Here is a 72,089-nt window from a genome sequence, read left to right as displayed (position 1 = left end):
TTCCTAATTTTCAGATATCAGAAAATTACAACTCAGGTTTTAAAAATTGTTTATATGTATTTTGAAAGAACTTGACAATGCGATCATAGATATGGTATCAATATACTGAGAGATGTCCAAATTACGAAACTCACTGTCACTTAATTATTTCATATAGTTACATAATTTACAAAAAGCCTTTTAATTTATGGTCATATGTGACATATAAATATGAAATAATGACATTTAGAAATACAACAGAACTACCCATTCAAATAAGTAAAAGGATTCTTACTCTGTGCCATCTATTTTGGCAATGAAATATACAACAAAGGAATGTGGGTTGTGTTGTGACTGAAACGGTCTCCAAAGGCATACATCAGCCTTTGTCTAGTTTTCTGTTAACTACTAATTGCCCAAGATTAAGTAAGGTCAGTGCCATTTTCCCTAAACAAGTGTCTCCTTACTCTCCTCTTTCAGGTTTCATGAGAGTTGTCACTGCTGACAGAGAGAGGCAATGGACAAAGCCAACGACTCTGTGGTGTCTGAGTTTGTGTTCCTGGGACTCTCCAGTTCATGGGAGATCCAGCTTTTCCTCTTCCTCTTTTCCATTATGTTCTATGTGGCAAGCCTGATGGGAAACCTCCTCATTGTGCTAACTGTGATCTCTGACCCTCGTTTACAGTCCCCCATGTACTTCCTGCTGGCCAACCTTTCCATCATTGACTTGATGTTTTGCTCGTCCACAGCTCCTAAAATGATTTATGATCTTTTAAGAAAGCACAAAACCATCTCTTTTGTGGGCTGTGTAGCTCAGATCTTCTTTATCCATGCAGTTGGGGGTACAGAGATGGTGCTGCTCATTGCCATGGCCTTTGATAGATACGTTGCCATATGTAAGCCCCTCCACTACCTGACCATCATGAGCCCACACAGGTGCATTTTGTTTCTAGTCACTTCCTGGATTATTGGCCTTATTCATTCAGTGACTCAGTTGGCTTTTGTTGTAAACCTGCCTTTCTGTGGCCCTAATGAATTAGACAGCTTTTTTTGTGACCTTCCTCGATTTATCAAACTTGCTTGCATAGAGACTTACACATTGGAATTCATGGTTACTGCCAACAGTGGCTTTATTTCAGTGGTTTCCTTTTTAATTTTGATCATCTCTTACATCTTTATTTTGGTGACTGTTCAGAAAAAATCTTCAGGTAGCAGTATGTCCAAGGCCCTCTCCACTCTGTCAGCTCATGTCACTGTGGTTGTTTTGTTCTTTGGGCCATTAATCTTCTTCTACATGTGGCCATTTCCCACATCACACCTGGATAAATTCCTGGCCATCTTTGATGCGGTTATCACTCCTTTTCTAAATCCAGTCATCTATACTTTTAGGAATAAAGAGATGAAGGTGGCAATGAGGAGACTATGCACTCAGTTATGAATTAAAGTTTCTTAAATATACTGAGGATGCATAAAAAAGCAAAGTATACTAGAATTTAAGATGGATATGAACTAAATAAGGTATGTTTCATTTAAACAGAATGTCACTATCTACTAGTATGGGTTGTGTCCTGTATTTTTTTTCTTCTCCAAATTGAATTGTGGTGTTAATCTCTGGGCTCTGCGTATGTAAGAGACCTAAGACTACAGGTTGTGGCTCTCTTACCAGTGGTCTGACCTCTCTTTAGTGGCAATAGAATAAATATAAATGTTAAACAATCCTTTTTGAAAGTCAACATATGGCTTATTGTCCATGTTCTATTTTTCCCATTTAAGTGGTCTATCTTACTTTCAAAATAAATGTTAATTTTTTATGTCATTGGATTTATCTTACTATACAGATGATTTATGTTCTATATTTCCAGTTCATTATTCTTTGGTGTTCCTCGGTTTTATTGCTAAGCTGGCTTTTTCAGGGTCCAGTGAGGAGACAGAAACCATCGTAGGTTTTTTTTTTTATAATATATTTTATTGATTTTTTTACAGAGAGAAAGGGAGAGGGATAGAGAGTTAGAAACATCGATGAGAGAGAAACATTGATCAGCTGCCCCCTGCACACCCCCTACTGGTGATGTGCCTGCAACCAAGGTACATGCCCTTGACCGGAATCGAACCCGGGACCCTTCAGTCCACAGGCCGATGCTCCATCCACTGAGCCAAACCGGTCAGGGCGCATGGTAGTTTTTTGAACATGGAAAGTTTGATACAAAGAATTGTTAATTAAGTATAAAGTTGTTAACTTTAAAGGTATTTAAAAAGAATGAAATCTAAAATACCACAGACATAGCATTTGTAGGAAGCAGCTTTTACTCTAGAGCAGAGTTTAGAATTATTAAAACTTACAAACAAAAAACTATCAAAAGCTTGGGGGAAGGACCCGAGGAGCTGAAGCTCAAATACCTGAGGAGTGGATGCTGCTTGGCTGGAGCTAGTGCATCTGAGCTTAGAGGAGGGCTTATGGGGCAGGGGCACAACCCTTGAGGAAGGGGTGCCACTGGCTAACACAGGTGTTCCTGAGGCGGGTGTGATAAGCCAAGTTTCTCTAATGTTGGAAAATAGCTGGTGCCTTGGAAAGAAACCAAGTTTGCTGAGGCGACAAGTGTGGATGATGGATGATGCCCACAGGCACAGTGAGCAGAGGAGGAGGCCAGAGGCAGCGAATAGAAAGGAGCAATACGTGCTTCTTCCTCTTCTAACCTTGCAGTTTTCCTCTTGTGTCCTTTAATGGCAGAGTGGCAAAAAAGGAATTACTTTGCAGAGCCTCAGCTCCTGCATCAAAGCTGAAAGATAATAGCTTCTATAGTGCATGCAGTTACTTAGAAAACTATTAAAATTCTATTGGAATCATACAATTTTTGAACTTTAAAATAAATTATAAATAATCTTATAGAGTTTCCTTATTTTATGAAATCTTAGGTACCAGAAAAATTAACCAGTTAGCTGAAGGTAATAAAAGGAATATATAGAAGATCCATATCTAGAATCTAGGTTGACAGACTCCTGTTTTTTTGCTGTTTTCTGTCATTTTATTTTATTTATTGATTTATTATTTATTGGTTAAAGTATTACATGAGTCTCCTTTTTCCCCCATTGACCTCTCCCCAGCCACCCCTGCCCTTCAGCACATGCCTTCATCCTCCTACTGTCTGTGTCCATTGGTTATGCTCATATGCATGCATACAAGTCCTTTGGTTGTTATAGGTTGGGCTGTCTGTTCGATGCTTCTATGACTCTGGTTCTATTTTTGTTTATCAGTTTATGTTGTTCATTATATTCCACAAATGAGTAAGATCATGTGATATTTATCATTCTCTGACTGGCTTATTTCGCTTAGCATAAAGCTCTCCAGTTCCATCCATGCTGTTGCAAATGGTAAGAATTCCTTCTTTTTTACAGCATCATAGTATTCCATTGTGTAGATATTGTATGGCCTCTTTAGAAAAGTGTTTATTTAGGTTCTTTGCCGATTTTTTGATTGGATTGTTTATCTTTTGTTGAGTTCCCTATAGATTTTGGAAATGAAACCCTTATCGTAGATAACATTGGCAAATATGTTCTTCCATGCAGTGGACTTTCTTGTTATTTTGTTGATGGTTTCTTTTGCTGTGCAGAAGCTTTCTGTTTTGATGTAGTCCCATTTGTTTATCTTCTCTTTAGTTTCCATTGCCGTAGGAGCTGTATTAATAAAGATATTGCTATGACATATGTCTGCTATTTTGCTGCCTATGGGTTCTTTGAAGATTTTCATGGTTTCCTGTCTTATGTTTAAGTCCTTTATCCATTTTGAGTTTATTTTTGTGTATGGTGGTCTAGTTTCATTTTTTTGCATGTATCTGTCCAATTTTTCCAATACCATGTATTGAAGAGACTGTCTTGACTCCATTGTATGCTATTGCTTCCTTTGTCAAATATTAATTAAGCATAATGGCTTGAGTTGACCTCTGGGTTCTCTATTCTGTTCCATTGGTCAATATGTCTGTTCTTGTGCCAGTACCAGGCAGTTTTGAGAACAGTGGCTTAGTAATATAGCTTGATATCTGGTATTGTGATCCCTCCAACTTTGTTCTTCTTTCTCAAGATTGCTGCAGCTATTCAGGCTCTTTTTTTTTTTATTACGGATGAATTTTTGGAGAGTTTGTTCTAGGTCTTTGAAATATGCCATTGGTATTTTAATGGGGATTGCATTGAATCTATAGATTGCTTTGGGTAGTATGGACATTTTGATGATGTTGATTCTACCAATCTATGAACACAGTATATTCTTCTATTTCTTTATGTCTTTCTCTGTCTCTTTTTTCAGTGTCCTGTAATTTTCTGAGTACAAGTTCTTTACCTCCTTGGTTAAGTTTATTCCTAGGTATCTTAATTTTTTTGTTGCAATGGGATTTTTGTAAATGGGATTTTTTTTTTTTAGTTTCTTTTTCTGTGAGTTCATTATTGGGGTATAAAAAAAGCCATAGATTTCTCTGTGTTAATTTTGTATCCTGCTTAATTGCTGAATTTATTTATTAAGTCTAGTAGTTTTTTGATGAAGTCTTTCGGGTTTTCTATGTACAAAATCATGTCATCTGTGAATAATGACTATTTTACTTCTTCTTTTCCAATTTGGATGCCTTTTATTTCTTCTTCTTGTCTGATAGCAATGGGTAGTACTTCCAGTACTATGTTGAACAGGAGTGGTGAAAGTGGGCATCCCTGTCTCAATCCTGTTCTTAGGTGAAATGGTTTTAGTTTTTGCCCATTGAGAATGATTTTGGCTGTGGGTTTGTCATATTAGGCTTTTATTATGTTGAGGTATGATCCCTCTATTCCCACTTTGCTGAGAGTTTTTATCAGGAAGCAGTGTTGGATTCTGTAAAATGCATTTTCTGCATCAATTGATATGATTATGTGATTTTTGTCTCTCAGTTTGTTTATGTGATATATCATGTTTATTGATTTGCAGATATTGTACTAGCCTTGCATCCCTGGAATAAATCCCAGTTGGTCATGGTGTATGATTTTTCTAATGTAATGCTGGATCTGATTTGCTAGAATTTTGTTGAGGATTTTAGCATCTATGTTCATGAGGGATATTGGCCTGTAATTCTCTTTCTTTGTCTTGTCTTTATCTGGTTTTGGGATTAGGGTAATGCTGGCTTTGTAGAAAAAGCTTTGAAGTGTTCCTTCCTTTTGAATTTTTTGGTATAGTTTGAGGAAGATAGGTTTTATTTCTTCTTTGAATGTTTGATAAAACTCCCTGGTGAAGCAGTCAGGTCCAGGGATTTTGTTTGTTGAAAGTTTTTTCATTACTCCTTCAATTTCCTCCATAGTTATTGGCCTATTCAGATTTTTTGATTCCTCCTGGTTGAGTCTTGGAAGGTCGTATTTTTCTAGGAATATGTCCATTTCGTCAAGGTTGTCCAGTTTGTTGGAGTAGAGTAGTTCATAGTATGTTTTTTACGATTCTTTGTATTTCTGTGGGGTCGGTTGTTACTTCACCTCTTTCATTTCTGATTTTATTTGGGTCCTTTCTCTTTGTTTCTTAGTGAGCCTGGCTAGAGGTTCATCAATCTGAAAATTATTAGACTTAATAAATGAATTAGGCAATGTAGCAGGATATAAAATTAACGCAAAGAAATCTATGGCATTTTTATACACCAATAGTGAACTTACCGAAAGAGAGATTAAAAAAAAAACAATCCTATTTACCATTGCACAAAAAAAATTAAGATGCATAGGAATAAACTTAACTAAGGAGGTAAAAGACTTGTACTCAGAAAACTACAGAATACTGAAAAAAGAGCTAGAGGAAGACATAAACAGATGGAAGAACATACTGTGTTCATGGATTGGTAGAATCAACATTATTATAATGTCCATACTACCTGAAGCAATCTATAGATTCAATGCACTCCCCATTAAAATACCAATGACATATTTCACAGACCTAGAACAAACTCTCCAAGAATTCATCTGGAATAAAAAAAGACTCTGAATAGCTGCAGCAATCTAGAGAAAGAAGAGCAACATAAGAGTGATCTCAATACCAGATATCAAGCTGTATTACAAAGCCACTGTTCTCAAAACACCCTGGTACTGGCACAAGAACAGACATATAGACCAATGGAATAGAATAGAGAACCCAGAGACTGACTCAAGTCATATGCTCAATTAATATTTGACAAAGGAAACAATAGCATACAATGGAGTCAAGACAGTCTCTTCAATAAATGGTATTGGGAAAATTGGACAGATACATGCAAAAAAATGGAACTAGACCACCAACTTACACCATACACAAAATAAACTCAAAATGGATAAAGGGCTTAAACATAAGACGGGAAACCATAAAAATATTAGAAGATTCCATAGGCAGCAAAATCTCAGACATATGCTGAAGCAATTTCTTCACCGATACCGCTCCTAGGGCAATTGAAACAAAAGAGAAAATAAACAAATGGGACTACATCAAAATAAAAGCTCTGTACAGCAAAATAAACCATCCACAAAACAACAAGAAAGCTCACTGCATGGGAGAACATATGTGCCAATGTTATCACTGATAAGGGTTTAATCTCCAACATTTACAGGGAACTCATACAACTTAACAAAAGAAAGATAAACAACCCAATAAAAAAATGGGCAATGGGCCTAAATAGATACTTTTCGAAAGAAGACAGAAGGAAGGCCAAGAGACACATGAAAAGATGCTCAAAGTCACTAATCATCTGAGAGATGCAAATCAAAACGACAACGAGGTACCATCTCACACCTGTCAGAATGGCTATCATTAACAAATTAATAAATGACATGGGCTGGTGAGGATGCAGAGAAAAAGTAACCCTCTTGCACTGCTGGTGAGAATGCAGACTGGTGCAGCCACTGTGGAAAACAGTATGGCGTTTCCTAAAAAAAAATTAAAAATGGAACTTCCATTTTATCCTGTAATCCCACTTCTAGGAATATATTCCAAGAAAACAGAAACACCAATCAGAAAGGATGTATAGGAATATATTCCAAGAAAACAGAAACATCAGAAAGGATGTATGTACCCAAATGCTCATAGCAGCACAATTTACAATAGATAAGATTTGGAAACCGCCTAAGTGCCCATCAGCAGATGAGTGGATTAGAAAACTGTGGTACATCTATACAATGGAATACCACGCTGTGGTAAAAAAGAAGAAATTATTACATTTGCAACAGCATGGATGGAACTGGAGAACATTATGCTAAGCTATATAAGCCAGTCAGAGAAAGATAAATATCACATGATCTCACTCATTTGTGGAATATAATGAACAACATAAACTGATGAACAAAAACAGATCCAGAGACAGAGCAGCATCGATCAGACCGTCAAACCTCAGAGGAAGGTAGGGAGGGTGAGGGTAAGGAGGAGAGATCGACTAAAGGACTTGTATGCATGCACATAAGCCTAACCAATGGGCCCAGACACCAGGGGGTGAGGGCATGAGTGTGGGGGGTTTAGGGGCAAAGGAGGGGATGGGGGGATAAGGACACATATGTAATACCTTAATCAATAATAATAATAAAAGAACCAGCTCTTGGTTTCATTGATCTTTTGTATTTTTTTTGTCTCTATGTCGTTTATTTCTCTCTGATCTTTATTATTTCCTTACTTGTGCTTACTCTGTTTTTTTTTTGTTGATCTCTTTCTAATTCTTTAAGTTGCAGGGTTAGATAATTTATTATCATATATATATATATTTTTGAGGTAGGCCTGTAGAACTATGAACTTCCTTCTCAGGACTGCTTTCTCTGTGTCCCATAGATTTTGGATTGTTGTGTTTTCATTGTCATTGGCTTCCATAATGCTTTTTTATTTCTTCTTTGATCTCTTTGGTAACCCAATCATTGTTTAATAGCATGCTATTTAGCCTCCAAGTATTTGATTTTTTTCATTGTTTTTATTGTAGTTGATTTCTCACTTTATGCCATTGTGACTGAGAAGATGCTTGATATGATTTCTATGTTCTTGAATTTGAAGAGACTTTGCCTGTGTCCTAATATGTGGTCTATCTTTGAAAATGTCCCGTGTGCACTTGAGAAGAATGTATACTCTGTAGCTTTGGGGTGAAATGTTCTGAAGATATCAATTAAGTCCATCTGATCTAGTGAGTCATTTAGAATTGATGTTTCTTTGCTGATTTTTGTTTAGAGGATTTATCCAGTGGTGCCAATGGGGTATTAAAGTCCCCTACTATGATTGCATTGCTGTCTATCTCTCCCTTGATATCTTCCAGAAGTTTTTTTTTTTTAATGTATCTGGATGCTCTTGTATTGGGTGCATATATGTTTACCAGAGTTATATCCTCTTGTTGAATTGCTTCCTTTAGTATTATGAAGTGGCCTTCCTTAACTCTTGTTATGGCCTTCACTTTGAGGTCTATTTTGTCAGATATAAGTATTGCTACCCCAGTTTGTTTTCTTATTTCCATTTGCCTGAAAAAATTTTTTCCATCTCTTCACTATCTGTCTGTGTGAGTCCTTTGTTCTGAGGTGGGTCTCCTGTAGACAGAAAATATATTGTTCATGTTTTCTTATCCATTCAGCTACCCTATGTCTTTTGATTGGAGCATTTAATCCATTTACATTTAAGGTTATTATTTACTAGAGGCCCAATGCATGAAATTCGTGCACGAGGCGAGGGGTGTGTGTCCCTCAGCCCAGCCTGCACCCTCTCCAATCTGGGACCCCTCGAGGGATGCCCGACTGCCTGGTGGGATCGGGCCTAAATGGGCAGTCAGACATCCCTCTCACAATCCAAGATTGCTGGCTCCCAACCGCTCATCTGCCTGTCTGCCTGATTGCCCTTAACTGCTTCTGCCTGCCAGCCTGATCACCCCCTAACCACTCCCGTGCCAGCCTGATTGACGCCTAACTGCCCTCCCTTGCCAGCCTGGTTGCCCCTAACTGCCCTCCCCTGCTGGCCTGGTTGCCCCCAACTGCCCTCCCCTGAAAACACCAGTCACCCCTAACTGCCCTCCCCTGCAGGCCTTGTCCCCCCCAACTGCCCTCCCCTGCAGTCCTGGTCCCCCCCAACTGCCCTCCATTGCCGGCCATCTTGTGGCGGCCATCTTGTGTCCACATGGGTGCGGCCATCTTTGACCACATGGGGCAGCCATCTTGTGTGTTGGAGTGATGGTCAATTTGCATATTACTCTTTTATTAGATAGGATAGGTACTTGTAAGTCCCATTTTTAATCTTTATGCCCATGTTCCTTCTCCCTTTCTATTTCTTATTTTTACAGCAGTCCCTTTAGCATTTCTTGCATTGATGGCTTGCTGATAATAAACTACCTTAGTCCTTTTTTGTCTGTGAAGCTTCTGATTTCACCTTCAATTTTGATTGATAGCCTTGTTGGATATAGTATTCTTGCACTCAGTTCTTCACTTTGCATCACTTTGTATATTTAATTCCGTTCATTTCTGGCCCAGTGTGTTTCTCTTGAGAAATCAGTTGATATTCTAATGGGAAGTCCCTTGAAGGTAACTTTCTGTCTCTCTCTGGCAACCTTTTGGATTCTTACTTTGTTGTTGATGTTTGCCAATTTAATTATGATGTGTGTTGGAGTTGATATTTTTGGGTTCATCTTGTTTAGGACTCTATGTGCTTTTTGGACTTGTGTGGCTTTTTTTCTTCCCAACATCTGGGAAGTTTTCTGTCATTATTTGTTCAAATAGGTTTTCTATTCCTTGCTCCACTTCCTCTCCTTCTGGCATCTCTTTTATGTGAATGTTGTTTTGTTTCATATTGTCCCAATGCTCCCTTAGGCTCTCCTCCTGCTTTTTTAAGTTTTCTTTCCAGTTGCTGTGTGTTTGTGTTTTTTTTTTTCTACCTTGTTTTCTAACTCGCTGATGCGGTCCTCAGCTTCTTCTAGTCTACTGTTGAAGCCTTCTATTGTGTTCTTTATTGCAGCTACATCATTCTTCATTTCCTCTTGATTCCTTTTCATGTTGGTGACATTCTCATTCAGCTCCTTATAGTTCTCATTGAGTTGTGTGTGTTTGTCATCCAGATGTTTGAGTATCCTTACAACCATTACTCTGAAATCTTTCTCTGACAAGTTACTTGCCTCCATTTCATTTAATTCCTTTTCTGGTGATTCCTCTTTTACTTTCCTTTGGGGATTGTTATTCTGTCTCTTCACTTTTTTTGCTGTAACATTTTAATTGTTTCTATGTCTTAGATCCAACTGCTTTGCTACACAGGTTCTTTTGGGGATGGTTCTATGTAGTTGGTGATTTTTGGGACCCAGTGGTGCAGTCTCTCAGATCCCTTGGGCTTGGTGATCTAGTAGAGCCCCCTACTTGAGCTATTTGGATTCTCCTGATGTAGTTGGGTCTTTAATGTTAGTTTCTTATTCGTGGATGAAGTCTCACCACGGATTGGCAATGAGACTCACCCCCTGCTTCATTGTGCAAGCTGTTGTGGATGTGATCATGGTTCTGGCTCTTGTGGAAAGGGTTGCCCGAGGTCACACTGGTATGTGCTCACTCTGAGTTCCCAGAGTCCATGGCCTGGGAGGAAGGGGTCTCGGGGCCTGAGGCTCAGGTACTGTGACTTTGGCTGGTATTGTGTGACTCTTGCTGGGGTAGTGTCACTCTGCAACTCACTATGAGGGTCCTGGAACCTGTGATGGTGGGGGGCAGCTGTTCCATAGTCTGTGGTTGAGGCAGTGGAACTCTGGCCAAAGTGATTTCCCTCTGTGAATAACAAGGGGGTCCAGGAGCCAGCATCTGGGGATGTGGGAGTCTTGGAGTTTGTGGTTGAAACAGTGTGACCTTGTCCAGGGAGGTGAGTTCTCAGTAACTCACCAAGGTGTCCAGAAGCAGGCTGCTGGGAGGGGAAAGTCATGGATCCTGCTGAGGGATCCATGAGCCCTCGGTTGGATATACTCAAAGAAGTGCCCGAGGGCCACCTGCTGTGGTAGCAGGCTCTTGGGGGCCCATGTGCTGGAGCAGTGCGACTGAAGTGTCTATGGGCAGGCAGCGGGAAAGGGGAAGTCCGAGTTTCTGCTGCAGGGGCCATGTGCCCTTGGTTGGATACACATGCTCAGCAGCAACTCACAGAGGCACCCGGGAGCCACCTGCCTGGGCGGCAGACTCAGGGGGCCACAAGCTGGATCGGTGTGACTGCAGTGTCCAGAGGTTGGCAGCCGGGGAGGGGGAAGTCCCATTTGCTGCTGCAGGAGCCGTGCGCCCTTGGAAGTGGACGTCCTAAGGTCTTCAGGTCTGCGGTGAGGCAGCAGGACTTTGGCTTGTGTGACTGCAGGGTCCTGGACAATGTCCAAGGCCAATCTAGGTGATGGTGATGTTGAGTTCCTAGAGGAGGCTGCTGTCCCGTTCAAGATGGTGTGGGCTCTGTGCCTGAGCCCTGTAGCCCAGGGAATGCCTGCAGTGGTGGCAGGGGCTCCTGTCCAGCAGAGCCGGGTCTTCGAGCCCCTGATACTCTTCACTCACTCAAACACACACCACACACATCCATACACTCCCTTTTCACCCCCCTCACTCACTCACACCCTCTCCCTCACCTCTGTCCTGCCAGCTGCCATCTTCTTCCTCTCCTTTCTGTCATTTTATTTTTATCATTTTTAAAAAATTATTGATTGGTTTTAGGAATATATATATAAAATTTCTGTTCCATTTATTTATGCATGCATTGGTTGATTCTTATATGTGCCCTGACCGGGGATCAAACCCACAACCTTGGCATATGTGGATGATGCTCTAACCAACTGAGCTACTCATCCAGGGCCCTTCTGATATTTTAGATCTTGTTTCCTCAGTTTCCAACTCTCATGTCTCCATTGGACTGTTAAGTTTTTACTGACTTGCATCATTATAATATTCATCTTGCATCTTGAATGTCTGTTTGCCAAATAGCAGAGTTTCAACAAATGTTCATGAATGATTTTCACTTAATAAATCTATTCAACCATATTTTACATTTCTTTTTCAGTCCACTTTAAAATAAAGTTTTTTATTATTTTGGAATAATTTTAGATTTACAGTGAAGTTGCAAAGATAGTTCCTATGTAGACCTCACTCAATTTCAGTTTCCTTTAATGTTATCATACATTTCTATGATACATTTGTCAGAACAGAAATCAACACTGGTACATTTCTATTAACTAAATACTAGACTTTATTCAGATTTCACCAGTTTTCCCATTAATGTCCTTTTTCTATCCCAGAGTACAATCCAGGATACCACATTACATTTCCTTTCTCTGAAATAAATAAAAAACATATTAAAAAAGAATCACAATAATATATATATAACATATATATCTTACTATGTATGTGCATCTATAATAATAAAAGTATAATATGCTAATTAGACCAGATGTCCTCTCGGACGACCTTCTGGATCAAGACAGGGCTGTGAGGGAAGCCCGGGTCCTGGGTGCCTGCTGGTGGCTGAAGGGAAGCCCGGGTCCCGGGTGCCAGAGGGAAGTCAGTGCCGGCAGCCGGAGGCAGGAAGGCTTACTCTTGCATGAATTTCATGCATTGGGCCTTTAGTATAAAATAATATACATGTTTTATGATAAAACATACATCAGGACACATTTTATAAACACTAGAATTATTGCCTCTGAGGGAAAGAGATTAAAAATGGAGAATGGAGACTAAAAAGAATAAATAAGTAAAACAAGAGAGGGGCCCTTTGTAAACCAATGCTAATAATATCCTATGGAGTAATATGATTACCTCAATCTTATGTATCTGAGGGTAAAAAAGACAGATTCAAATCTTGTTACTTCCTCTTAATATTTTGAAGTGAACCTCCTTATTCATTTTATTACTGCTTCCAAATGACAAGCACAGTAAGGGACAATGGAATTATTTCAGTGACTGAATTCTTTTGTTAAGTTCAACAAATGTATATTAGGTCTCCCTCATTTCAGGAAACTGTAAAAGTTGCTTTGGAAGACACAAATATGAATTAGACAAAAGCTCATATTTTCAAAGTGCCTATTACAATATGGTAATTTATTATTTATAAAAGCCACACTATAAACTATTTTAAATTACTTTTTATAGTTTATTCTTTCACTTGCCTAGATTCTTTATGTATAGAGAAAATTAATATTTATAAGGCTGCTTCATGTAATTTGTATCTCTTGGAAAGTAAATATTATCAAATGACATAGGGATGCTTTCTTTCATTGTAATAGGATTTAACGTGGCAAAAAAAAAAAAAAAAAAGGACAGAGATTGAGTTTTGTAAATTCCAGTGTCATTCATCTCTCCTGTGATTCATTATCAGCTTTCCCCATTGTTGCTTTAATCACAACAAATACAGTTTTAGGAGAAAATTTCCTTGACTAATTGATGTTAGTTTTGCAACTTAGGTCACAATAGCCTTATTTGGTCACTATCCTCCAGTGCAGTTAATTAGCTATTTTTTCCACTTATGGAAACATTTTTGAATACCTCTTGAGATAACGGTCTGTGAATAGCTACAAGGGAAGGATGGGGTGAAGTTGACAACAAGAAGAAGATATTAAATTAGATAAACTTCAACATGAGGAACACTCAGGTAACATTTTGCTTTTTGTTTGTATCAATTAAGCTTTGACCTGAAGGCAAGAAGAACAGATGGTGGTGGTAGTGACATGATGAGCACAACAGGAGAATAAATATGAGTGGTTGTGGATATGGAGAGCAAGAATTAACCTACTTTTTAATCTAGGACTTGGAAATGACCTGGAGATCTAAAGGTTTGACTGAAGATACATTGCAGAGTCTGGAGTCCACACTGTGGCCGGGACTAGGATGTAGGTTGATTTGTTAACTGGACCCAGGATTCTTTAGAGACATACTAGTACTGAAAGTGAAGACAAATGTGTGTGTTGTCTCATAACAAGTTTGTTTTCTGCTTCACTTCTGTCTTTAGATAACTAAGAAATGAAGAGGAGAAAGTTCATTAGGTAGTAGTAATAAGTAAAGTTAAAAAAATAAAACCCCAACTTCATAAACTCAATGTGGAGAAAGAGTACTTGAAAACTTGGTTAGAAGAAAAATATCTAAATATCTCACCCTAAAATAATATAGTGTCAGTGAAAACTAGGTGATGGAAGAACAGAGGAAAAAAACTAAATGTATAATGTTTAACAGTCAGCAATCAATCCTTCTGTTTTTTATTTGTGTTTTAAAACATTTATAAAAAATTTTGTAGGTCACTATCATGAAATGTTTGGTGGTGAAGTGGGAGTGGTTGGACAGAGTGACAAAGATAAAGGGACAGAAGGTAAATCCTATGAGGACAGGCTAAAGGAATTGAGGTGAATAGATCTAGAGGGTACAGATGAGTGATCCTTATTTGATTTGACCAAGTTCAAGGATATTAAACATGTTTCTGAGAGGTTTTCTGACACCTTTATATTCACAGAGAAATAATTAAATGGGTATTGGCTTAATTGAAAGAAGAAAAATTTCCTTTTGTAATGAAGAACTTTTGTGCTGTCCTATATAATAAAAGCCTAATATGCTAAGTGTCTGGTGACCAGTCAACTGTTCAACCAATCAAAGGATAATATGCTAATGATATGTTAAGGCCGCTCAACCACTTGCTATGACATGCACTGACCACCAGGAGACAGACAGTTGACTGGTCAACCAGTCGCTATGATGTGCACTGACCACCAGGGGGCAGATGCTCCAACTGGTAGGTTAGCTTGCTGCTGGGGCCTGGCCTATGGGGACTGGGCGATATGGGCCAGACACACCCTGGAGCCCTCCCATCGTGCACCGGTGGGGTCCCTCGGCCTGGCCTGTGCCCTCTCGCAATCCGAGACCCCTCAGGGGATATTGGAGAGCTGGTTTAGGTCTGATCCTGCAGGCCACTCCCCTGGGGAGGGAGCCAGATGCAGGGCTCATGGCTGGCAAGTGCTGCTGTGGCGGTGCAAGCCTCTCCCAATTGGGACTGATTGGGTGCAAGCCTGTGGCAGGCACAGTAGGACCAGGATGAGCAGGAGCAGTAGGTAGGAGCTATAGGTGGCGTTGGACTGTGGGTTTCAGCCTTATTCCTGCAGGCCATCCAGAGGGACCCCACCCGTGTATGGATTTGTGCACTGGACCTCTAGTTATGTTAATAAAAAGCAGGAAACCAAGGAAGAAAATGAATTCTCAAACCTAGTGAACTGATAAAAAACCCCCCAAAACTTACATATCCTGGATGGAGAAACAAGACAAAGGAATTGGGTCAGAATATATTTTTAGATCTCTTCCAGCCAAAATTATTTTATTAATTGGGGATAATGAACTTCTCTCTCTCTGTCACCCCCCACCCCCAATTTTAAAATGTGACATCATTATGACTCTATTTTAAGAGGCTGACCAATTCTAAATCCATATAGCTGAAGATGTTTAAATCATCATTTCATTAAGAATCTGCATTTGTTATATACGATCATTTAAGTAGTCTAAATAAGTGATGGCTATAATTCATGTCATTATAATTCTTGAGAGTAATAGATAGATCAGAACTAGGGAACTCAAAGTGAAAAATCTAATAATGGCAATGGTCTTAGGAGACATGGAGGGTCTGGGATGCTTCAAAGTGATCAAGCACCCAGAACCTAGCATCTCTCACTAGAAGCCATTCAGAGATTATATAACTCTGAACTAATAGATGGCTAAGAAATTTTAAGACTTGAAGACAGGAACTGGGTAAGTTTTCAGATCTGCTGATATTTTTTATTTGGTATTATTTTGTCTCCTTTGCTCTTTAAGGGATTGTAAAGTAGGTACATTTTTGTCTTTGACCCCATTTCTCCTGTTCTCAGCTTTAGCTCTTATTCCTGGGGTCTGCTCCTCTCCTGCTGAGCTCATCTGCTCTTTACCTGTCTTCTGCAGCAACCTAGCCAAGCTAATAATTTTTTTGGGTAATGAATCAGGTTTAAAATGGGTCACTAATATCTTTGTTGTCAAAACATTCATTTCTTGCCTGCATAAGATATGAGCTAAGGAACGCCATCTGGTAACTTGTTTGTCAGTAACAGCCTAATGGAATACCCTTCCCTTAGCAATGTAAGTAAAACTAAGAAATTCAGTATATTAGTATAAAAGAAAGAAATTCTAATGTTAGGTGCAATTACAAATTAATTTTGGGTCCTGGGGCTTTTAAGATTGTAAATCTGAACAAGCTCCTGTTCTCCCATTTCTTCCTCTTTGTCATAATTTTTCATTTAACGGATCTTGCTCATCTGCTGCATCCTACAATCCAATTTTGCTTTGCTTTCCTTTTTTCTCATCTTTCTATGAATTTTATTTTTGATTTTAAAAATGTACTTAACATTTTTTTTAAAGTGTCCCTCTTGCCTTCTGATTAGATTCGGTCATACAAAATCTCATATTGTTTTTCTAAATGACCTCATAAATCTTCTTCTAATTTTGCTAACTCTATTTCTTATAAATTCATTAACAGTCAAATTTACAACTATTTATTTTGCTGTTCTTGTTTGTTAGTTTTTGCTATTCAAACTTCAATGTAGAAGAAGCACCACTTATATTTTACTTCATAGTATATTCTCATTGTTATTCCCACTTAATGGGAGCCTTAAAAAACTTGGTTAGAAGCATTTCTTCCCTTAGTAATCTTTTTGCTTTATTTTTCTATCTATTTCTAGAGACAATTTGATTTGTTAGTTCACAGTTCATGATACAGAGATTTGGTTATAAGTTCATAAACTAGTTTACACAAATCTTAAAATTGTCCTGATAACCTTATAGTCTCATTTTATATATGCTCAATTTTTTCATTCCTTTCTTCCACATCTTTATATTATCTCTAAGGCTTAGCACTTTATAGATGCCACATATGTATTTGTTGTCGGAGTGAAAAAGCCATGAAATCTTTCTTCCACTATCATTTTTGAGCTGCTTTTTCAATTAGTCCAAATAATTATGATAGTGAAATAAGTCAAAGATAAATATCATATTGTTCCACTTATATGTGGAATCTAAAAAAACACACACAAATGAGTGAACAAACAAAACAAAAGAAAACATATTAATAGAAACATAGGCTGAAGGGATGATTTCCAGAGGATCAGGGGTGTGGGGGGGCTTGGTGGGTGAGAAAGGTGAAAGGAAATATAGTCAATAATATTGTGGTAAGTTTGCACAGTGACAGATGATTACTAACATTAGTGGGGTGATCACATCTAAGTTATAAAAATGTTGAATCACTATATTATATACCTGAAACTAATGTAACTAATATATAACTACTATCTAAAATAATAAAAGCATAATATGCTAATTAGACCAGATGACCTCCTGGATGAAGCCAGGGCTGCGAGGGAAGCCTGGGTCCCGGTGCCAGAGGGAAGCCGGTGCCGGCAGCCAGGGGAAGGAAGGCCTACTCTTGCATGAATTTTATGCATCAGGTCTCTAGTACTTAAATAAAAAAGGTGAACCAGTTATAAAGTTCTTAACTTGGTATTTAAAAGCATGTAAAGATGACTATCTATACTAATAAAAGGGTAATATGCTAATTAAACTGGACATCTTCTGGACTACTGTCCGGACGTCCTTTCGGACAAAGCCATGGTGGTGGGGCCAAGGCAGAGGCAGTTAGGGGTGATCAGGCCAGCAGGGGAGAGCAGTTAGGGGGATCAGGCTGGCAGGGGAGAGCAGTTAGGGGGATCAGATCGGCAGGCAGGTGAGCGGTTAGGAGCCAGCGGTCCCGGATTGTGAGAGGGATTTCCGACTGCCAGTTTAGGCCCGATCCCTGTGGACTTCCCCCGAGGGGTCCCGAATTGAAGAGGGTGCAGGCCGGGCTGAGGGATTCCCCCCTCCCATGCACTAATTTTGTGCACCGGGCCTCTAATATATTATTAAAAAGGTAACAACTGTAGGAAACAGCTACTATTCTTAGGGTTAGAGAAACAAAATTAAGAAGTTAGAATTATTAATATTTAGTGAGTTAGAAAAGGGGTCCTATGAAACTGAATCCCCCTCTTTGGCGGAAGTGTATCTTGGCTACTGCTTGTTTCTCTGAACTCAGGTACTGAAAAATTAACTAATGAATTACAGCATATCTTCAAGTGTTATTATTCTTTCTAGAGAGGAAGAGCTGCATCTAACAGGCCAAAATTGCATTTTCTGTCATGAATATGGACTTCTCAAAGGCAAGAATTCTTGTCAATGCTATGTCTTCAATGCCTGAAATGATGCCTGGCATTCTGGGTGCTCAAAATATTTATTAAATTAATGAACAAAAATCATGTAGAGAACCATTCAGGAGTCAATTATACACGTGGTTAACTACTTGTCCAAGAGCATATTAATTGGATGATTATCACAGGCTTCCTTCATTAGTGGACATTAGTTGTTTGGGCTTGGTCTAGATGTAGTTGGAGTCAAGTCACTTAAATGTAGTTTCAGGGAAAAAGTCAGGACACAGTATATCTGTTCTTCCTCTGATATCTCTTTCACCTTCCTGATAAGCTATTTGAAATTCCCTATGTCAGAGTCATTGATTAGTTTTAATATTTTCCCTTTCCTCCTAAAATACTTGGTTACACATAGGAAAGTTGTGGTGTGCAGAATAATGACCCCCAAAGTTGTCCATGTCTTAATTCCTGGGCCTGTGAATATATTACCTTACATGGCCAAAGGGACATTGCAGATGCGATTAAGATTTTTGAGATGAGAAAATTATCCTGGATTATTTGGTTTAACCCAGTGTAATAGCAAGGGGTCCTTATAAGAGAAGGGGAGGAGTCAGAGCCAGGGAAGCTCTTGCAGTGCTGTACTCCAGTGGAGGCAGAAGTTAGAGTGATGTACTTTGAAGAGAGAGGAAGGGCTCATGAGCCAAAGAATACAGGCAAGCTTGGAAGACCCATTTTGGCCTTTTCATCTCCAGAACTGTGAGGTAATACATTTGTATTTTTAAAGCCACCATTGCTTGTAATTTGTTACAGAAGAAATCGGAAACTAAAACAAAAGCTATTTAATAAAAACAACTTTTAATGGGATTTAGGGTGCTTGATTCTGGTATAAACTCTCACCAATTACCTTAGTGATAATGAGCAGGTCACTTCCTATGTTTTTTTCTATATTGATTATTTCACTAAATGTTGTACTAAATTGGGAACATCCCATTGAAAGTGGACTTCTGATGGCTTTTCTCTGGTAGTTCTTTATCCCTAAAAATTGTAATTTTGTCTTTATTTCCCTATACTGGGATCTGTCTAATGTCCTTTAGTTTTTTTTTTTTCTTTCTGGATTTTATATCAATCATCATCCTCTCTCAATTACAGACACAGACACTGCCCAGCTCTTTTTACCCAGTTTATTTTTTAAATATCTGTCACTCTTTTACCCATCCAAAATGTATTTTGAGAAAGAAAAGAGACAACTTTTATGTGGCAGAGTTCTTATCTTTTGTGATCTAATGTGTGTGTGTGTGTGTGTGTGTGTGTGTGTGTGTGTACACACTAGAGGAGGAGATTGTTTGTCTCAGCTCATCACATATTTTATGTGAGAAATTGAGATTTTTTTGAAAAAGTGAGTATTACTTATAAAATAAATGAGTTCCCCCCATTTTGAAATGTATTAAAGGTCCTTTATTCACAATTTTTAAATTAATATTTGAGACCCCATATTTCTTTCGATGACAGAATTTTCTTGTGCTAATATTACTTTGTGTAAACAGTTACAGGAATGAGGCTTGGGATCCTGTGATTATTCCTGATTGGTAACACAAACATTCTAATATATAAAAACCTTGGGTCCGTCACATCCACAAGGACTGGGAGGCTCCACCCTTCACCAGGCTGCCTGCGCAGCAGGTGAGAGGGCTGAACTGCTGACCTCTCGGAGAGAGAGAGAGGTGGGGCTGATCAGCAGTGGCAGTGGCTGCTGATGAGGCTGGGAGAGAGAAGCAGGGTGATCAGACCCTGCTTTTCTCTCCCTCACCAGCAGCCAAGCCTCTCTATCTCTCTCCCAGAGGTCAGCAGTTCAGCTGCTTGCCAGGAGCCTGGGGCAGCTGCTGATCAGCCCCGCCTCTATGATCAGGTCCAGAGATGGGTTCGAAGATGCTGACTGGCATAGAAACTGACCAATCAGAACCAAATCTGGGTGAATTGCAAGAAGCCAATGGCTGCCTAGGAGGCGGAGCTTTTGATACTGACTGGCATAGAAACCAACCAATCAGGACCAAATCTGGGTCAACTGTGAGAAGCCAATGGCTGCCTAGGAGGCAGAGCTTTTGATGCTGACTGGCATAGAAACCGACCAATCAGAACTAAATTGGCCAGCAGAGGAGGGCACTTAGAGGTGATTGGGCCTAAACCAGCAGTCAAACATCCCCCTAGGGGCCCCAGATTGGATAGGGTGCAGGCTGGGCTGAGGGACCCTCCCACCCCCAGTGCACGAATTTCATGCACCGGGCCTCTAGTACTGTTAATATGAACCTTACTGAATTATAATTCACTTTTTTGTCTTCAGAGTCATTCTTCAGTCCATTAATTTCTTTCTTCATTCAACAAGTGCTAAGTATTCATTAAATGACTATATTAGTCACTACTGGTGATTGTGATGGAGGTGGGACTGCTTATGTGAACCAGACATGGTTTCTGTACTCAAGAAGCTATACTTTAATTTGAGAGATGGAAATTTATATAATTATGAAAGGCAGAGAAAAATAAATGCTAACAGTGCAGAGGGAGTATAGAAATGCACAGATTTGGAAATTTTCACAAATGAGAAAACATTAGAGCTGGGACATTGAGAATTTGATTCTGTGCTTTGGAGAATAGAATGAAAGAAATTTTGAAAGTTGAAAGATAGAAACATTTTAAAGTCTAATAGAACAATATAAGTAACAAAAGAGAGACTTTGAAAGCTATATGCTGTTCATAAAAAATTGTTAGGTGGCGATATGAATGGCTGAAAACTATTAATTCATAAGAAATCATAGTCAAAAGTATTTGAAGATAACTTATATGCTATTGAAGTAGAACACATTGGACAGGAGGATATAAAATATGCATGTAATCCTAAAGAAAGAAAAAGTAAATGAGATCCAGAAATATAATTAAACTTGTAATTGTAGTTTTGAAAACCATAATGTCATGTGGGAACCAACTGACTCCTCTAAGTAGAAGTCCAGTGTACATGTAATGAAGATTATTTGGTTGTGTGAGATGTTAATATTATGATTATTTTCATGGACTGAAGACTTTCTTTCTGGAATACTAACACTTGGCTATACATTTATTTTTTCATTTTCTTCCTTTTAGATAACGTGAAAAGTGACCTTGGTGTTTGAGACAATGGATGGAATGAATCAGTCCACAGTATCAGAGTTTGTGTTCCTGGGACTCACCAATTCATGGGAGATTCAGCTTCCGCTTTTTGTCCTCTCCTTTTTGTTCTACTTGGCTGGCATGATGGGAAACCTTGTCATTGTGTTCACTATAACCTTGGATGCTCACCTGCACTCCCCTATGTATTTCCTCCTGGCTAACCTCTCTGTCGTTGATATGTTTTTTTGCTCAATCACAGCCCCTAAAATGATTTGTGATATTTTCAAGAAGCACAAAGCCATCTCCTTTTGTGGATGTATTACTCAGATCTTCTTCACTCATGCTGTTGGGGCCGCTGAGATGGTACTGCTCATCACTATGGCCTTTGATAGATATGTGGCTATATGTAAGCCTCTCCACTACCTGACTATCATGAGTCCAAGAATGTGTCTATACTTTTTAGTCACTTCCTGGATTGTTGGCTTTATCCATTCATTGATTCAATTAGTTTTTGTGGTAGGTTTGCCTTTTTGTGGCCCTAATGTATTGGACAGTTTTTACTGTGATCTTCCTAGGCTCCTTAGACTTGCCTGCACAAATACACTAGAACTGGAGATCATGGTTACTGTCAACAGTGGGCTTATTTCTGTGGGGTCTTTTGTCTTGCTGGTCATTTCCTACATATTTATTCTGTTCACTGTTTGGAAACACTCTTCAGGTGGTTCATACAAGGCCCTCTCCACTTTGTCAGCTCATATCACTGTGGTGGTTTTGTTCTTTGGGCCGCTGATGTTTTTCTACACATGGCCTTCTCCCACATCACACCTGGACAAATATCTTGCTATTTTTGATGCATTTATCACTCCTTTTCTGAATCCAGTCATCTATACATTCAGGAACAAAGAAATGAAAATGGCAATAAAGAGATTGTGCAGTCGTCTTGTGCATTACAGGAAGATTTTGTAAATGAATTGGCTTTGATGATATGGAACTATAGATTCTCCCTCATGCTGGATGCAGAGGAAACATTATGCAATTTCAGAGAAATACTCGAGACTTAGGCCATGTTATATGCCTAGAGATCTAGTATCTATTAAATTATGGTATCTACTTCATCATTAAATTAGAAATGATGCCATTCTTTGGCACTCTGTACAGCAAAGTGTTAAAGAGCAAGTCATATGTCTTTTATAACTTACATGGTCTAAGAAAGTGCCATGTAATTGAGCAAATAATGGTTTATCTTTTTTCTATTTTGGACAGATTATTCTACTGATAGATGGAATATGCGCTCATATTATTTTCATCTATTTACTACATAACTGTTTTGATTTTAATTTTCTTTTTTCCTAATCTGCCTACTTCTTACTTCCCCAGTATCAAGATATTTTGCCTCCTTATCAGGCTCCTCTATCTGTCAGTATGGGAAATTGTTAATTCTGTATTAGAATTTTGAATTTAAAGCTAGAATGAGTAACCAATATCATTTGTTCTAATCCCCTCAGTTGTACATGCTAACACTGAGGAATTGAAGGGTGACTGGAATGTTTCCAGAGACACACAGCCAGATATCACCAGAGATAGTCAGGCATCAGAAACTATCTCTGGATCCTAGGTCAGTGCCCTTGCCCTTCAAGTCAATATTATATTTAAATTTCTGCTCATATTTCACTCTTTTAACTTTTTCTTATAGGTTTATTTGAAAAGTGATCTTTACACCTCCCACTTGTATTCCTTCTTCCTAGTAAATTCCCATTAGCATTGAGCACTTCTTTATCAATTCTAAATCCTTTCCTAATTTCTACTGCTAACATACATTTCCTTGTTCAAGACATACTAAAAATGAATTTTAAACCATTGCATTAATTATTAAAAATGTTTAAAATTCATTATTAACAGTATTTTTTATCTACAGTGGTGTTCAGAGATATCTTTGATTAAATTCTATTTTGTAGGCCTGAAGTTCCTCCCAAATATTTACAATTAATGATGTTCCTTTTTTTTTGATGGGAAACAATGTGATTGATGAATTGTGTATTCTGCTTTAGTAAGTCACACTGAGATCATTGTGCTTCTCCCAGAAAAATAAATGTAAACTATTTCAACAAATAGAAAAGAAAATATTTATAAAATATGTGTGCAGGTTTTCTTTACCCAGAAATTGTGCAGTCTAAGTCTAGGTATTGCTCTAGTGTTTTACCTTGAATTTTATGAAGCAGACATTCTCTTTATCCCCATTTTACAGAGGAGGGATCTGAGGCACAAAGATGTTAAATGTTCTCAAGGTCACAATATTCCAAAACTGAATCAGATAGAATAAGAAGATATGAATAGAGAGATTACAACTAATGAATTTGAAGCAGTAATAAAAAAAAACTTCCAACAAGCAAATGTCCTGGACTGGATCGCTTCAGAGGTGAATTTTACCAAACTAGTCCAAAAAATTCAAGAGGAGGGAAGATTCCCAAGCTCATTTGTACTCAATACTTATATAATTGTATTAACCAATATCACTCCAATAAATTAAATAAAAAAGGTCCTCAAGGTCTATTGAGTAATAAGCCTGGCTCAAAGTGTTAGAGTTTGAATTCAGGATCTGTTATCCTAACTCCCACACTATGGATCTCTGATAATAACTAACAAAATAACTCATTTAATTGAGAACAATTTCTATTTGTTAGCTTTCCACACAAATGGGGACCCCATCACTCCCAAATGGAGGAGAAAAAACAGCCTGGTTTGTATATAGCTATGATGTTATGCTGTATGTAAATGGCCATTGCATTAAACTTTTCTCAGAGATTGCCTTGAAGAATAATAGTGAAGGAAAACCCTTCTAGTGGAAAGAACTTCAGGGAATACGACAGTATTCATGACCATGTAAAATCCTATTAGAGGTTATTCACTCACTGTACAGGAACAAAAACACCTATCCCTGTGGATGTAATCAGCTTCTTTCCCCAGCTGCTCTAGAATTGCTTAACTGGCACTAAAAGTGGCCATAGTAGCATAGTTTGCATCTCTGCATAAAATCAACAACATGAATTTCCCCTCACTAAGCCTGATCTGCTTATCATCACTTCTGAGTGCTCAAGCTTTACAACACCAAAGCAAATGGACAGCACCCTGTGTAGTACTATATCTCACCCTACTCTGAGAGGACTAGCTGTCTACCTTGTGGCAGATTAAATAGAGTTAAACCCTTCTTTCATGAAATGGGGAAATGCTTCTCTTCATAGGAAATTTATCTCTAATATCACTCCATTGAGATAAATATTCTATATATAAATACATCTTACAAAAAGTTATTTATACATAAGTATATATGAATACTTATTATAAATATGTATTATATACAAATTATATGTAAATATATAGCTATACATATATGAAAATACTATATGTATATATAATATTACATATTATAATATATGTCATAATATGTAATAAGTTTATATAAAATTTTATTTATTTATTTATTTATTTATTTATTTATTTATTTATTTATTTTAGGTACTGCTTTGTCTTTTCCACCCACAGTGCTGCTGTCAGCACTACCGTTTATTAATAGAATACCTTTACTGCTTTATCTATGATGTCACATACAATATTGCATCTGTACATATTTATAGAAAGTGAAATGTGACTATGGGCTTACACCATGAAATTCATTGGACTTGTGCTCCAATATCAAGAAACAACTGGCTTGATAGAGTAGTAGAATGGCCTAGAGAATGCTTATGTTTGTACCAAGTGGGAGGTTAACATCTTGTAAGCTTAAGATGATGTTTATTTGATGCATTACATATCCTAAATCAGTGGCATATATATACACTAGTGGCCTGGTGCATGAAATTCATGCACATTAAAAGGGAATTAATTAGAGGAAATATTTTAATATTGATATTTGCCCTTTCTCTATAATAGAAGTGTCAGAGATGAAAGAAAATTAGTAAAATGTATATGAAAATCTCCTCCTGTCAGAGTCTGGGGTGTGCCATGGGACCCATAGTCAAGTCCCTGCCCACTCGTGTGTGCCTCAGGTCCCCCGGCCCAGGGCTGGGCTGGGAGCATGGCCTCAGGTCCCCCGGCATAGCCTCAGGTCCCCCGGCCCGGCGCTGGGGTGGGGGGGCGTGGCCTCAGGTCCCTTGGCCCTGGTGCCGGGCTGCAGGACGCAGCCTCAGGTCCTTTGCCCTGGCCTCATGTCCCCAGGCCCTGGCGCTGGGGTGGGGGGTACAAGGGCATGTGGGCATGAGGGCATGATGACCTTTTGCATATTAGCTTTTTATTATATAGGATGTCTTAAAGCTAGAATAGATGAAGCCAAGTAGAAAAAGTCACTCTAACAGTAAGACCAAATAATTTATGGGTGAAATTCATGCTTCCTATTCTTCTTGTGAACTTCGGTTTGGTAGGTTTGGAGATCCTAGTACCCCAGGGAAGAATGTTTTAAAAGAGAACACAGCTGAGTCTAGTCTTTGGCCACTTTGGGGCCCTTGTATCACTGAACCAGAGAGAAAAGTACCTGACTCTTACATTTGTGAGAACTGAGGCAAAAAATGGAAGTCCACGCTCTAGCCAGTGTGGCTCAGTTGGTTGGAGTTATCGTTCTGTGTATCAGAAGGTTGTGGGTTCAATTCCTCAGGGCATATACCTAGGTTGCAGGTTCCATCCCCTGTTGGAGCATGTACAGGAGGCAACCAATCGGTGTATCTCTCTCACATGCATCTCTCTCTCTCTCTCTCTCTCTCTCTCTCTCTCTCTCTCTCCCTCTTCTTTAAAATCAATAAAGAAAAAGAAAATTTAAAAAGGAAGTCTACTAGTTATATGTTAAAATATTTTAAAGTTATAAATCAAAATAACAAAACTTTAATACAGTATGTTCTATCCTATCTATGTTGATAAATATATATAACTAGAGGCCCATTGCACGACATTTGTGCACTGGGGAGGGGGCCCTCAGCCTGGCCTGTGCCCTCTCACAGTCCGGGACCCCTCAGGGGATGTCCGACTGTTGGCATAGGCCCGCTCCCCTAAGCCAGCAGTTGGACATCCCCTGAGGGGTCCTTAGCACTGCTATGGAGGTGGGAGAGGCTCCCGTCACCACTGCTGCGCTCGCCAGCCATGAGCCTGGCTTCTGGCTGAGTGGTGCTCCCCCTGTGGGAGTGCATTGACCACCAGGGGGCAGCTCCTGCATTGAGCATCTGCCCCCTGGTGGTCAGTGCATGTCATCGTGACTGGTCATTCCGCTATTCAGTCAATTTGCATATTAGCCTTTTATTATATAGGACTAGAGGCCTGATGCATGAAATTCATGCAAGGGACTCGGCCCTCGCAGCCCCAGCTGCCACCACCCTCTGCTGGGCAATCGATAGCGGAGGCTCCCCCCTCTCCATTGATTGCCCAGAAGAGGGTGGTGGCTGCCTCGTGGCACCATGGCCCCGCCCCCTGCCCACTGGTCATTCTGGAAGGTTGTTCCACCACCCGGTCTAATTACCATATTAGCTCTTTATTATATAGGATAATTATTTGATAACTATATATATATATAAAATCCTGGAAAGCCAGGTTTGTGGAATTGGGGAAGTTCCAAAAAAAACTTCCTGGGTTTTAGGAACCAGAACCTGATCTAGAAGGATGGGTATAAGCTCCAGGTAGACATGTCTCTTTAGTTCCTTGAAATCTTCACACCATGATGAAAGGTATGTCTGGGTAGGTGCTGGAGCTGACCAGCAGACCCTGAGCGACGGATGAACATATTGTTCTGACACACGTTTCTGTGAAAGAGAGGGCTAAGGGACTTTTTTACTTTAGTACTAAAAGCAGTCCTGTTTGCCTGCCTCATTGGCTTTTTATTGTAACAAGAGGCTGAACTCAAAATAACTTCTAGGTACAATCAGCAGGGTAGGTATCCTTGAGAAAGTATATGTTTCTAAAAGGTTGGGTCTTTAAAGACTAAACATAGAGATTCTAGCAAAACACCCCAGGGGATCGGACTTGTTTGCAAAAGTCAAGGTAGGGGCTGCTGCCTTCTGCAAGGTCCCCTCAGATGCCCCTTTTGGAGAATCCTCCTTGCAGACATGCCAACCAAGTCCCGTGCTTCCCCTCAGAAGGGCCATTTTAGGGTCTTTTGTAGGATAAACACCAAGACAGGGAATTCTCTTATTTGGGTCTAAGAACAGTATTCATTGTTGGGTTGACAGATCCCAATTACCAGGGGAAATTTGAATTCTATTCCACAATGGGGACAAGTCCAGAATTCAGGGGCTTTATTGGAGTGCTTCTCAATACTCCTTTGCCCAGTGGAAAATAGTGGCATTCCATTAAACAAAGGATCATCTCAAGGCTGATAATCTACAGGAATAAAGTTTTGTTCATCCCACCAGGTACAGTACCCTGTCCAGCCTAAGTACTGATAGAAGATAAGATGAAATGAGGGAAATTGTTATCAAAATAGGTCTCATGACCAGCTATACAAAAGGAGATTTTGAAATTTATGTTTTATATTAATTATAATTTCTTCCCCCTTTTCCCTTACATAATTCATATGACATACACTGGTGGATGCTAACATTTTGGGTTTAGATCACTCTGCAATAATTTAATAGCTAATTATTCTATGATGTTCAATTTCTTCTGTTCTGATATTATCTTACCTACCCTATTTGTCCCTGGGATGAAAGACAAGGGTGGATGCAGAGAGAAAAGAATAGCTTCCATTTGCCTCTTCAGTTACACTTATCCCCTCTCCAACTGACTTTGTGCCTTTTTAAAACTCTTTCCCAGTTACTTAATTTAAGTGTGCCAATCTTTTTTGTCCTAGCAGGAACTGGACTGACACAAGTATACAAAATTAAAAGTCAAAATGCATGTTTTCCCAACTAACAATTCCACTGTCCTGAAGTACTTATAAAAAAGGTTTATTGTCTATTTGTTCAAATATGGATATTTATTTATATGGACAATAACATAATAAATATGCTATTTGCTACCCAGAATTTCATTCAACAGCATGTTTTGTACTATATAGAGTTTGAACTTGATTTTCAGTGGTTTCAGATAATTTGATTGTATTGATGCATTATAACTAATTTATCATCAATTGATATATGTTTTATGTTGTTTCATTCAATTCTAAACACTATTCACTGGAATAAATTTCTGTATAGCTAAATCTTCACGAGCATCCATAATTACTCAAAATATGATTGTATAAAAATGAAGTCTTGTGTACATTCTTCTACTATTTAAACTATACTAAATATTAAGCACATTGGCTTTTTTGGAGATGATCAAGATGATTATAGTTATTTTTTTGAGTTAATATTTACCAATTTTCAGAGATTAATTCTAATGGGTAACTACCAATATTTATAAAATTTCCAACAAAATAGCATTAATATTTCAAGCAAAAATATTCCACTCTTGTTTCCTTCTTCCTCTCTGGTGTCTTATTATTAATTTTTAGATCTTTTGGTTGCTCTGGTCAAACCAAATAGTTCTCTAGGGGCAAAGTCTCTTGATCCATAAGCTCTTTCTAGACTCACTCTTTTGCAGTATCATGGTCACTGTCCTCTTGAGCTCTAATAAGCTTCACTTGTTGTTATAGCAGGATTTTATATGGCACTTTGTGTTAGAGAACACAGAAAAATCTCAGACTCCTGGAAGATGCTGTTCTCTTCATACAGGTAAAATGGAAGGATGAAAATAAATTTAACAATAGCTTTAGTTCAGACATAATTTTGTCTTTGGAATTGCTATGAATACTAGTATGAGTCATATACTCAAGTGCTTGAGTGTTATCCTAAAGTAAAGTAGTTAGTGTCCAGGATATGAATAGTATAAAATAATAATTTTGAAAAGTTTATTGACATATTGGAAAAGGTTAACTGACCTTGACATTTAGTTAGAATTAAATTGTTCCTCGAGTAATGTAAAAGACATTAGAAAAAGTCAAATGGTTTTGTAATAGTTTGGATTCAGCATAGGTTGCAACTAATCGCTCTGATCTCGATGCTGATTAATGAAATTATTCTCACCCTCTGCCACTTGATAAACAGGCAAGAAAAATTGATGATACATGAAAATATTAAAAAAGGGTAACTGTATTTTTCCATTAAATTTTCAAAAGAGATGGGTATAAACTGATCATGTGTGAAAAGGGAAGCAAATTTATTAGGAACTTGTCAAGTTTATAAGATGGAAAAGGATTTTATAGAAATTTCAATAGAAATAAAAGACACGGAGATAAAAAAAATACAAAACTGAATGAATAATTTCCAATGTAATGTAATTTTAAAATATGGTGTGGAAAATTAAAAAAATAAACAACTAGGAGATTGAACTAGTTTCCTTGGTCTTTTATGATTTAGAGTGTTTTATATTAATTTTATATTAATTTTTTTTGGATGGAAGGGAAAAAGCGAGAAAGAGATCCTCATAGATAATATAAAAGGTGTTGAGTTTGTTGAGTCTTGCAAACAGAAAGCTAAAGGAGTGATTAATTTGTTGTATTTATGTACATAAAAGTTTTTTGAAAAGAACACATAACTATTATTTATTTATTTATTTATTATTTTTTAAAAATATATTTTTATTCATTTCAGAGAGGAAGAGAGATAGAAACATCCATGATAAGAGGGAATCATGGATCGGCTGCCCGCCTGCAAGTACCCCACTGGGGATAGAGCCCACAACCCTGGGCATGTACCCTTGACTGGAATCGAACCTGGGACCTTTCAGTTTGCAGGCTGACACTCTATCCACTGAGCCAAACCAGCTAGGGCAATAATTATTTATATTTCCCACAGTTATAAACAGTAAAGTAGAGGTGGTCTTAAATTAGAGGAGGCAGGATTTTACTTGGATATAAGGACGGTATTTTGTGACAGTTTAATTTATTTTTTATTTTATTATTATTTTTTATTGTCTAAAGTTTTACATATGTCTTCTTTTTCCCCAAATGACCTCCCTCCAGCCATTCCCACCCCGAGCAAGCCCCCACCATCCCAGTGTCTGTGTCCATTGGTTATGCTAATATGCATGCATACAAGTCCTTTGGTCGCTCTCTAATCCCCTCTCTCCTACCATTTGTCTCTAGATCGATCTATTCTTGTTCATCAAATTATGTTGATCATTATATCCCACATATGAGTGAGATCATGTGATATTTATCTTTCTCTGATTGGATTATTTCACTTAGCATAATGTTCTCCAGTTCCTATCCATGTTGTTGCAAGTTTATTTTAAAGATGAAAATGCAGAAAGTTTGAGCTGAGGGAGATGTTAAACCCACAATATTTTTAAATTGAGGAGGATATTTATATGGACAATGATTTATATTAGTACCTTATTTAAATCTAACAGCTGTCTGTGTTCAACTTGAATACTTTATGATTTGGAACCTTAGTTACCAATATTTGTTTCATCTATAAATGGTTAAATATCTGGAAATCTGTTTGGAGAATTAATCAATTCCCTATGGATTAAAAAAAGATTAATTATAACAAAAGGCAAAGAGTTAGGCCTTGTCTTTTGCATCATGGATATTTAATTAGTTAAAAATTATGAATATAAGCCCTAACTGGTTTGGCTTAGTGGATAGAGTGTTGGCCTGCGGACTCAAGGGTCCCAGGTTCGATTCCGGTCAAGGGCATGTACCTTGGTTGCGGGCACATACCCAGTAGGGAGTGTGCAGGCAGCTGATCAATGTTTCTCTCTCATCGATGTTTCTAACTCTCTATCCCTCTCCCTTCCTCTCTGTAAAAAAAGTCAATAAAATATATTTGAAAAAAATTATGAATATAATTAAATGTTTAAAGAAAAGTTAGTTCAAAGCATAGCCAATCTATAAGATAAGATAGTTTCAGAACACCATTATTCAGGAGTTTTTCCCTATGGGTATTTGACAAATTTTAGGTGAATAAACATATCCTTGTACCTCCACCTAGAAATCTCTCTGACTTTTGCTCTGGACTTTTGAGATTTGGATTCTGACTATCTCAAGTGACTTTAATCCTGTGATGATTCAAACTTTTCAGGTTTCTATATTTCCTGATATTTGAATGGATATATTCTCATGTTTTTAATATTTATGTCTTATTCTGCTTTAGATTCATTTTTTCTAAAGTATTTCCTCTTCTTACCTATTTGATAGGGATTGGAGAGCCAAAAAAACCAAAAAACATTCCTGCCCCATGTGCATAGCTGATAAAAGCTTATAGAGAAACTATCATAAGAGACTTTGGCACAATTTCATCCTTTTTATATTTTCCTTTTAATCTCACTTATTTTTTCTTTTTTTCTAAAACTTCTTAACTTTAAAAAATTACTTTTCAATGATTTATATTTAATATTATTTTGTATTAGTTTCATAGTGGTTAGATAATCATATACTTCCACAAAGTGTTCCCACAAGATATTTCAGTATCCACCTGGCATCATACATAGCTATTACAATATTATTGATGATATTTCCTATGCTATATTTTACATTCCTGTGACTATTCTGTAACTACCAATTTGTACTTCTTTATCCCTTCACACCCTTTTCACCCAGTCCCTCAATGTCCCTACCCTCTGGCAACCATCAGTTCTCTGTATCTATGAATCTGTTTCAATTTTGCTTGTTCATTTATTTTGTACTTAAGATTCTGCAAATAAGTGAAATAATATGGTATTAGTTTTTCTCTGACTAACTTATTTTTTTCCACTTTTATAATCCCTTATTTTTTATTTAACTCTATTGTTTAGGAACTATGCAATCATGTAACCCATACTCATTAATTATACAATTAGTCATATTTCCATGTATTTTAAATCACCCAAATACATCCTCTTTTATCTTTAAGATATCTATTTCCTGAAATATTTACATATGCTTATTATGTACTTAGTATGACTCTAAGTTTTGGGACACATTTAATAATAAGACAGATGTATTCCTTAATTTTATGGGAGTTGCAGTCTCATCAGAAGATAGAACAATTAAAGTCAAGAACCACATGATTTTACTCATATGTGGGATATAAAGTAGAAAGCAACAAATGAACAAAGAGGACAAACAAACAAAAATTCATAGACACAGACAACAGTATGGTGGTTACCAGAGGGAAAAGGGTGTGGGAATAGTAAAGGGTAAAGGGGTTAACTATATAGTGATGGAAGATTTGACTTTGGGTGGTGAACACACAATGCAATATCCAGATGATGTGTCATAGAATTTACACTTGAAACCAATATAATTTTATTAAACAATGTCACTCCAATACATTTCATTAAAAAAAAGAAAAAAAGGAAGAACAAACAAAAACCCCCCAATGAATTACATTTGTAGTAAGTACTACAAATAAATACAGTGTTTTTTGAGAGAAATATATTTAATCAATATAGGATGTTTTTTATTTTGATCACTAAAAGAGTATGAATGTTATAATCTATTATTATGTATAGGAGATAATCATAATATATTATTGAAATATCTTTTCACTATGGAATTTTTCTGGCCAACACCATTTTATTTTCGTATTCATTTATTTATCTCATGTGTTAAGCACTATAATGGACAAATGAAAGCAAGATAAATAAAATAAAAATTTACTGAATATTTACGTGCTAATATCTATGCATTAAATACACAATTACAAAACTTTGATTATTTTATTCCTGCAACTTGCTCTGAGAAGTTAGTATTAATTGCAATTCCATAGATAAACTGAGTTTCAAATATTCAAATTAGCTTGTTAGTGGCTGAATCATAGTATAAATCTTGGTTTTCTGAATCCAAAGTCCATATTCTTTTCACTATGCTATGTTGCTTTTCCAAATAAAACTAAAATTACAAAATAATATGACAAGTCCTTCCACAGAGCCTTTAACAAAATGCTTTTCACTATACTATGATGCCCTTCATAGTTTTAAGCTTGTCAGATCATGTGGTAAGTACTCTAGGGCAGTGCTTCTCAAATTATCTTTGGTGAAAAATTAGTCTTTCGCCCCCAATCCTTCATAGGTTGAAACTTTAGTAAATACAAAATCATACACTTGGATTTTGTTCTGATGTAAAATTGTCCTAATACGATGCAAACTGGTAACAGGCAATTCATGGACTTATACCTCTGTGTGGGCCACTTTTTCATTGCTTCAGTGAATCCAAATATGAATAAGTCCCAATCTCCGCCTTCAAGAAGCTTACAGTGTGGTTGGGGAGTTAGAATTGTACTCAATTTACTAAAAAACAAGAGATAGTAAAATAAATGCTGGTAATATAACACAATACCTCACAGATATGATTAAAATTCAATGAACCTTGATGATAAATATGTCCCAGAGGTAGGGAGTCAGGAGGAAGGATCTGTTTGCCAGAATAAGGCTGGTGGTCTTAGAAATGGATGAAATAGTTGAAAAGTGGTACAGTTTTGTGTGACTGAAGCCACAATATATTAATCTTGAACCAAAAATCAAAAGGATTTGGGGTTGAATTCATTCCTATTACCCATGTTGATCAATCTTGTGTCTCATGAAGAACATCCTACTATCTACCCTGGGAGGAAGCAGAGGGGTATTAAATGCAGAGAAAACCTGGTGGTTATACTAGTAATAATAATGCAAGACATCATAGGTGTGGTAAACAATTAAGTAAAATTTAAGATAAATATGTTCTCAGAGGTGGAGACTGGGGAGGAAAAGGAGAAGGGTCTGTCAGATAAAGGTTTGTAGGCTTGGAAGGGATTGCAATAGTAATTAGTTATGTGACTGGGGCCAGATATTAGTTTTGAAGCAAAAAATAAAAAGATTTGAGATTGAATTCCTGTTATTAATGTTGATCATCTTATGTCATGACTAATATTATGGCATCAATACTGGGAAGAAACAGAGGGTATTAAATGCAGAAACAACTTTGTAGTAGAGAACAACTACACATGAAAGCCACCAATTTCTCCGTAGTCACATTTTAGAGGCCCTGGGCATATTCGGTCAGTTTAAAAGCTAGTGTAGATAAAGGCTTTTATAACTTTGATCTCCCTCCTAATTTATTACATAATTATTACAATTTACATTTTCAGGTAGCAATGCTGACAGAGCCAACAGATGGAGCGAATCACTCTGCAGTGTCAGAGTTTGTGTTCCTGGGACTCACGGATTCCTGGGAGATCCAACTTTTCCTCTTTGTGTTCTCCTTCACATTTTATGTGGCAAGCATCATGGGAAACACCCTCATTATGCTCACTGTGATTTATGACCCTCACTTACACTCCCCCATGTACTTTCTGTTGGCCAACCTCTCCTTCATAGACTTGGGAGTTTCTTCTGTCACTTCTCCCAAGATGATTTATGACCTTTTCAGAAAGCATAAAGTCATCTCTTTTGGAGGCTGCATTGCTCAGATCTTCTTCATCCATGTCATTGGTGGTGTGGAGATGGTGCTGCTCATAGCCATGGCCTTTGACAGATACGTTGCCATATGTAAACCTCTCCACTACCTGACCATCATGAACCCAAGAATGTGCATTTTCTTTTTAATGGCTGCCTGGATGACTGGCCTTATCCACTCCATGGTTCAATTGGCATTTGTGGTAAAATTACCCTTCTGTGGTCCTAATATTCTGGATAGCTTTTACTGTGACCTTCCTCGGTTCATCAAACTTGCCTGCACAGACACCTACCAACTAGAGATCATGGTCACAGCTAACAGTGGATTCATCTCTGTTGGCTCCTTCTCCATGCTGATCATTTCCTACATCATCATCATTTTCAGTGTTAAGAAACACTCTTCAGCTGGTTCATCCAAGGCTCTGTCCACACTGTCAGCTCACATCACTGTGGTAGTTCTGTTCTTTGGTCCTTTGATATTTTTCTATGTGTGGCCATCTCCCTCCACACATCTGGATAAGTTTTTGGCCATCTTTGATGCAGTTCTCACTCCTTTCCTGAATCCTATTATTTACACATTCAGGAATCAAGAAATGAAAGTAGCAATTGGGAGAGTATGCAGACAGCTGGTGAATTACAGGAAGATCTCTTAAATTATGCATGTATTCTGAAGAGCCCTCATTAATTGTTGATGTTTATTATTGATGGTCAAACTCAGAGAGAAGCTCTTGTTTGCTCTACTTTAATTTTATTATACACACCGATATTCAATCCATTTTGTTTCTCACTCAGAAGGGAGGGACATTCATTTTTGAAAGGGGAGAGTTACATAAAGTATTTTTAAACCAACAATTTTAATAATTTTGACCCCACATTTCTAAAGAATAATATTTATATGAAATAATTTCTGGAAACACACAAAGGGCATACTCCTTTAAGGTCCTCAGAACATAAAGAAATATATTCCAATACATCCTAATCCAGTATGACTTTATTTTAAATTGATTACATCTGCAAATACTATAAGACTATATTTCCAAGTATGGTCACATTCACAGGTATTGGGGGACACATATTTATTTGGTGGACACAAATCAACCTACAACAGTAGTGTAGAGAAAAAGGATGGTTGTATCATAGCTACCTATTGATCAGAGTGCAATTATATTTAAAATAAACAGTAGAGGAACTTTAGCTCTTTCCTAGGCAATTAACTATAATTTAAAAATAATGGAGAATATAGTCAGCATAAGACACAACAAATTATTCTGGTAAACTAAAGAATCTTTGCTAACTTGGAAGATTACACAGAAGGTAAAGAATAACATTTATTGCCTAAGATTACACCAAGATAAATTTGTCATGTCATTATAACAGAGAGAAAACCCAGTTTCAGTCTTGCTTCAATATAGTGTTTTGTGGTAAAGCATTTCTAAAGCATTTTTGAAAAGAAACCCATCAAAGCTGAGCTTTGCAAATATTGCCAAGATATTAACATATATCATTATTTATTTTCAGATACTAAGGCAAACAGAATTTACTTTCTGAAACTTCTACAGCTTTCTATCTTTATTGGGTTTTGTTTTTTACTATCCTCTTTCAGATGCTGGAACAACCAGACATTTTATGTTAAGATGAAGCTATCCTTCTTTTCCTCTTGGTAAACAAAATCATATCTTATTACTTTGCATAGTCAATCTTAATTTTTGTTATAATTACTTATAGAACAGTCTCAATAATCCACTTTATGACTTTAACTAAAGTAACTAACTTTTATTTCACAGACAGTACTCTGACAATAGTTTAAGTGGTAAAAATGCATTTTAATTAGGAACTGTTGTAACAGGAGAAAAGAGACCTCAGTATAGAACTGGCTCAATTCCCAATACAATTAGGACAAGTGGGGATTTATAGCCAAAGAGCAGATTGAAAGGGTGTGTTGGTGGATGGAAAATTACTAATAGGAGACATTAAGAATAGGGAAAATGCTTGTTAAATTGACCTAACAGGATTCTTGCTGAGGGCAGGCCAAGTGATCAGATATCAAGGGTAGGGGTTTAGAAATTTTATTGGATATTATAAGTGAGGTTTTTTCTCGAAACTGATTTAGCAATATTCTTGCTAAAAGTGAGCTATCCAGTCCAGCAAGTATGAGCCCCAGGTTGAGGCCTAGTGGACAAGAGGGCTCAGAGGAACCTGAATAAAGTTTGGTCAACCTAAAGGTGAGTAATTGAGAATTGTCTATCATAATGATTTCAGTAGACTAACAAAGCTCAGGAACACTCAGAAATATAACCCCATACTGCACCAACATCCTATTTATGCATTCTTAAAGGTAGTAAACATTATGTTTAAAGTAGCAAAAAGGAACACTTTTACTAACATGATCCAATGATATAGACATTCTATAAGGGTATAAGTAAAGACACACACACACACACACACACACACACACACACACACCATGACCAATGTTTTCATACTCAGTCTTATTTAAAAACTAGAGGCCCAATGCATGAAATTTGTGCAAGAGTAGGCCTTCCCTCCCCCAGCTGCCGGCACCAGCTTCCCTCCAGCACCTGGTACCTGGGCTTCCCTCACAGCCCCGGCTTTGTCTGGAAGGTCATCTGGAAGGATGTCTGGTCTAATTAGCATAGTATGCTTTTATTATTATAGACTAGAGGCCTGATGCACAAAGATTCGTGCAAGAATGGGCCTTCCTTCCCCTGGCTGCCAGTATTGCCTTCGCTCCGGCCTGGAGCCCCCTTTCTGCCTTCCCACGCTGCCCAGAGGCCCAGAGCAGCTGGGGTGGTGCAGAACAACCCCAGCCTCGGCACCTGTGTATGAAAATTAACCCACCATCTTTGTTGGGTTAATTTGCATACTCACTCATGATTGGCTGGTGGGCGTCGTGAAGATACGGTCAATTTGCATCTTACTCTTTTATTAGTGTAGATTATCCAACAAATTTTCACAAAATACTTTATTAGCACTAAACCAAAATCTTAATATAGCTAAGGATCTTAGAAGTTATATTTCAGTGGACTCACTATAAAACTGTCAGAATTATAATTACAGTTGATTGACCTCATAATTTTACATATTTTTGGTAATTTTAAATGCTTGCTTTAAATGCCATTCTGATAAGATTAGGGAGAAGACCTATGGCTATTTTATAAAAAATATTACCAAACCATTCAGTTGTCCAAAAATTAATTTTGATTATTTGAATTCTCATATAAAAATGCTGTGAGCCATAATTTATATGAGAATTTTTTCTCTGAAAAAGATGGCCTATATAAAACAGTAGAAATTCAGTTTCCTTTATGTTTTGGAAATTTGGGGATTATTAGATTCAAGTCATTACTTACTAATCTCCATAAAGCAATGCTAACAGAACTCCTTTAAAAGGCTTTATATTTAATTTATTAATATGTCTTTGAATTAGGAAAGTATTTCACGCTCATACACATAAATCCTAGGGTCAGTTATAGAACTTCAGCTACAGATTAAGACTCAGATTTACAAAATTTAAAAAGTATAGATAGATACACAAAATCTCACACTGAATCTCTACTTCCAATGGAAACAAAACAGATTGAAAAATGGAAACAGACAAAAAGACTGAAAAAAACAAAAGCCAGCTAAGAAACCAAAATGTCTATAATCTGTCATCTGATAGAGAATAAGTCCCCACCATAGAGAGATTTACAATGATTAGATCACAAGACCAAATTCACAATCTCTGTTGTGACTAATGAGGAATAACCTAGACCTGTGCAAACCAGGATTGGAAACAAACTTGGCCAAGAACAGAAACAAGCACATAAACAGAAAACCAATCAAGCAGAAAAACAAAACGTAGGTCAGGGTGTCAATGAAGGTAAAGTCTTAGTGCTGCTTCATTATGGGAACCAAGAAGAGTCATGCCTGGGCTTAAACATCCCATGAGTTTTATTCCTTGGAAAATAGTTTACTACAGGCTCCAGAAAGTGAGTCTACTTGGATATATTGGTGGGACCTTCAGAGTAGTCAAAGTATAATTTTTAAAAATTAAAAACAAGGCTAATATAAATTGGTCATGTGTCATTTATTTGACTCACGAATGAGGGAACCAACAAGGTGGATCCAATCAAGTTTTGATGGAATCAGTTTTTAAGACACACTGGATGCCCCTGTAAATGTCTCTCAAGACCTCTTGATTTTATCAATTCCATGATTCTGACTTGTGCCAGTGTTTTATAAATGGGCTGAGGCACAGTGACCACTTCAGATCTTATAAGAGACAAATGGGAGGGAAAAAATAGATGATCTATAGATTACCTTTTGTTTACAAAAATGCTTTACACAATTGTAAATTATATTTTCTTCATTCACTCCATTTATTTTTTATTTTTTTAATGTACAGTTTGATGAATTTTTTAAGAATTCTTTATTCTTTATTATTGTATTACATATGTCTTTCTTTACCTACATTGTCATCTCCCAGGCTGCCCCCACCACCCAGCCCCGGTCTTCACCCCCCACCTCCATTGTCTGTGTCCATAGGTTATGCTTACATGCATAAAAGTTCTTTGATTGATCTCTTAACAACTCTCCCCTACGCTCAGCCCACCCTCCCCTGCCTTCCTCTGAGGTTGGATAATCTGTTCAATGATTCTGTGTCTCTGGATCTATTTTTGTTCATCAGTTAATGTTGTTCATTATATTCCACAAATGAATGAGATCATGTGATACTTACTTTTATCTGACTGGCTTATTTCACTTATGCTCTCTAGTTCCATCCATGCTGTTGCAAATGGTAAGAGTTCTTTATTTTTTACAGCAGCGTAGTATTCCACTGTGTAGATGTACCACTGTTTTTTAATCCACTCATCTGCTGATGGGCACTTAGGCTTTTTCCAAATCTCAGCTATTATAAATTGTGCTGCTATGAACATAGGAGTACATACGTTCTTTCTGATTGGTGTTTCTGATTTTTTTGGTATGTATACCTAGAAGTGGGATTACTGGGTCCATTGGGAGTTCCATTTTTAATTTTTTTGAGGAAACTCCATACTGTTTTCCACAGTGGCTGCACCAGTCTGAATTCCCACCAGCAGTTTATGAGGGTTCCCTTTTCTCCACATTCTTGCCAACACTTGTCATTTGTTGATGATAGCCATTCTGACAGGTGTGAGATGGTACCTCATTGTCATTTTGGCTTGCATCTCTCAAATGATTAGTGACTTTGAGCATTTAAAATTTTATTTTATTTAAAAAATTTGTTTTTATTGATTTTAGAGAGGAAGGGAGAAAGAAAGAGAGATGAAAACATCAATGATGAGAGAGAATCAGTGATTGGCTACCTCCCGCATGCCACCCACTGAGGGTTGAGCCTGCAACCTGGGTATGTACTCTGACTGGGAATCAAACTGTGACCTCCTGGTTCATAAGTCAACACTAAACCACTGAGCAATGCTGGCCAGGCTTGAGCATTTTTTATATGTGTATTAGCCTTTTGTATGTCCACTTTGGAGAAGTGTCTATTTAGGTCCTTTGCCCATTTTTTTTAATTGGATTGTCTTTCTTTTGTTAAGATATATGAGTTCCTTATATATTTTGGAAATTAACCCCTTATGGAATATATAATTGAAAAATATGTTTTACCATGCAGTGGGCTCTCTTTTCATTTTGTTGAAGGTTTATTTTGCTGTGCAAAGCTTTTTATTTTGATGTAGTCCTATTTGTTTATTTTCTCAGTTTCTTTGTGCTAGGAGATGTATCAGTAAACAAATTGCTATGAGAGATGTCTGAGATTTTGCTGCCTATGTTTTCTTCTAAGAATTTTATGGTTTCATGACTTACATTTAAATCTTTTATCCATTTCGAGTTTATTCTTGTGTATGGTGTACAGTAAGTTGGTGGTCTAGTTTCATTTTTTTACATGTACCTGTCCAATTTTCCCAACACCATTTATTGAAGACACTGTCTTGATTCCATTGTACGTTCTTGCCTCCATTGTCAAATATTAATGGGGCATAATGGCTTGTGTCAATTTCTGGGTTCTCTGTTCTGTTCCATTGATCTATATACTTGCTCTTGTGCCTGTATCAGGATGTTTTGATTATAGTGGCTTTGTAGTATACTTGATATCTGGTATTGTGCTCTTCTTTCTCAAGATTGCTGCACCTAGTCGGGTATTTTTTGGTTCCATATACATTTTTGGAGTGTTTGTCCTAGATCTGTAATATATGCCGTTGATATTTTAATAGAGATTGCATTGAATCTAAATATTGGTTTGGGTAATATGTACATTTAATCCATGAACACGGTATATCTACCAATCCATGAACATGGTATATTCTTCCACTTGTTTATATCTTCCTCTATCTCTTTTTCCAACATCTTGTAGTTTTCTGAATACAGATCTTTTACTCCTTGGTTAAGTTTATTCCTAAGTATCTTAATTTTTAAAAATCTTTATTGTTGAGATTATTACAGATGACCCTATATTTTCCCCCCATAGGTCCCCTCCACCCAGTTCCCACCTCACCCCAGGCCCTCTCCACCCTATTATCTGTGTCCATAGTTAATGCATACATGCATATAAGACCTTTGTCTAATCTCTTCCTGCACCCCCACACCCCTTTCCCTCAGAGAATCATCAGTCTGTTCCAATTCCATGCCCCTGATTCTATTCCATTCACCAGTTTATTCTGTTCATCAGATTTTTTATTCATTTGATTTTTAGATTCAATTGTTGATAGATATGTATTTGTTGCCACTTTGTTCATCTTTTTTATCTTTACCATTTTCTTCTTCTTCCTCTTCTTAAAGAATACCCTTCAGCATTTCATATAATACTGGTTTGGTGGTGATGAACTCCTTTAGCTTTTTCTTGTCTGTAAAGCTCTTTATCTGACCTTCAATTCTAAATGATAGATTTGTTGGGTAGAGTAATCTTGGTTGTAGGTTCTTGCTATTCATCACTTTGAATATTTCTTGCCACTCCCTTCTGGCCTGCATAGTTTCTGTTGAGAAATCAGCTGACAGTTGTATGGGTACTCCCTTGTAGGTAACTAACTGTTTTCTCTTGATGCTTTTAAGATTCTCTCTTTGTCTTTTGCCTTTGGCATTTTAATTATGATGTGTCTTGGTGTGGTCCTCTTTAGGTTCCTCTTGTTTGGGTTCTCTGTACTTCCTGGACTTGTAAGTCTATTTCTTTCACGAGGTAGGGGAAGTTTTCTGTCATTATATCTTCAAATAGGTTTTCAGTATCTTGCTCTCTCTCTTCTTTTGGCATCCCCATAATTCACATGTTAGTACGCTTGAAGTTGTCTCAAAGGCTCCTTACACTATCTTCGTATTTTTGGATTCTTTTTTCTTTTTGCTCTTCTGGTTGGGTATTTTTTGCTTCCTCATATTTCAAATCATTGATTTGATTCTTAGGATCCTCTAGTCTACTGTTGAATCCCTGTATATTTTCTTTATTTTAGTCAGTGTATGCTTAATTTCTGACTGACCCTTTTCATTTTTTTTTGGCATTCTCACTAAGATCCTTGAAAGTCTCACTAAGTTCCTTGGAGGTTTCTACAAGATTCTTGAGTAACCTTATAACCGTGGTTTTGAACTCTATATCCCGTAGTTTGCTTTCTTCCATTTCTTTCATTTGTGACATGTTTCTTTGTCTCCGCATTTTGGCTGCTTCCCTGTGTTTGTTTCTATGTATTGGGTAGCTGCTAAGTCTCCTTGAGCTGATAGAGTGGCCTTGTGTAGTAGGTGCCCAATAGGGACCAGTGACTTAGCCTCCCCAATCACCTGAGGTGGACACTCTTAGTGCACCCCTTTGTGGGCTGTGTGCACAGTCTTGTTGTAGTTGAGCCTTGATTGCTGTTGGTGTCACTAGGAGGAATTGGCCTCCAGGCCAATTGGCTGTGATGACCAGCTGTGACTACAGTGGGAGAGCTGCTGTGCAGGAGACACCCTTATGGAGCAGGACTTGCTTCAGTGGGGCTTTGGTGTTCACTGAGTCTGCCCCTTGAGTGTGTCACTTATGGATGTGAAGAGTTGTAATCTGGTATGGTCTCACACTAACCACTGGGTATACTGGCTCTTGGGTCTCCAGGGAGGTGCAAAGTCAGCCACTGCCTGACACAATCCAGCAGGAGCTACAGAGATCTGCAGATTCCTTCTCTTTGTATCAGGTTTGGAAGTGCCCAGATGAGGCCCAGCTGTGAAGCAAGGCAGGCTGGTGCTGGTGCTGGGTCTTGGACCTTTTATTGATATGTTTGGTGCTCCCTGACCCAGCTGCAGCTTGTTTGACAGGTTTTTAGCCCAAGAAGGGACAGGTCATTCATATGCAAAAGCCGCTGTGCCCAGTTTGGGTAGGTGGGGCAGAGTCTCAGGGAATCACCAGGGTGGTGCTGGAGGCTGGTTGGGCAGGTGCTGCAGAGAGGTTGCTGTCTGTCTGCTGCACACGTCCCTGGAGTTGGGCCTGGGTTAGGGCTGGGCTCAGTGGCATCCCTATGGCCCTGGGCCTGCTGGCGGGAGGGCTCCAGCCAGGAGAAGTACCACTGATGGTGGTCGGCTGGGGCAGGGTGGGCAAGCTGGCACTCACCATCCAGTTCATCCATTCCCATTTTGTGACAGATTATGATGCAACCATTGAGGATTCCTACACAAACCATTGCGTTATAGATGACAGAGCGGCCTGGCTAGATAGATACAGCAGAACAAGAAGAGTTTGGAGCTATGAGATAACAGTGTAATGAGAACTGGTGAGGATTTCCTGTTGGTCTTTTCAGTCACAGATAGAGGCAGTTTTGAAGAAATCTATAAGTTTCAAAGATAGATTCTCAGAGTAAAGGATTGTGATGAGTTTCCAATGATTTTATTTGGTAACAAAGCAGATCTGGATCATCAGAGACAGGTAACACAGGAAGAAGGACAGCAGTTAGCACTACAACTGAAGGTGACTTATATGGAGGCATCTGCAGATATTAGGATGATTGTAGATCAAGCTTTCCATGAACTTGTTCAGGTTAGAAGGAAATTTCAAGAGCAGGAATGTCTTTCTCCACCAGAACCAATGCAGAAAGGAAAAGACAAGAAAGGCTGCCATTGTGTCATTTTCTAAGAATCCCTTGAGTTACAGCTACCAACTGCCAGGCAAGCCTTCACGTTCTCTCCTTACAGTTGACGTCACGGTGGTACCTTTCTAGCCTTAGAGAAGTGATCATGGTCGTGGCCTCTGACCAAGAAGCTGGCTGACCCTTTCCATGAGGCCGACCCCATGGTCATTTCAAGACAGATGGAAAGTAAACACTAAGGCTGCTTCAAAGGTTTTCTGATTATTTCAAAAGAATGTAAACAGACACATTCTTTTTTAAGGGCTTACATTTTAATAAAGATGAGTCAGATTTGAAACCTAAGCTGTTTGCCAAGCTGAAGTTATAGGTTTTGAAATAACTTTTAACTTCTGGAATCATTTTGCCTACTGTTAATCTAAATAGAAACATAGGGAGTTTTTTTTTTTAAATGTGAGTTTTTGCCTATCTCTAAAACTTTTGATGTCACCTTTTGTTACCTTAAATACACTGAATCGAATATTCAAAAGTGAGACATCTCAGACCTTTACTGATGCCACAGCCTTTGTTTTCCAGTGGCCAAAATACCAAAATGCCTATTGTATTTATAAATTAAAAACTGCTTTAAAAGCCTTTATTATTTCTCCTGCTCTTAAATATGATAATATTCTGTGTGGCCAAATATTTGGACTCATTCTGCACTTAGGCATTTCAATAGGCTTGGTTTTCTAATTTCATTCTTTTAACAACTATGTTCAGAGTAAAAATAAAGAATTTATGTCTGTCTTACTTTGTAAGTATTTCTGGATAAGGGGGTTAAAAAAAACTAAAACCGTTTTTGTTTGTAATATAAAATATGGAATTGATCTTTCCAGGGTGAGAGATGATTAATGTTTTTACTATATACTTTTTCACATTATTTTCTTATCAAACTAGTTAACCAGTATTTTTATATGTTTGTAAGCAACTATGCTTTCACAGCATACCTTGTGTATATGTAAAGATGAGTATTTAATTCTCACTGTTCACTCTTAACTGACAAAGAAAAAAAAAAAGTGAAAACTACAGGAACTGTGGTAGAACTTGACTTGCTCTTCTGGTCCTGATTGTGCCAATCTTTGGCCAGTAACATAGCTACCTGAGAAACCTTCCCAGGAGAGTTCAACAGGAGAGTTCAACCTGAAATCACCCTCAACATCCCTGCTAGATATTGGCTGTGTATCCAGTAATATGTGTAAAACTTTAAGTTGACAATTAGTATAATTGTGGATGGCTTCTGATTTCGTTTTTAATTCTTGGATTGTGTTTAAACAATTCAAAAGTCTGTTCCTGATTTTGAGGATACTAAGTGATATTGCACAGTTGCCACTTTATTGAACGTGTACAACAGTCCCAGGAGGTTTATAAAGCATACCCTTGTATAGCTTCAGGTGTTGGAATTAAAATTGATTTTTTTGTTGTTATCACACACAAAAAAAGGGTGTTGGATTTTGTCAAGTGCTTTTTCTGCATCAATTGATATGATCCTGTGATTTTTGTCTTGCAATCTGTTTATATGATGTATCACATTTATTGGTTTGCAAATATTGTGTCAGCCTTGCATCCTTGGAATAAATCTCACTTGGTCATGGTGTATGGTCTTTTTAATGTATTGATGGATCTGATTTGCTAATATTTTGTTGAGGATTTCAGCATCTATGTTCATCAGAGATATTGGCCTGTAATTCTCTTTCTTTGTAGTGTCTTTATCTGGTTTTGGAATTAGAATAATGCTGGCCTCATAAAATGAGCTAGGAAGTGTTCCTTCCTCTTGGATTTTTTGGAATAGTTTGAGGAAAATAGGTGTTAGTTCTTTGAATATTTGGTAAAATTCTCATGTGAAGTCATCGGACCAGGGCTTTTGTTTGTTGGGAGTTTTTTTGACTACTGCTTCTATTACATCAGTTGTTATTGCCTATTTAGGTTTTCTGATTCTTCCTGATTCAGTTTTGGAAGATTGTATTTTTCTAGGAATTTGTCCATTTAATCCACATTGTCCAGCTAGTTGGCATATAGTTGTTCAGAGCATTTTCTTACAATGCTTTGGATTTCTGTGGTGTCAGTTGGTACTTCACCACTTTCATTTCTGATTTTATTTATTTCGGTCCTCTTTTTTTCTTGCTAAGTCTAGTTAGAGGTTTATCAATCTTGTTTATATTTTAAAAAAACCAGCTGTTGGTTTATTTTTCTTTTGTATTATTTTTTGGTCTCTATGTCATTTATTTCCACTCTGACCATTACTATTTCCCTTCTTATACTTACTCTGGGCTTTTCTTGTTCTCTTTCTAATATTTTAAATTGTAGGGTTAGATAACTTATTAAAAGTGTTTCTTCTTTTTTGAGGTAGGCCTTTAATGCTATGAATTTCTTTCTCAGTACTGCTTTCACTGTGTCTCATAGATTTTTGCTTGTTGTGTGTTCATTTCCATTTGTTTCCAGGATGGTTTTTTTAAAATTTCTTCTTTGGTATCTTTGGTAACCCATTTATTGTTTAATAGCATGGCTATTTAGCCTCCATGTGTTTTAATGTTTTTGAGTATTTTTATTATAGTTGATTTCTCTAATTTTTGCTGCTCTTCTTGTCCTTCTGGCATCCCTATTATGTGGATGTTGTTTTATTTCATGGTGTCCCAAAGTTCCCTTAGGCTCTCCTCCTGCTTTTTAATTTTTTTCTCCAATTGCTATTCAGATTGGGCTTGTTTCTCTACCTTATCTTCTATCTCACTAATTCGGTCTTCCTCTTCTCCTAGTCTACTGTTGAAACCTTCCATCGTGTTTTTGATTGTTGCTATATCACTTTTGATTTCCTCCTGATTTTTGCATAGGTTGTTCATTTTCTCATCCATCTGGTTTATTAACTGTACTAGAGGCCCGGTGCACGAAATTCGTGCATGGAGGGGGGTTGTCCCTCAGCCCAGCCTGTACCCTCTCCAATATGGGACCCCTTGAGGGATGTCCGACTGCCTGTTTAGGCCCGATCCTGGTGGTATCGGGCCTAAACAGGCAGTCGGACATCCCTCTCACAATCCAGGACTGCTGGCTCCCAACTGCTTGCCTGCCTGCCTTCCTGATTACCCCTAACCGCTTCTGCCTGCCAGCCTATCACCCCCTAACCACTCTGCTGCCAGCCTGTTTGCCCCCAACTTCCCTCCTCTGCCGGCCTGGTCACCCCTAACTGCCCTCTCCTGCAGGGTTGATCACCTCCAACTGCCCTCCCTTGCAGTCTTGGTCCCTCTCAACTGCCCTCCCTTGCAGGCTTGGTCCCTCACAACTGCCCTCCCTTGCAGGCCGGGTGCCTCCCAACTGCCCTTGTGGTGGCCATCTTGTGTCCACATGGGGGCAGGATCTTTGACCACATGGGGGCAGCTATATTGTGTGTTGCAGTGATGATCAATCTGCACATTACTCTTTTATTAGATAGGATAGAGGCCTGGTACAGGGGTGGGGGCCAGCTGGTTTGCCCTGAAGGGCGTCCCGGATCAGGTGGGGGTTCCCTTGTGGTGTGGGGCGGCCTGAGCGAGGGGCCTGTGGTGGTTTGCAGGCTGGCCACGCCCCCTGGCAACCTAAGCGGAGGCCCTGGTATCTGGGATTTATTTTCCTTCTACAATTGAAACTTTGTAGCCTGGAGGGGAGCCAAGCCTGGGGCTCCGGCAGCCATTTCTGTGGCAGTTAATTCACCTTCTACAATTGAAACTTTGTAGCCTTAAGTGGGTGAGCCCGGCCAGGGTGTGCGGAAAGCTTGGCTTCCCCTGTTGCCGGCGGCAACCCAGGCCTGCTCTCTCAAGCTCCATTCTGCCGCCATTTGTTTGAATTTGTTTACCTTCTATAATTGAAACTTTGTAGCTTGAGTAGAGACTTAGGCCTGGCAAGGGCAGGCGGAAAGCTTGGCTTCCTCTGTTACCTAGGAAACCTTGCTCTCTGTGGCCGTAGCCAGCTTGGTTTGGGTTAATTTGCATACTCGCTCTGATTGGATGGTGGGCGTGGCTTAGGATGTGTCGGAGGTATGGTCAATTTGCATATTTGTCTATTATTAGATAGGATGACCATTACTATCAATTCTTTTCTGACATATTGCATGCCTCTATTTCATTTAGTTCCTTTCTTGGCAATTCCTCCTTTTCTGCCTTTGGGGATTGTTTCATTTTCTCTCCATTTTTGCTATCACCAAAAGGTCCAAGCTCTGAGTTGTTGGGGCCTGAGCCAGGTATGGTGAGAGCATCATGCAACCCAAGGGTCACTGAAGAACTTAGGCACTGACATGCATGGCTACCTTGGGTCTCCAGGAGCCGTGCGTGCTGAGAGTAAGCTCGCTTGCAGGTGGGTGGCACAGTTGCTGGGGTCACCAGCAGTCCCCCCTGGGTGCACATGCACCAAGTGTCAGAGTCATGGGTGCTTGGTGAGGCTGCCTTGGGTCAGTGGGGGCCTCGCATGCATGCCAAGAATCAGAGTCCCAGCATGTGTGCACTGATATTCCCCGTGCGCATGCACGGAGAATCAGAGTCACAGATGCTCAGTTCTGCTGCCTTGTGTCAGTGGGGGAGGGGGGAGGGAGGGGAGGAAGTGTGTGTGCAAGCACCAAGAATCATAGTCCTCACACGTGCCAAGAATCAGAGTCCTCGCACACGCCAAGAATCATAGTCCTTGCACGCACTGAGAATCATAGTCCCCATGTGCATGCATTGAGAATCAGTCACGGGCCTGATAGGTGGGCCTGCATGGCCGCCCTGCCCATTTTTAATTGGATTGTTTGTTCTTTTGGTGTTGAATAGTATGTTGTTGTTGTTTTTTTAAATAAAGAGCTTTATTTAAATGTTTTTATTTAGTTTCTTCCAGCTGTTGCTAACACATTTATACTGTGTCTCCACAACCTTCGATTCCTGCTGGTTCCACATAGCAATGGTCACAAATATATCACCTTAGGAGGAAACAAATAGCTCTGTTCTAAAGCCCACAGGGCACACCAGAAAGGTGGCCAGTTCCCAGGTCACCCCCATCCCCACCCCCACCCCCCTCTCCTGGTGTCTCCATCCCAGGAGAAAGGACCCAGGCAAGAGGCTGAATCTGAGCATGAACCTTGTGCTACTCCATCCTTATCCCTCGATCCCTCCAGGGGATGAAGAAAGACAATTCCATGTTTCTGATTATCAAATGGAGGGCCTTAAAACTAACCAACGTTTCAAAACCAAAAAAACCCCCAAACAACTATCTTGGGGCACAGCTATTTTCACAGACTTATATTTTCATTAACCTACTGTCGTTCTGGGAGGCTTTTCTCTTAAATATCAACATAACTTTTCTTATCTTTCACAATGGCAGAATTAGATAGGAAGAATTAACCAACACTTGAAAAAAAAATAATCTAACCTTGTGAAAACTCTGCCTTAGACATAAGTTCAGTGAGATGAATATCAACAGGACTGATATCTTCCTGACCTAGCCTCCCCTCTAATTCCTGCCTCTAGTCTCAATCCTTGCCCACATCCCATTTCTCTACACTCAGGTATCACGGTCCCTGTAGGGCAAGGTTTTGTGAAGAAGGGGCCCACGTGCCTTAGGAAAGCTGGACTTGCTCTGGCTCATCAGGTGGCAGCCTGTGCTGGCACTGTGGGCACCACCAGCTGAGCCTCTGGAAGCCACCTGGAGGGCCAAAGGCCTCCTTTCTGACCTGGTTCCCAGCAGGGCACTGCTCTTTCTGGTAGATCTGTGTGTGATTCTGTCTGCTCTGGAACTTACCCTGAAGCCATCCTGTACTGAACTCCACCACGTGATCCATGAGGATCTCAAGTTGCTGAGGTCTGAGGAGTGAACCAAGAGAAAAGGGATGGATCCCAGGTCTGTACATGGCTTCATTCTTAATGATGTTCCCTAAGCCTGAGAAGTATCTTTGGTCCAACAGTGTATAGTAGACAGGTTGCTCCTGGCCCAGAGTTTCCAGGGCTTGTCCTTGATGGGACTGTTCAGGCAAGATATCAGAGGTGAGTTAGACCACCGGAGAAGAGCTCTAAGATATCTGACAATTATAAAATGCCAGGAATCTGCCACCGCCAAAGTGCAGGACCAACCTGCAGTTTGTGCTGGCACTGTGGGCACCACCAGGTGAGCCTTTGGAAGCCACCTGGAGCCTCTCAGCACCTCTTGCAGGGCTGTCTCCCCCCAAACACTCCAAACCATTGTCTCCACTGTGGGACTGGGAGGACTGGTCTGAGATTTCTTTGCTGCCAGGGCCCAAGGTCTGCTTTTGGTCCCCAGCAGATTGTGGGACTGGGAGGACTGGTCTGAGATTTCTTTGCTGCCAGGGCCCAAGGTCTGCTTTTGGTCTTCTTCCTCTTTCCTTTTCATAGAGGTTCTGGCAGTGGGTTGTTGCCAGACCTGGTTTCTTCATCTGGATCAAATCTAAGGAATAATTTTTTCCCATGGACCTGGGTGTCCTGTATCCACAGGGACTGGAAGTTGGCAGGGTTTAGCTTCTTACTGCTGCCCCCTGTCTTGACCATCTGCTGCCCCACAAAGAGGGAGACCAAATGGTGAAACTTCTTCACAGATGGCCCTTCTGGTATCCTGGCTCTGTTCCTGCAGCCCCAGGTGAGGCCCACACTCAGCTTCTGGCGTATGGTGAGGCGAATAGTATGAGTTCTTAATAAAATTTAGATATTAGCTCTTTATCAGGTGTATAATTGATGAATATGTTCTCCCATTCAGTGGATTGTCTTTTCATTTTGCTGATGGCTTTCTTTGCAAAAACTTTTTAGTTTGATGTGGTCCCATTTATTTATTTTTTCTTTTGTTTTTCTTGCTTGAGGAGATGTGCCAGAAAAAATATTGCTACGAGAAATGTCTGAGATTTTACTGACTATGTTTTCTTCTAAAATTTTTTATGGTTTTGAGTCGTATATTTAAGTCTTTCATCCATTTTGAGTTTATTTTTGTAAATGGTATAAGAAGGTGGTCTAGTTTCATTTTTTTGGTCAGCATCTATTCAATGTAAAAGTATCATTTAAAAAAATAAAGTAATATTTCATTGGTTTTATTTTTATGCACATTTTATTGCTGGATTTGCTTGGATGAAGGTCCTGACAATGCCAAAAAGACATGGAAGAATTGATATGCACTGGGGTCAATACTAGGAGGTTTCTGGAAAAGGAGAGCTTTGAGCAGGTTTTGAAGGGTAAAAAATGCACAACTCCTATCTGCCTCCAGGCCTGATCTGCTGTTCCTTTTCCTAGAAGCATTCTCAATGCCTCGTTGTCTTCCATGCTGGCTCATCCTCACCCCTGAGATCTCAGTTACCTTGACACTAAACATGAATAACAGTTCACCCTATTATTTTCACCCATGCCATTGTTTACAAATGTGAAAGATGCTTAAGCAATTTCTCCTGCTTCTTCAGCTTATGTATGCTTAAACTGATTGAAATGTATAGTAAAATCCACATGACTTTGTTTAAATGTCTTCACACTCCCCAGGTATTCTGCCTCATTTTAAACCACCAGTAAGTGAGTCTAGAATTGACAGGTAAAACTGTCAAAGGTGATGCTCTTGAAACATCCAGTCTCCGTTTTGTTTCATCTCCAGTGACTCATTACAAGATTTTCTTTTCAGTTGTTCTTACCAACTGACTGGGTTTCAGGGACAATTCCCTTGACCACCTGAGCTAAGTTAGCAAATCCAGTCTCTGCAGCAGCACTGGATCACTATTCTCTGTGCTGTTAATTAATTGCCTTTAAAAAAATTTTCAGCTTTTTATATAATAGTACTGGTATAAGCAGAAGCTCAGTTATCAATGTATTCCAGTTCTCTGAAGATGCTGTGGTCTAAGAAGAGGTAGGCAGAAAGATGAAAAGTCAAGATAACAACAGGAAAAAATTTTGAACTGTTATATTCAATTCAGTTTCAGAAAAACAGTGTTAATGATAGAATCTTCATTTGCAGATATCAATTAAATTTTGGTGTGATTAGGTAAGCTATAATGTAGGAAAAAGGAACAGATCACAGGGAGTGTATAAGGAGCTATATAGATTGTTGAGAAAAGCAAATAACTGACTTTCACTTGGTGCTAGAAGTGTGTCTCAGGTTTCTAGGGTAAAACTAAAGCTGTGGAGGAGCGTCAGGATCAGCACAATGCAATGCCTTTAGCATAGGCAAGGGATTTGGTGTTTCAAATGATGACTTAGAAAAAGATTTATTTACTCTTTATCTCATTAACCTTTTTTTATTGGAGTGAAGGGAAATTAATAATTAACAGAAGTTAGAAGTCAAGACCACTTATTCTGTTTTATTTCTGTATTTACAGAGAAGCTAAAAAAGGATGATATTCACTTCAGGTATTTCTTGAGACCAGAACCAAATGATGCACACAGAGTTTGGAGAAGGATTGACTGGTAAAGTGTCTTCCTGAGAATGTACTTGATCCCACCTGCATGTCTATTGACATATCTACCATCATTTTTGACTGTTATATAGAAAAAAAATCTTGATTTGTTGGGTATTTAGTTGTTTTTTCCTTCATATCTACTTTTGGCCACCACAAAGTCAAATAAAGTTAAGAGAAAAATAACAAATTTAGGAATCTAGGAATATGGAAATTGATCATAAGAAGAAAGGGCCAACTTAATGTGGTTACTTAATTCAATCAAGTACTGTAAGGATTCATTTAAAAGGGTTCTTGATAATATCTTTATTTTACTTTCACAGAGCAACAGACAAGTGGATATAGACTTAAAATAAAGAACTAGAGAGTTCAGTTGGAAGCAGGAAAAACATCTTGGACTCTACAGTGATAAAGCATAGGAATGGCTAAACAGAGGTACTGAAATCTCAAATACTATGTCTTATTCACAATTTAGATATGCCAACTGATATATTATATATGCCAGGCCAGAAATTCATTTACATACTTACTGGTTTATTTCTGTAGGTTGATTCGTAGCACATTAATTATCTCTATTTTCTTCAACTATAAACTTGAAAATAAATGAGAATCTCTCCTGGGAGACTGATCAAATCCATGTAAGTATGAAAAAGAAATCACGATGTTTAGAGTGAATGTTAGAATCATTATAACTGTCATGGCCTTTAATTAAGAAAAGTTTGGTGGTAAATGAAAGTCCTGGAGAACAAAAGATTCAGTGTTCTTGCAGAACATACTCAATCTACTTGGAGCAAAAATTGGCTCATATCACTCTTTCAGGGGGCTGGTAGATGCCTTCATCTAGTTTTGGGTATTCAACCAGGAATCACTTTTGTTTTTGAAACCCTGAAGATACAAACCATATACACATTAATGTGTTCTGGTATTCAGTTCTTTGCTTTGCTTTCTTTCCCTTTTTAGATTACTGGACCCATTTTTAGAGTTCATATTTTTCTTGTTTCTTTATCCAAAACTTTGATGCATCTCTTTTAGGCTTATTATACTGTTCCAAATTTATTTGGCTTTTTATACTGTCTAAAATCTCAGTGGCTTAAATACCTATATTTGTGTTAGCTAATACTCCCAAAAAGTGATAAGAAAAAGTAATTTACATAAGGATGTGAAAGAGTTGTAATTTCTTATTGTATAAGACTGGGGACATTAGTATATTGTTTCCAAGATGTATCACTTGGGTGCCTAGAAAAAGTCTAATTCTAACTACCAAATTAGGGAGTGCATTTGGTATATGGTCATTTGTGTGTGTGCGTGTGTGTGTGTGTGTGTGTGTGTGTGTGTGTAGAGCTAATGAATTCTCCCATAAAGTTTACATTTTTATGAAGTGTGGTCATTATTAGCTCATAATGCTTATAAAAATAACTTGTTAACAGTTGTTTAGAAATATTTCTTCCTTTGCTTTATTCTTATCTATCTTTTTTTTTCTGTCCATTTATTCATCATTCTTCCCTCTTTCAACCCAGTTAGCCATCCATCCATCCATCCATCCATCCATCCATCCATCCATCCATCCATCTACTTATTCATTCACCCCTTCAACAAACACTAATTAGAGGCACACTGTATGATGGGAATGGTGCTGGGGAACCTGGAGGAATAGAATAATATAAAAGACTTTGACTTTTCCCTGGAAAAATGTATAGTTTAATGCAGGGCTTCTCAGCCTTGGCACTATTGACATTTGGGGTTGGATACTTCTTTGTTGTTGGGGGCTATACTTTTATCCTGGGCAATGTAGAATGTTTAGTAGCATCCTTGACCTCTACACATTAGATTCCAGTAACAATCCTGATCCTCCCAGTGTGATAACCAAAAATGTTTCCAGACATGGCCAAATGTTCCCAGACATGCCAAAAGCATGTTCAATAAGAGCACTGGCTTAATGAGAGAGACTGAAAAGGGCCTATTTCCATGTGTTTTGATAAGTCCTATAAGAAAGGTACACATACTGAGGGTATATTTTGGATATATTTTGTCTTTGCTCCCACCTCTGGTCATTGCTAATATATTTCTGCAAAGCAGTTCTTGGTTCAATCCCAAAAGGACATAATACATATCAGAAAACTATTCATCATAATTCATGATTGATTTATTTTGGTATTTCTTGTGACAGATACTCATCCAGGCAAATTATTCAGCCAAAATAGTTAATTAGACTTTATTGTTGTTTTTTCTACCATGTAGTTTCTGTTGAAATGACTTGTAGAGATATTTAACATAAATTATTTTTTAAAGAAAGTGGTTATTAAATATAAACTATTAAAAATGAGCTCGTATGCAGATCAGGATGCAAAGAATTGGAATATGCAATCACCTCAACAAAAAAAATATTTTGGGGGCCTATGTGTGCTTTTTTAATAAAAATTTTTGATTACTTTTAAATGAGGTTATTATTACTCATATATTATGTCACAAACAAAGGTTGGCAGCAGTTAAACAATGTTCCATTAAATCTTACTGGCTGTGAGACGTTTGTACTGCTTTGCTCAGACAGCAGATAATATAGGTCCCTTACTGTTACATTTCCTTTGTTTACATCATTTCATTTATTGACGCTCCAATGCTGTTTTCTCTAAGTTCTAGATAGAAGCATATCTTGCTTCAGGTTTTGGAGAGTGTTGATGGAATGCCATGGTTCTTTATGTTCTAGTATTCAAGGAATCATCTGACTATTGCTTCAAATGCTTTCTTGCTCCTCACTTGGCCCTGTAAAACTTTGATTATAGGAAATCTTTATCTATTGGCGATGAGTAGGAGTGGGAGGAATTTGCAATTGTCTTTTTTGCTGAAGTGTCTATAATTAATAGGTGTCAATGACAGCAGAGTTTTACTATAGTATTGAAAATTCTTAGCTCTTTATTTTCAGAGATAAATATTTCTCACCTCTAATTTACCCTGGTTTTAAACCTATAAAGAGAGGCTATAGAGGATTAAATTTTTCTCTGCCTAACATTTTAGATATGCAGAGGAAACTTCTTAAGTAGTGGTACAACTGACACTTGCCTGTAATACTTCAATGTTCATCTTTGTGGGTGTTCAGTAGAGTACACACTCACAGTTCTAGATGTCTTGGCAGAATAAATGCATATGACACAGAAAGAGAACGCCTTCTTTGCGCATCTGCCATTCATTGTAGTAGAAGTGGCTGAAGTATGCTTTAGGAGCTATATCTGCATCTTTGCCTAAGTGCAATCTGGCCTGCCCTTGGTAAGTTGGCCAGTGTAGCCAACCATAGCAGAGAGACATTTTGTCTTTTGGTAAATGCAGGTCTGACAGTAACCAAGTTGATATTTTTTTTCTGGCTAAATATAGAAACTAATATTTATGTAGCTCTAGTATTTTGCTCTTTATTTGCAATTTTGGATGTGTTTTGGTGAGGTTGTATAGAGAGGTCAATGACTTAGCTTCAAAAAATTAAATAGAGAATATTTTGTTATCTTCACATAATAATTCCTACTGGGTTATAACAACATTTTAGCCTGTACTACTATCTGCACTATTGAGTCCCATAGCGTTCTACTTTCTGTGTTAGAGATTATTTCTTTTTATTTCCCAAAGACTCCCATCTTAAAGCTTCAAATGCCTCCTTATTCTAGAGTTCTTACTAAATTTGGTGACCAAATGTACATTTACTGTATTAGTACCTTTCATAATTCTTTTATTTTCCTATAAAAGCTCTGCATGATGTGCACTATTTTGTAATCTCTAAAATATGAGGGTTATTTATAGCCCTGAAAATTTCACCATGCATCATCTCAATACATCCAGAATACAATGTCTCACTACCTCTACCTTTATCAGCCTCCTCTAAGTCACCATCATTTCTTGCTTGGATTATTGCAAAAATAATCCTAGTTATATCTTTGAGAGTTTTAAGTGTAATAACAATGCAGCAGCCAGAGTGATCTCTTAACAATGTAAGCCAGATTTTGTTGTTCTCCTGTTCAAACTCCAATTGCTTATCTCATTCAGAATAATAACCAAAGTCCTATGGCTCATAAGGCCCTACTACACATACCACTCCCCTTGCTCCATCTCTCAAAAACTCAGGTTCAAGACCAAGTGAATTCATACCTCAGAGCTTTTGTCTTGCTGTTATCTCTACCTGGAATATCCTCACCCCCAAACCTTCATGGTTTGCTCATTCACCTTCTTTAGCTTTCTGATCAGTCAACTTGTCAGCAAAAATTTCTCATCAATTCTATTATAAAAGCACTCCCATACTGCCCTATTCCCCTCTTTTGCCTATTTTTATCCATGGTGAAATCATCAACTGACATCTATATATCTATCTATGTATTTAATTTTTAATTGTCTTTTTTTCCTGCCAAAATGTAAATCCAAGAGGATAGGTACTTGGCTATATTCCTAGTGCTTAGACTATTTCCTAGCACATAGTAGATGCTTGATAAATGTTTATTGAAGGAAGTGAGTTAATAGGACCTGACAGTAACTGAGTTGAATCAGTCCAATTATTATTTATTTATTTACTTATTTATTATTAAATTTATTGTGGTGACATTGTTAATAGGATCAAATAGATTTCAAGTGTAAATTTCTATGTTACATGATCTATATATTGCCCATCACCCAAGTCAACTCATTTTTAGTCACCATATATTAGGCCCCCTTTATCCCCAACTCCTTTCCCTCTGGCAACCGCAACACTGCTGTTTGTGTCCATGAGTTTTAGTTTTATATCCCACATATGAGTGAAACTGCCATGGTTCTTAGTTTTTTCTGCCTGACTTATTTCATTTACATAATATTCTCAAGGTCTGTCCATGTTGTTGTAAATGGCAATATTTCATCCTTTCTTATAGCTGAGTAGTATTGTTCATCTAATCATCTATCAAAGGACACTTCAGTTGTCTCCATGTCTTGGCCACTGTGAATAATGCTGCAATGAACATATTGCATATATGTTATTGTGCATATATCATTGAGATTACATGTTTACAAGTTTTTTTGGGTATCTACCCAGGAGAGGGATTGCTAGGTCACATGGTAGCTCTATTCTTAATTTTTGGAGGAATTGCCAGACTGTTTTCCATAGTGGCTGCACCAGTCTACATTCCCACCAGCAGTGAATGAGGGTTCCCTTTTCTCCACAACCTCTTTAACACTTGTTATTACTTGCCTTGTTGTTAATAGCCACTCTAACAGGCATGAGGTGGTATCTCATAGCAGTTTGATTTGCATTTCTCTAATTGCTAGTGAGGTTGAACATCTTTTCATATATCTGTTGGCTATTTGTGGATATTTGTATGTCTTCTTCGGAAAGGTGTCTGTTCAGGTCCTCTGCCCATTTTTTAATTGAGTTGTTTGTTTGTTTTGTGTTGAGTTTTATGGTTCTTTACGTATTTTGGATAGTAAACCTTTGTCAGAGCTATTGTTCACAAATATCTCATTCAGTTGGCTGCCTCTTTGTTTTGTTGTCAGTTTCTTTTGTGGTGCAGAAGCTTTTTAGTTTGATATAGTCCCATTCATTTATTTTTGCCTTTACTTCTCTTGCCTTTGGAGTCAACTTCATAAAATGCTCTCTACAATCAAGGTCCATAAGTTTAGTACCGATGCTGTCTTCTATGTAACTTATTGTTTCTGATCTTATATTTAGGTCTTTGATCCATTTTGAGTTCATTTCTGTACAAGGGGACAAGCTATAATCCAATTTCATTTGTTTGCATGTGTCTTTCCAATTTTACCAACATCATTTAGTGAAGAGGCTTTTTAAAAAAAATATGTTTTTATTGATTTCAGAGAGAGGCAGGGAGAGGGAAAGATAGAAACACTAATGATGAGAGAAAATCATCAGTTGGCTGTATCTTACATGCCCCCTACTGGTGATCAAGCCCACAACCTGGTTATGTGCCTGACCGGGAATCCCATTGTGACCTCCAGGTTCATAGGTCGACACTCAACCACTGAGTCACACCAGCCGGGCTGAAGACGGTCTCTTTACTCCATGGTGTGTTTCTGGCTTCTTTGTTAAAAATTATCAGCCCATATACATGTGGTTTTATATCTGGGCTCTCAATTATGTTTTGTTGATATGTGTGTCTTTTTGCCATTACCTTGCTGTTTTGATTATCATAGCTCTGTAATAGAATTTTAAGTGTGATACCTCCAGCTATGCTTTTTTTTTTTCCCCTCAGGATTGCTGTGGTTATTAGGGATCTTTTGTGGTTCCATACAAATCTTATATTTTTTGTTCTATTTCTTTAAAGAATGACATTAGGATTTTAATGGGGATTGCATTGTCTGTATGTTACTTTGGGTAATATAGTCATTTTAACTATGTTGATTCTTCCAATTCCTGAATACAATATATTTTTCCATTTTGTTATATATATTTTCAATCTCTTTTAATAATGCTTTGTAGTTTTCAGTATATAGGTCACTAGTTCATTCCTAATTTCCTTAATTGCATGCTTCATTTCCAGGATTTCTGATTGGTTCTTTTTTAAAGCTTCAATTTCTTTGGTAAATTACTCATTTTGTTCATTAATTTGTTTTCTGAGTGCCTTGAATTGCCTATATATTTTCTCACATCTCATTGAGTATTTTCAGAACTGCAATCTTGAATTCTCAGTCATTTACATTACATATTTCCATGTGTTCCAACTTGCTTTCTGGAGAGTTTTCATTTCCTTTCTGAGCTTCCTCATTACCATGGCTATTCATGGTATTTGCTGGTCTCCTCTGTCTAGGCATCTATTGTACTGCTGACCTTTCTCAACCAGTTTTATCTGAAGAGGTCTTTCTACTATTTTCCAGTAGGTGGCACAGAATCACAATATTTTTACCTCTGTGACCTCCCAGAGCTGACCTCTTTGACTTTCTTCAGACAGTACAGTTGTGCTGCTTGGGGGTGGGGTTTGTTTTGCCCTCACTGTAATGATGACCCTGAACCTCCTTGGGGACCTCCCAGTGTGCCCCACCTGGGAATCAGTCATAGAGGGAAACCACAATTCTATTGCAATAGCTTTTGGTTTGCAGATAATGTGCTCCTCGACCTGATACCAAGGGCAACTGGACGCAAGTTTTGGAAGTTCAAGGTGCGGCAGGGCTCTGTGGCTCCATTTCTTTGTCTGAAACATCACTGCCCAACAGCAGACCGCTGTGGCACAATCCCTCTGCCGTGTCCTTGCCCTCGTGTCTCTGCTGACTCAGCCACTGTTTGCACTGCTTGCCTGCTGGAGAGCCCAGCTTGACTCTCTGTTCCTCCAGACCCACGAAAGAGCCTGCTACCACCAGCTTCCTCCACTCTACAGGCCAAGCTGTTGGGCTGCATCTGTGGTTGTTTGGGCTCTTCTCCTTTCTTGCCCACTCATTTATTCCCAGCTGCTCACCATTAAATGCTTCAATGCACGGGTCTCTCAGGTGTGCTTCTATATTGAGCAGGGAATTCTTTGTTGATATTCTTTGAGTTATAGTTGATTAACTTGTTGAAGTTTCCAGGCAACAGGCCAAGGGGATCTCTCACACTGCCATTCCTCTGATGTAACTCATTCATTTATTTAAAATATTTCTTTCACTACCTAATATTTGCAAGATACTGTATGGGATTAAAAATTTAAAGGCACAATGATTTATAACCTTGAGTAGTTTATAATCATCTGAGGAAATAGACATGTGACCAACTCTAAATACAGTAAATAAATGTGGATGCATAGGTGGGTCATGGGTAAACTTAGACATGAGGTACCATTTGATTTAGATATTAATGAATTAATTATATTTTTGGAAATAAAAATAGGATAATTTCTTGCTTGAGGAGCAAAATCAGACTCACAGGATCTTACAAGTCTTTTTGTCATGGAATAGTCCTCTTTTGCCTATCCAGTATGTGAGGGAGAGGATAGTTAACAGTGGTCAAACTGATAAAGCAATTTAATATCAAATGCCCTTTGTTTATGGTTTCATCAGGTGCATCCATGGGTACCAGTCCACCAGATTGCTCACCATTCCTTGTGCTAGCAAGACCACCTGACAACTCAGTTACTGTCATATGTAATGACAGCAACAGTGGCCAACAGAATGTTATTTGATATTTGTGAAATGCTCAGGTAATATTTGATTTCAAAAATTTATATACTTTTCCACAGAGGGTATTAATATAATAGTATTAATTTGAGTTGTGTCATTTTCTTCCTTTAGGTAACAGGAGAGTGCACCTACCAAATGAGTCAATGTATAAAGCCAATCATTCTGTGGTGTCTGAATTTGTGTTCCTGGGACTCTCCAACTCCTGGGAGATCCAGCTTCTTCTTTTTTGCTTTTCTTGTCTTTTCTATTTGTCCAGTATGATGGGAAACCTCCTCATAGTGGTCACTGTGACGTTTGATCCTTATTTACACTCCCCCATGTATTTTCTGTTAGCCAACCTCTCCATAATTGACATGATATTTTGCTCTATTGCAGCACCCAAGATGATTTGTGATCTTTTCAGGGAGCAGAAGGTCATCTCCTTTGGGGGTTGTTTAGCTCAGATTTTTTTTAGCCATGCTGTCGGAGGTACCGAGATGGTGCTGCTCATCTCCATGGCCTTTGACAGATATGTGGCCATATGTAGGCCTCTCCACTACCTGACCATCATGAGCCCACGAGTGTGCATTTTGATTTTAGTGGTTGCCTGGACTATTGGTCTCATTCACTCTTCGGCCCAGTTGGCATTTGTGGTAAACTTGCCCTTCTGTGGGCCTAATGTAGTAGACAGCTTTTACTGTGACATACCTCGGCTCATCAAACTTGCTTGCACAGACACCTATAAATTGGAGTTCCTGGTCACTGCTAATAGTGGGTTCATTTCCTTGGGTGCTTTCTTCTTGCTCATTTTCTCTTACATCTTCCTCCTGGTCACTCTTCAGAAACACTCCTCAGGTTGTTCATCCAAGGCTCTTTGTACACTGTCAGCTCATGTTATTGTGGTGTTTTTATTCTTTGGTCCATTGATTTTTTTCTATATGTGGCCCTTGCCTTCAACACATCTGGATAAATTTCTAGCCATATTTGATGCAGTTTTAACTCCATTTCTAAATCCAGTCATTTACACATTCAGAAACAGAGAGCTGATGATGGCAATAAGGAGAGTGTTCAGTCAGGTTATGGGTTTTAGAAAAAATCACTAAGTGGCTTTATTAAAACACAAAATTTCCAAGTGACTATTCATAAATTTTCTGTCCCTAATAGCCAACCTTCATGGAGAATGAACCATCTTTCTTAGATCTTGTTCTTTTGTTTGAAACATATTTCTTTGAGTCTTCATTTTGCTGACTGCCTGTGGTAGTTTCCATGCATTAGATAAAGCAGCCATTGCTCCCAATCTTGAAAAAGTGGCTTCATATAGGAGATAAACCTTTTTTGTTCAACCCTGCCCTAACTCTTGGTTATCTCTCACACTTTCTAATTTCATTTCATTTATTTATTTTGTTAACCCCCACAAAGCGTATTTTTTAAATTGCTTTTCAAAGAGAGTGGAAGGGAGGGGTAAAGAGAGAGAGAGAAAGAGAGAGAAACATTGATGTGAGAGAGCCACATCAATTGGTTGCCTCCCACACACCCCAACCAGGCTAGGGACTAAACCCCCAAATGAGGTACATGCACTTGACTGGTAATTGAACCCATGACCCTTCAGTGTGTGGGCCAACACTCTAACTACTGAAACACACTGGCCAGGGTCAACCCATTTTATTTTTTAATTTTTATTATTTTAAAAATATTTTTAATTGTTTAAAATATTACATATATTAGTACATATATCTCCTCCTCCCCCCCTCCCCCCGCCACATTGACCTTCCCCCAGCCTCCCCTATTTTTTTTAATGGCTCCCAGTAGTTGAGGGTGTGCCAAGATCTGTCAGTTTCTCAAGGAGAGGATCTTGGTCAGCACCAAGATTCAGGATGATTAAAAGCCAGATCGTTAGGTAGCAATTTTTAAAGTTTGTAAATATATATAGTCTGTGGGACCACAAGCATAAGCCCCGCTGACCACCAGTGCCAGGCAATCCCCTGGACAGCAGTTACAAAAATTGGGGTTTCAGATGAATATATAAGCTCCTATTTGGGAGATAATGATGAGTTGTGTGAAGCAGAGGGAGAATGCAAAGATGGGGGCACTTGCCTCTATTCTCTGAGAGCAGGTCTGTCCCTGGGCCCCTGTATGTGGGCCAACCTGAAGCTTTCCCCTCAGGCCAAAGCTCCAGTGCAGGCAAATAGGCCTCTTTCACAGAAAGACTGGGCTGTGTTTCAGTCCGCTCTCTGTGCTGTGCACTGGGGGTGGTAGTCCCGCCAAAAGCTGTCTCTGCAATTTTTGTAGTCTGTTGGGACCCAGGAACCCAGCCCCTCTGGCCACCAGGGTCAGGTGTTCAAGGGCCATCCTTTGTATGGCAGTCACAAAGACCAGGGCACCAGACACCCACGTAAAAGCTCCCCTTAGGGAGATACTAATGCTCTAGAGCAGTGATTTTTAACCCTTTTCGTCTCTTGGCACACATAAACTACTAAAATTCTGCAGCACTTGAAAATATATTTTATATTTTAGACTGAACTGATTAAAAAAAAATAGGTAAATTTTGATTCATTCACACCAGACAGCTATTGTGTTGGCTGTTGTCATTTCTTTAATGTGACAATCTAAGGGAAAAGAGGTCAGTGCCCCTGACTAAGTAGTTAGGTATTGCATGTTTTAAAAATTCTTGGGGTATATGGGTTGAAAAGCACTGCTCTAGAGCTCTGCATAGGGAGAGTGAGAAGATGGCGCTGTTCAGTCTCTTTCTGGAGAGCACTCCAGCAGGTCCTCAAATGTGTGTCAAGTCACATGCCTGACCCTCAGGCTCCTGCTCCAAGGTAGGCAAAAATCAAAGGAGCTTCTCCCACACAAGGTCCAGATAGCCCTTGGCCACCATTTTCACACTGGGCCCTGGGGCAAGTGAGTTCTGCGCCTGAAAAGCAGTTTCTCAGATTATTATAGCCTTGATGGTCTTGTGAATGACAGCCCTGTTAGCTTTCAAGCTAGATGTCTTGGGGGATTGTCACTGGTGAAGGTCTTAAAAGTTGGGGTGCCTGTTGTAGGGTTTAAACCCTTTGCTCCTCAGGGAGCAGCTCCAGGTTTTGGGTTCTTCCCAACTATGGGTCACTGTGCCCCGTGTGGGGTTCATGAGGAGATTGTGTTCTAGCCTCTCCTACCTGCTCTCCTTGGCTCAATGTGTAGGAGTTGCTTAGCCAGTTGTTTGTTTGTTTTTCAGAGAAATTTGTTCCAAATGTACTGTAGATTTGGTATGTTTGATGGAGAAGGTGAGTTTAGGGCCCTCTTAGGTGCCATCTTGAACTGGAACCAGGACCATTTTCTGCCATACGTCACTGAGGGTTTATGGACCTTCAGCACCATATTCTCCTGTATTTTGTTTTTACTGAAGAATGGGTGTGTGGAGGAAAGGGGCCACATGCTGACCTGCCAAGCTCAGGGGAGGCCTGCATGACAGTCTTGCAAACTCAGAGACCTAAAGTAACCACAAAAGATGGTCTGAAATTAAACTTTAACTAAACGCAGTTATGGTGGGCAGTTACTTCCTAGGCCAGTATCTTCCCTGACAAAGATCAAATTAGATCTTTCCTGAGCCCATTTGCCTTTTGCCTCTAAGATAACATATCTGTGAGATGTCTGGGTAACTTGTAACTTCCCTTTATCTGGAGCCCCTGGGGCACAACCAAATGTGGTGGGCGCCAGGACAGATACCACAAATTCCTTCATTATCATGTTAATTGTTCCTGCACTCACCTAAGTATGTGTCCATCATTTTATTTTTTATCCAATCCCAGGGGTTTCCCACTGCTTTGCTTTATCCCACCTCCTTAATCTATCACCAATGAATTTCATGTAACCCACCTATGTCCCTCCTTTGATTGCAATGTATAAATACAAATGTAACCCGCCATTCTCCGGAGCATTATCTCAATTCGTTGAGGTTCTGCTTCCTCGTATATGTCGACAGTTTGGCTCAAATAAACTCACAAAAATTCTTTACAGGTTTCAATGTTTTTTTTACGTTAACAGGTGACATTCTTTCCTGATAAGACAGAGAGACTTTTACTGGTATATGATAGGTATAGAAATCAAAGATTATATTAACCCTTCCGTTTCAGTTCCCAAATTACTGTGCCAATAATACCTTTCACATATGTTAAATTATGATGTAAATAAGTATTTTTCAGAAGAACCATACTATTGTTTTCAAGCTACTCTGCCCTATATTTGATACATTTGTTAAAACCATGCTTCATTATCTGTTTGTATTCCATATCTCCCTTTTCACTTGTTCTGCTTTGTTATTTCAGCCTTTTGGTTATGCGCAAAAAGTAGCAATCATCTTTAGATCTGTAGTTACTTACACATTCTAATTCACAAATCTTGCTTTCATACGTTGTTCTATATGTTGAAGAATGTTCTTGCCTTTGTTTTTAGTCAAGTAAATCAGGTGTTAACAAACTTTTTCTGTAAATGGCCAGATTGTTTTGGTTTTGTAGGCTGTATGATCTCCTTTGCAACCACTCAATTCCACTGTTACAGTATTGAAATAGCCATAGACAACACATACGTGAATAGACATTGCTGAGTTCCAATAAAACTTTATTTACAAAAACAGGAAGCATGCCAGATTTGGGATGCCCAACGTATAGATTTCCCTATTCCCCCAAATATCATAGTCTTTGTCTTAAAATAAAAGGCAGTATAGCATCACTCAAAATTTGCAGTTAAAATTCAGAGATTCTGGTCCAAACAGCACCAACTTACTTGCTGTGCTATCTTACATAAATTACTTAACCTCTCTGAATTTCAGTTTCTTCAAAGGTTGCAATACAACTCACAGATTATGGTTATGACTAAGTCAGATGATATTTGAAAGGGCTTTATCCACTTAAAAATTAGCTTGGGTTCCTTTCCTGGGCTATTACCATTTGCTTAGAGTCTGTCAGTTTAAAAATAAAATTTGTTTTATGTTCTAATACATATTAACCTTGTCTTCTCCTTTGTACTCCTCTCACCCCCTGGAAATATCTTGTGATATATCTCAATTATCTTGTCTTTTCATAGTATTGTGGTATGTACTTTCATTGCTTTATGTCACCTGTCAAATTGAAGATTTAATTCTTTACTTCCTTTTTCAGTTCATTGGTAAAATAATAATGGCAAATATTTACAGAGTACATACTATGTGTCAGGCACTGCTCTTAGCTTTACCTGTTTAATTGATCTAATCCTCATAGCTATCCTTGAGATAGATACTATTATCATCCCATGTTACAGGTTGGGAAATGGAGCACACAGATGTTAAATAACTTGTCTAATGGTATATTTGAGTTTAATTCTGGTTCCAGAGGCTGGATTTTTAAAAAAATATATTTTTATTGATTTCAGAGAGTAAGGGAGAGGGAGATAGAAACATCAATTATGAGAAAGAATAATTGATAGGCTTCCTCCTGCACACCCCACACTGGGGTTCAAGCCTGTAACCACTGAGCAACCCTGGCTGGGCCAAAGGCTGGATTTTTTTTTTTTGGGGGGGGGGTGTTAAAAACACTTTGTATAGTGTGTTGCTTTTATTAGGTGGTTACACCAGAAGGTGTGATGGAAGATACAGGCATGTGGGAGGTCAAGCTGCCTGAGCATTTGGCCAGTGGCCCCCTGGATTTTCTGTTTTTTGTTTTTTGTTTTTTTTATCATTATGTTATTTTTCTTCTAAGAATATCATTTGATCTTTTTAAAAATGTCACTTCACTTTTTAAAATAAAAATATACACTTTTAAAAATTAGAATTTATAAATATACACTTTTCAATCTTGAGGTTTTTTGCTAGATGTTATAATATGAACATTTTTTCAAGGAACCCTGCCTCCTACCAGCCATGATCAGTGAGAGGACAAGGTTCTGTCATATCATATTGCTGTTGTATCCTTGACCCTGATCTCTACCAGGCTGATGCTGGGGCTTTAGTATCTTGTAGCTTCGCAGCTTTGTAGCTCAGGTGTCAGGTTCTCTCTCCCTGAGCCTCAGGTCCAGCACTTCTAGCTCCCTATTAATGTCACATTCCTCTGTAGGGACCCACACACCTTCAAGTGACCCGTCTCCTTCCAGTAAACAGCAGGACTCTGCCCACAACACCAGGTACACCTACTTGGCTCACACTCTCCCTCTTTTAAGGTCCCTGCTCAAGTGTTGCTTTATCACAGTGCTCCTCCTGCTGGCCCACCTGAAGTAAAATATCTGATGTAAAATGTTGAAAAACAACTTTCTCCAATCCCCGCACCGGCAATCCCTATTAGTGCTACTCCAGTTAAAACGTTACATACACATAACAAAACCTAACATAGAATTTACATATGCATCTAAGTTTCTATATATTTAACTGTGTCTATGCACCAATCTATCTACCTATCTATTCATCCACCTAATGTATGCATGTATATAATATCATCTGATCTTGGACTCCACCCTGTTGCAAGCAGATATGGCCAAATGCTACAAGGAACTCAGGTGATACACTTAGTCTTATCATCAACAGGTAGGAGCATCTTTTCCTCATTCTCCCAAGAAAACCTAGTATGACCCAAAACCTGGAGAATTTCCTAGAGTGATCACTGGTTCACTTTCTGTGGCACCATCCAAGAAGAGATTCCTAGAGTAGGATTATTAATTGGAATATGTGTTCAGAAGTTTGTATTCACCTTAACCAAAGCTATAATGAGTCTGACAACTCTTGAGGTTCAACAAATAAGTCTATATATTTTAGCCCAGTGGTTGGCAAATTCATTAGTCAACAGAGCCAAAAATCAACAGCACAACGATTGAAATTTCTTTTGAGAGCCAAAATTTTAAAACTTAAACTTCTTCTAACGCCACTTCTCCAAAATAGACTTGCCCAGGCCGTGGTATTTTGTGGAAGAGCCACACTCAAGGGGCCAAAGAGCCGCATGTGGCTCCCGAGCCGCAGTTTGCTGACCATGGTTTTAGCCCATGTGATAATAGCTTTAGATTTTCTATTAGCTAGCCAAGTATGTTATGCCTGTGTTATTGCCAACACTTTTTGTTACACTTGGATAAATATAGGAGCGAAATGGAACAATTCTTCTCTAAACTGAAGAAGAGGGTTTACCTGGCGCGTTAGGCGGGGTTAATAGATCCAGGGACACATTATTTTAGCCTCAGTTTGGTAATTTTAAATTATGTCTCTGACACACTCTGCAATGTTTAATCATTACTATGGTCTTGCATTGAAAGAGCAAGCAACTTCTAAACCTTTAAATGCTGCTGTACAGTTGCTGTCATACCATATGACTCACCAGCTCATGATTTTGTCAACGAAAAAACCATTGAAACCTGTAAAGAATTTTAGTGAGTTTATTTGAGCCAAACTGTCGACATATGCCGGGAAGCAGAACCTCAATGAATTGAGATTATGCTCCGGAGAATGCAGGGCTACATCTGTATTTATGCATTGCCATCAAAGGAGGGACATAGGTGGGCTACATGAAATTCATTGGATAAAGTCAGATGGTGGGAAACCCCTGGGATTGGACAAAAAGTAAAATGATGGACACATACTTAGGTGGGTACAGGAACAGTTAACATGATAATGAAGGAATTTTAGGCATCTGTCCTGGCGCCTACCACATTTAGTTGTGCCCCAGGGGCTCCAGCAAAAGAAGGAAGTTACAAGTTACCCAGACATCTCACAGATATGTTATCTTAGAGGCAAAAAGGCAAATGGGCTCAGTAAAGAAGATCCAAGTTGATCTTTGTCAGGGAAGATAGCAGCCTAGGAATGACTGCCCACCATAACCTGTTTGTAGTTAAATATTTAATTTTCAAACCATCCTTTGTGGTTATTCCAGGTCTCTGAGTTTGCAAGACTGCCACGCAGGCCTCCCCTGAGCTTGGCAGGCCTCTCCTGAGCTTGTCAGGTTAGCATGTGGCTCCTTTCGTCCACACATTCCCCTTTTGGTCATAAATCAATCCAAAGGATGCATTGATGACCAACCTTTTGGTTGGATAATGGAGTCCCACGGTGCTAGGAAGGCTCATTCCTAGGATGTCTCAGTGTCAGCATGTCTTGCTGAACAGGTGGACCACTGGGGATGGGGCAAGACCATAACCTTAGATGGCATTTAAAGTCGAATTATATATTTTAAAAAGGCAGGTAAATGGGAGGCAGTCAGATCCTATATGTCCTTGTTAAAAAGTATTCTGGATCATTTCTAATTTTGAGCCACCATGATCCGAGTTTTTTTTGCTGTTTGTCTTACGTTTTGCTTTTCTGCATCTAATATAACATTTACATATCAAGAACAAAAGTAACAATAGTAAACCAATAACACTGATTAGGAACAGAAAATGTCTAATACTAGACAAGGAAAATTCTAAGGGGAACAAGCATCACAGCCAACCAAAAACCCTTTACATGTATTATCATACTCTTTTATTAAGCTAATTATGCTTTCCTCCTTCATCCACTGTCATTTGTACCTTATGATATGTTTGGCCAAATGAATTAAGACTCTACTATTTCATTATCTAGAAGCTCTAATTTTCTTCTGGCCAATTAGTTCCCATAAAAATGGCTTCATGGGGAGGAGTTCAATTTCCCAATACATTGGTTTTTCAGTATCAATATTATCACAGATTTTATGAACATCAGGCAAAGACATTCTGACTATAATTTCAGTATTACACCATATTCTAGTATTATTTAATGTAAACTTGGTGATATTACAGTAAAGATTGCTTTTAACCCTTCCCAGCAAAAACGCCCCTTTCCTATATACTATATTGTTATTTGTTGGGGTAGATACAATAAACCAGGACTGGGTGAATTCAGTATTCCATATGGATTGAGGGCATAACCATTCACTTTTCCAATTTTCACAGACAGTGAGATGGGTTCACATTGTTTATTATTTTAAATATGGCCCATCTACTTCCCATTGGAAGTATTCTAGTATTATAGAGGATAGTCCTTACGCCAGCCAGTTGAACTACTGGGAATTTAAGCCTAGGATTTAACTCGCACCTGGGCTTTTAAAAACACAATATTGTAGATCACATTTCCCATTTAAAATTTTCCAAATGCCTGGGGAACCATATGAGTCCCATAAGTGTCTGGCCTGGGCTTCTGCAGCCATTATAGTTGGCCATTGTTTCATAGCCACTTCAGATTCCTTGCATTAGCATAGACAACAGGCCCAGTTGAATTAGGGCACAAGCATGTTCCCATTGTTGGGTTTGGGCATGAGTTTTTAGTCTGTCGAGCCTGTTCTAGCCATTAAACTAAGGCTTTATTATCTTTCCATGCTGCTTCCCACTGTTTTTCCTTCTTCCAGAAACAGCATTCCCTCTAGATGACCTATTTGAGATAAAAATCTTTTTCTAATGAATGACATTCTTCATTAGCTACATACAACTTCAGCTTGTCCCGGATACCAAGGCCAGCCCCTACTGCTCCAAGTATTCCCCTTTTGCTTCTTTTAGGGGGACCAATGTTGTTGGATCCACCAGGAATGTTGTTGCCATTGGGTAGCTATGGCTTGGGAGCAGTTAGGGTATACTGAGTGGAGCCCAAAATGTTGAGTTTCCCATGCCATAGTTAAATGGGTGAAGGGGACTCCCAAATGAGCTAGAGTTTGAGTATTCATAGGGCTCCTCAAACATCCAGGACACAAGGACAGTGGGGTAATTATAAACATATCTACCCACCAAGTAATGCCAATAATTTCTGAAATAGGGACCCATTGATTTCTTTCTTGCTTCACAGACATCCAGCCACAAGAACATGGCTGGTGAGTCCGAGGACATGGTATGCTATGACAGATAGGACAGGCTACTGCAAGCCTTTTGCCATCATATCCAGGTGTTTTTCTTAGCTTTTCATCATCCAGCTCTATAGCTATACAATATTCATCCAGATTACATCCATATACAATTCTACCAGTGGAATTATCAGGGAGATATTCTTGGAGGTATTTGCCTAAGGTGGGTCCTTTATAATAGATAGAGCCAGAAAACAACAACAACAACAACCAAAGCTTATATTGATAGTAGGAGAAGACCAATGTGTGGCTAACAAGGCATTAATTTCACTATCATACCTGATAACCAGAACATCATTGTATAGTAGGTAGGAAAGGTTAGCAGGTATCTAAGTTAAATTTTTCATATCTAATAAAGAAAGAGGTCTGGGGGGGTAGACATTGTTTCCACTAGGGAACCATAAGGATAATAATAATATGAAAATCATTTTATGTACATTCAATCAGTATCAATCAGATGATATAAAAACAAGCTATCAGTTTGTGAGTATACAGGCCTTGTTGACGTCATCTTGGGATAGCTGTCTGCCTCCGTGGTCAGCGACTTCTCGTCCTTGAAAAGTCTGTGATCTCCGCTGCAGACGGAGATGGTGTCAGAGATGGGAGTAGATGTCCATTCACAGTCAGATGCCTTTTTTAAATGAGAAATGTGAATCCATGAGCTAACTCCTTTAAGCTTAGCTGCACATGGGTTAGTTAGTAATACCTGGTAAGGTCCCCTCCAATGAGGTTGGAGAGTTTTTTATTTGGTGTCTTTTCTAAGACAGCAAATCTCCTGGTTGTAAGCCATGATCTTTGAACGCTTCGTCTCCCGGGAGCGCACTGTGAAATGAATCTGTTACCAATTTGTTAGTTCCTATAATGCAGAATGTCTGCTCTTTACTTTTCCCTATATTCAGGAAACAAGAGATTTAAGAGTCAACAATATTTTAAATAGAATCATAAGAATAATTATCTTCAATTCATTTAGTCCCATAGTTGTTTTTGTTTATTTATTCCTTGAAGTTCTATAAATCTTCATCCAGTTCAAAATATGACCTGCTTAGAAGCCTGCAAGTTAGAGTAAATCTGAGTCCTTTTCATGGATTTTTCTAGACATATATACCTACAAATGCATCAGAATAAAGCTGTCCGCAAATGACAAAAATTTAAAAGTGGCGTGGTTATAGATTTGATAAAAACTTTGCTTTTCTATAAAATATAACATTCCAAGACAACAACTTCTTGGTAAGTAATAATCCCTGTAAAATGACATAGAGAATAATATAAAATTTGTATACCTTTAGATTCAATTATAATTTCAACATATAAAGAATAATATGTAAGAGTTTAAAATGAGGCACATGGCTTATTGCAAGCAGTGTATTGAGCATTGAAAATAATACATAAACTCCCAATATGTGAAACGCAAATACCCAGAGTATCACTGGCAGACGCCCCCACAGGGAATCATGACTCTTGGCTTGCCAGTGTCCCTGACTGGACACATGCTACCCTCCTAAAGTTTCCAGTTTGAACTTAGCTCTGAGAATCTTTGCAAGTTTCTTTCTGAAGCAGAGTGCCTTAACAACGCACGTGACCTGTCCTTGCTCTTGATTGGAGCTCAGGCACATGGTCTTTCCCGATTGGCTAATTCAAAGGGAGGGGTTGGCCCTTGCTCTTTCAAGGGGAGAAGCAAACCATGCGGCCAACATGGCGGCTGCCAAGTCACAGTCCAAAATGGAGGCTGTCTAAACTATTCTTTGACAGAGAAGATGATTTGTTTATTCTCACAACAAATAAGGAAAGAGCAAACCGAAATCCCTAAAAGATAGACTGCCACAATTATATTTCAGACAAACAGACAGAAATCTCACTAGCTGTTTCTGGAGGCTGAACCCTGAGAGGGAGAGCAAGAAGAGCCCCCAAGATTAATAAGAATTCTTGGCAGCTGCTGGGACGTTCTTGCAATCTCTCTCACGCTTTCAACCACACAACACACAACTAGGCTTCCTCGAAGCGGGAGTTGCCTCTTCTTTCAACAAATTAAACAACAACAAAGAGACACAAAAACATCAACACTCTTATACAGGCGCGCAGA

The 72,089-nt window shown here is 38.6% G+C and overlaps 4 protein-coding genes and 2 pseudogenes across 6 annotated transcripts; 5 read left to right on the top strand and 1 right to left on the bottom strand.

The window, feature by feature from the left end:
- Positions 1-496: 496 nt before the first annotated feature.
- On the top strand, positions 497-1,417 carry LOC307097977 (olfactory receptor 4F6-like; the record flags this gene model as incomplete). The annotated part of the gene is made up of 1 exon (XM_079768308.1): positions 497-1,417. One exon carries the CDS (start codon positions 497-499, stop codon positions 1,415-1,417), a length of 921 nt encoding a protein of 306 aa, XP_079624434.1.
- Positions 1,418-21,275: 19,858 nt separating this feature from the next.
- On the top strand, positions 21,276-22,214 carry LOC307097970 (olfactory receptor 4F15; the record flags this gene model as incomplete). Its single annotated transcript, XM_079768301.1, has 1 exon — positions 21,276-22,214. The coding sequence occupies one exon, from the start codon at positions 21,276-21,278 to the stop codon at positions 22,212-22,214; it is 939 nt and encodes a 312-aa protein (XP_079624427.1).
- A 12,104-nt stretch (positions 22,215-34,318) lies between these two features.
- On the top strand, positions 34,319-35,272 carry LOC307097959 (olfactory receptor 4F3/4F16/4F29-like; the record flags this gene model as incomplete). Its single annotated transcript, XM_079768290.1, has 1 exon — positions 34,319-35,272. One exon carries the CDS (start codon positions 34,319-34,321, stop codon positions 35,270-35,272), a length of 954 nt encoding a protein of 317 aa, XP_079624416.1.
- Positions 35,273-35,661: 389 nt separating this feature from the next.
- On the top strand, positions 35,662-43,737 carry LOC307097682 (ras-related protein R-Ras2-like; annotated as a pseudogene). Its single transcript has 2 exons — positions 35,662-35,677; positions 43,105-43,737. The product of its transcript is annotated as a ras-related protein R-Ras2-like (transcript).
- Positions 43,738-49,277: 5,540 nt separating this feature from the next.
- Positions 49,278-59,442, bottom strand: LOC307097681 (endonuclease 8-like 2; annotated as a pseudogene). Its single transcript has 2 exons — positions 59,342-59,442; positions 49,278-50,359 (listed from the first exon to the last, which is right to left on the bottom strand). The product of its transcript is annotated as an endonuclease 8-like 2 (transcript).
- An 898-nt stretch (positions 59,443-60,340) lies between these two features.
- LOC307097964 (olfactory receptor 4F6-like) lies at positions 60,341-61,279 on the top strand (the record flags this gene model as incomplete). The annotated part of the gene is made up of 1 exon (XM_079768295.1): positions 60,341-61,279. The coding sequence occupies one exon, from the start codon at positions 60,341-60,343 to the stop codon at positions 61,277-61,279; it is 939 nt and encodes a 312-aa protein (XP_079624421.1).
- Between the last annotated feature and the right edge of the window lie 10,810 nt (positions 61,280-72,089).

Source organism: Cnephaeus nilssonii (genome assembly GCF_951640355.1).
Source record: "Cnephaeus nilssonii genome assembly, chromosome: 4".
Taxonomy (NCBI): Eukaryota; Metazoa; Chordata; class Mammalia; order Chiroptera; family Vespertilionidae; genus Cnephaeus; species Cnephaeus nilssonii.
The sequence above is the reverse complement of the archived record's forward strand: the minus strand, read 5'-3'. Positions and strand labels throughout refer to the sequence as shown.